The sequence below is a fragment of the Ahaetulla prasina genome, chromosome 1, assembly GCF_028640845.1.
Source record: "Ahaetulla prasina isolate Xishuangbanna chromosome 1, ASM2864084v1, whole genome shotgun sequence".
In the NCBI taxonomy this organism is placed as follows: domain Eukaryota; kingdom Metazoa; phylum Chordata; class Lepidosauria; order Squamata; family Colubridae; genus Ahaetulla; species Ahaetulla prasina.
Genome location: NC_080539.1, coordinates 253,640,368 through 253,701,315, shown reverse-complemented (window position 1 = coordinate 253,701,315; position 60,948 = coordinate 253,640,368). Strand labels below are relative to the sequence as shown.

Here is a 60,948-nt window from a genome sequence, read left to right as displayed (position 1 = left end):
CTGTGTACTGCTATTGCTCTTTATTTCTGCTTCTCCGAAAACAAACTTTTGGTGCTATGGATCGGTCCGCTGAAAGGACACTTCCAAATCCACAGTGGACATGGTCAATGGGAGAATCCATATCTGTTCTGTACAGTGAGGGGTCTGTGGCCATATGGGAGACCAAAGAACAAAAGAAACCCTCTGGGAGAAAGCTAGAAAAGCTGGACCAGAAGCAGTATTGAGGGTTGCAGGAATCTATACTGGTATTCTGGAGAAGAACCAGTTTCTCCATGTTCGCAAGCAACAGAGTGTCAAATTCAATGGGAGGGTTTTGTTTTTTCCCCAGGGAAAGACCTATGTCTGAAAACATTGGAAAGTTACCACTAGTCAGTATGCAATATGATTGAACAAGTTAGAAAGCAGCTTTCTGAGACTTAGATGCAGGACTCTGCTTTCTTCTGCTTTTATCTTTGTAAATCAAACACAGAAGCCTGTATGGAATTAGGGAGTCTGTAACAACAGAGCCTGGGAACAAAGGCAAATGTCTGAATATTTTCAAGAAATATTAGCTATTTTTCCCTAGAGCCTGCCAGTTTGTAACGCAATGGAAAATTTAAAGCTCTTCTTCCTCATATGGCTTGTTTTCCTCCTCTACAGGGCAGTGTGTCATCTGGTATAACTGAAAATGACCATTTGTCCCCTAGTGAGTGTGTGTGTATGTGTGTGTGTGTGTGTATATAATTTGTCTGTGATTACAAATGGCAGCAGTTCATCCCAGTTGCCTCATTGATTCTTTTTAGGAGTACAAATTACACACTTTATATACAGTTTCTTTTAGTTTATTAGCTGCTGCCTAGAGGTTTCCTAGATTATGATTTCTTCCATTAATACATAGAGTGTATTAATATTTTGTTCAGATTTTAGAATATTCTCATTTTAGTAAATGGGTTAGTAACAGGTTTTGGTATTTCCACTGCTTTCCAGAAGTCTGAAGAAGCAATGGGCTCTTCTGGCTTTATAAGACATGACAGGTACAGTATTTGGTTAAGATGAGGAAAAAGACAAAGTGGGAAGAATAACAAGCACTTGATAAAAGGGTAAAAAAAAATGTAAGCCATATCCTGAACCACAGGTTTTGAAAAGAAGATTCAAAGTGAAGGCTATATCGCAAGGCAATGTCCATGCAGATGACCAGCACAGAGAATTTATTTGTGTCTGCTTCAAAGTTCCTATTTATTAGAGCCCAATTGAGTAGGCCCCTGAATCAGTTGATTGCTTCTCCTCACAACGGCCTCCCAAAGTCTGGTCACTTCGATACATAGAGCTGCTAGGAATGTTGGGACGCAGAACCGTCTCTGATACCTAGTAAGAAGGACATTGAGACCGGTTAATGCTGATCCAGTCTGAGCATTTGTACCCTTTTTATTTTACCTGAACGATACACCCTATAAATTCCTCACATTTGGACTTATCCAGTGGTGGGATTCAAGTAATTCAACAGCCAGTTCTCTGCCCTAATGATTTCTTCCAATGCCCAGTTTGTCAAACTGCTCAGAAAGTTAACAACCAGTTTTCCCAAAGTGGTGCGAACTGGCTGAATCCCACCACCGGATTTATCTGACCTTCATAGCTCATCCTTCCTCCAAAATACTCAGGACAGTACATGTGCTTTTCCCACAATTCTTCTCCATCCCTTTCCCAAGTACCTTTTAAGTTGGTTTGGGATCAGGGAGACTTGTCATCATAGGACAAAACAAGGATTTTAACCTGGTTCTCCCAGTTCCTACTTTGATTTTTTTTTTTTATTGGCCAAGTGTGATTGGACACACAAGGAATTTGTCTTGGTGCATATGCTCTCAGTGTACATAAAAGAAAAGATACGTTCATCAAGGTACAACATTTACAACACAACTGATGATCAATATATCAATATAAATCATAAGGATTGCCAGCAACAAGTTATAGTCATACAGTCATAAGTGGAAAGAGATTGGTGATGGGAACTATGCAACGATTAATAGTAGTGCAGATTCAGTAACTAGTCTGACAGTGTTGAGGGAATTATTTGTTTAGCAGAGTGATGGCCTTCGGGGAAAAACTGTTCTTGTGTCTAGTTGTTCTGGTGTGCAGTGCTCTATAGCGTCGTTTTGAGGGTAGGAGTTGAAACAGTTTATGTCCAGGATGCGAAGGATCTGCAAATATTTTCACGGCCCTCTTCTTGATTCGTGCAGTATACAGGTCCTCAATGGAAGGCAGGTTGGTAGCAATTATTTTTTCTGCAGTTCTAATTATCCTCTGAAGTCTGTGTTTTTCTTGTTGGGTTGCAGAACCGAACCAGACAGTTATAGAGGTGCAAATGACAGACTCAATAATTCCTCTGTAGAATTGGATCAGCAGCTCCTTGGGCAGTTTGAGCTTACTGAGTTGGCGCAGACATTCTTTGTTGTCCTTTTTTAATGATGTTTTTGATGTTAGCTATCCATTTGAGATCTTGCGATATGATAGAACCCAGAAATTTGAAAGTTTCTACTGTTGATACTGTGTTGTCAAGTATTGTGAGAGGTGGAAGTATGGAAGGGTTTCTCCTAAAGTCTACCACCATTTCTACGGTTTTGAGTGTGTTCAGTTCCAGATTGTTTTGGTTGCACCACAAGGCTAGTCGTTCGACCTCTCGTCTATTTTTCAATTTTATGTTGCAAGGAATTTTGAAAGATGGACAGATCAAGGAGGTATCAAGTTATGGAGGACTACCCTAACCACTATGAAAAGTTTTCCCTTTTTATTTTGTTTTATTTTGTATTTCATATATTTTGAAATTTAATAAAGTGGAAAATTGATTTAAGAAGCCAAGGTCATACAAATTTTATACTAAGGAAGGGGAGGGTTATTTTTTTTTACTTACTTTTTATTTAAGTACTTATGCAGATTCTTTGCTTCATCTTATGCCAGAATAATTTTATATAATTCTCAACAAATCCAATGATTTAGCAGTTTTGGAAATTCTTTGGGAAGGGGAAACGTTGCTTTAAATAGATTATGATAAACTAAGCTGTCTTCTTGTGTCATCTGAAATTCTTTGGAGGAAGTATAATATTAATGTGGAATGCTTTATATATCCATTTTTTCTTATCCTAACTAAATCTCCTCATTTAAAGATATTTCTTTCTGTTTTTAAAGAAGTTTTATTAAACTGAACCAATCAATAAAAGAAAGATTCCCTCTACGTGATTCCTCTAAAAAATAACATGTTCTATTAATATATTCAGTGTAATCCTGCATGTCTAATCAGATGTGAGATTTGCTTACTTAAGTAGCACTTACTCTCTGATAAATGAGTATAAAACTGTAATTTTCCCCTTGAATCTGTTTCTCTCTGATTTCTAATTCCATAAGAATTCAGCTATTGAATAATTTAGCATAAAGATTCAGTAAATATTTCTGAAAGTGTGTCTGATGGGAAGTTTTCTGATAAGATATATTTTGAAGGCATTTTTGCTTGCCTGAATTTGAGAATTCCCCTGACCCCTGCCCATTTCCTCCCTCATGTGACTTTTTTTATTTTAAGAAATGTTTAATTTCAAAGCTTAGGAATCATTATAGGAAAAGTACCAGTCTTCGGTAATATTTTTGTAAAGTTAAGCAAGAGCAAAGTCAAACACAGACAACAGGGAGAAGCTAGCAGTAGCAATTTCAATAGTGGGGTTCAAAATTTTTTAATACCAGTTCTATGGGTGTGGCTTGGTGGGCGTGTCGTGGCTTGAAGGGTGTGGCTTGGTGGGAGTGGCAGGGGAAGGAGACTGTAAAATCCCCATTTCCTCCCGATCAGCTGGGACTCGGGAGGCAGAGAATAGATGGGGGTGGGGAAGGCAGAGAATAATTGGGGCCGGGGCCAGTCAGAGGTGGTATTTACCGGTTCTCCGAACTACTCAAAATTTCCACTACTGGCTCTCCAGAACTGGTCAGAACCTGCTGAATACCATTCTGAGTAGCATTCTGTTAAACTGGTCCTTTCTAAGTGGCTCTATCCCCCAGGAGGAATAATACATGAATGGGCCGAGCCTTGCAGCATCCCTGCCCAGAACAGGACCCCACTAAATAACAAACACGGAGGATCCCTACTCTAAATTAAGAAAAATGACATACGGTACTAAGCTTCCGAGCATAAAGTAGCTCATCACCTCTTGGTTTTCTACATTTGACTACTAATGGCAGTGGACTTTTTTTAGAGCATCCAGATCTGTTTTTCGTCACTATTATAGAAACTGGAATTAAGGATAGAACTGCAGATGTTCTACATAAATTAGGTTGCTTTGTGGAACACAATGGAATGCAAACGGGCGACTCGCAAAAGCCGGTGCAAAACTCCAACTCTGATCCCTCAGAAGGGGCTGCCAAACTGAAATTTCCGGCATGACTAAAGAAGAGATCATTTCGCACAGGGGGAACAACTATAAGTATAACAATCCTTTATAATTTAATTTTAATTGGAGCTAAATGTCTGTTAAATGAAAGAGAGGGTCAGAGACAGTTTTCACCCTGTCCACATTTACAGTATTCCTGGCACATCGTTCAAATGTTTTTATTGTTGTTTCTAACGGCATTTCCGTTGCTATTCCCATTTTTATGCTTTGAGGCCATTATGGTAAGAGGCAGACATGCATACACTACATAAACGCTTAATCACAGCTGAATCTGGGAGGAAGAGAGGGGAAATAGCCAAAGTAGGAAATGGTGGGAAATTAATTAATTAATTGGAAAAGAACATATATATATATATTCCTTCATGGAGAATAATTTTAGAGAAGAGGCTGTCTTGCATAAGGGAAGACAGGAATAGAAGATTTTTTTGTTAAATAAATAAAGGCAGCATATTTCGTCTTCAGCTGCTTGGCTGGGCTCCTTTATTGGATATCCTTGAAACTTTTTTATGAGACTGCCAAAAATCCAAGTGGGAGCTTGGATAATGGCTGTTCATCAAGAGGATTATAGTTCCAAGTGTCTGAAATATGCCAAATTGCTTTCCTCTATAATAGCAGAATAAATTATAATAATAGCCCCAAGTGCACATTTCAGCTTAAAGATTTTTCCCCCCCAAGTCTGAACTGGCTATGTTGTGCCACATGCTGCCTCTTGTTTGCAGAGAGACCCCAGCGAGCCTAATGGTATATTTTGCATAGATTTACCTCTTCAAATTTCTTGGCCTTATACTGATCGGCACCTTTCAGGAAATTGAGGAGAATGATGTCACATAGGACTGTCCCCTAGGGTGAGAAGAAAACAGGTGATATGGTTAGCCTAACTGCTATAGTGGAAGGTATAACTCTGACATACGTGCTGATATTATACAATTTTACACATTGTAAAATGTTAAATTTCCTAAAAGCCAGAATACTTTCTGCCTAGGAAGAAATCCAATTATGTTGAGGGTTCTGCCAAAGCGTGTTCTTTAATGCCCGACACAAAATTTATGGCGCAATCAGGATAAAAGATGTACCTGATACATATATTCTTTTTTAAATTCATTTTTAGATCTTAAGAGGAATAGAAAGTTGCCAGAAAAATCAGATCTGCAATAAACTATTTTTAAAAGTTGGTTGCAAAATTTGTGGTTAATTTTTTCCGATCTGTTTATTTATTAAACTTCGATGCTGCCCATCTCACTGGTACAGCATTTCTTAACATCTAATATATTATGTCACATGTTTAACTTCAAGGTATCAGTGGATGCAGATACAGGTATGACCACAAGTGAGCCCAGAATTTATGTTGCTGAGTGAGATATTTGTTAAGTGAATTTTGCCCCATTTTACGACTTTTTTTGCCACATTTGTTAACTGCAGCTGTTAAGTTAGCAACACGGTTGTTAAGTAAATCTGGCCTCCCCATTGACTTTGCTTGTCAGAAGGTTGCAAAAGATCATCACAGGACCCCTCTGGACACTGCAGCTGTCATAAATGTGAGTCAATTGTCAAGCAACTGAATTTAAATCACGTGACCATGGGGATGCTGCAATGATCATAAGCAGGGGTGGTATTCACTTACCATCGTGACCGGTTCACAAATTTGAGCATGTGCCACCTCCGCTCATGCGGAGGACCTTCCACACATGTCAAAAACAGGACGTGATGACGTCCGGGCAAGTGGGTAGAGCCTCCCGCCACTACCGGTTTTCCCGAACCGGATAGAACCGGCTGAATACCACAACTGATCATAAGTGTGAAAATTGGTCATAAGTCACTTTTTTCAGTGCCGTTGTAACTTTGAATGGTCACTAAGTGAACTATTGTAAGTTTACTACCTGTAATCAGAGAGTTAGTTCTGATTATTTTTAGTTCTAATGAGTTAAGAATTCAGAAATAGCAATAGTGCTTGGACTTATATACCACTTCATAACGCTTTGTAGTCCTCTCTAAGCGGTTTACAGAGTCAACATATTGCCCCCAACAATCTGGGGTCCTCATTTTACCGAACTCGGAAGGCTGTAAGGCTGTGGAGACAAGGCTTACATTTGGATGACTGAATTTTCTGTAGAAAAGTGCCATGTCTACCTTTCCTTTCAAATGACTCTGTTGCATTTAGTACATTCTTTATATGTAAAGTCATGCCAAGTAGCAAATGTACTAAACATGCCAAAAAAAGTTTGTGTTTTCTCAAGGTTTAAGGAAACTTTCTTGGAGATACATGCTTTGGTTTGAAAATCAGATGCCATTTTAACAGTGGGATTTTTCCAATCCAGACTTATGGAATAAAAAAGGGAAGGGAGAAAAAAAAGCAAACGGAGAGAAAAATCTGAGTTAGACCAAAACACTTACCACTCCGACAGATGTGAAAGCAGCCACACAGTTGATTAGCGTTGGTATGATATTAAATTTTCCAGCCTGAGGGAAGAGAAGGCAGAGTAAGCAAATAGAAACAGGTTCGCTTAAGTGAATGGGGGATGGGAGTGTGGGGGGGGGGGATAAGGGAGTTGATAAGCAGCTGTGGTCGAATATTACCTCTTGTTCTGTCTTTTGTGAAATGGCTTTTCTGTCCATTCATGAAATACAGGAAGTCCTCGGCTTACAACCATTTGTTTAGTGACTGTTCAAAGTTATAACAGCACTGAACAAAGTGACTTAGGACCAGTTTTCACCCTTAACGACCATTGCAGCACCCCCCATGGTCACATGATCAAAGTCTGGGTGCTTAGCAATGGGTGTGTATTTATGAGAGTTGCACTGTCCTAGGAATCACCATTTGTAACCTTCCCAGTCAGCTTTCAACAAGAAAAGTCGAGGGAGGGAAGGCAGATTTGCTTCATGGTTGCACGAGGCACTTAACAATGGCTGTGATTCGCTTAACCACTGTGGCAAAAAGGGTTGTAAAATGGGGAGGAACTCACTTCACCACTGCCTTGTTGAACAATGGAAATTTGGGGCTCAATTGCGGTCGTAAGTACATGTATTGCTTCCTTTTATATCCTCTCATGAACCAGCCTTAATCCCTCACATACCAATGTTAAAATTATAGATAGTCCTTGGCCATCTATATCCATGATGGCGAATCTATGGCACACGTGCCCAAAGTGGCACGCGAAGCCATATCGCCCGGCACGCAAGGCCTTGCCTGTTTGTCTTCTGGGTTTCTGACAAATAGGCAAGGCCTTGCGTGCCGGGCGATATGGCTTCGCGTACCACTTTGGGCACGCATGCCATAGGTTCGCCGTCATGGATATAGATGGCCAAGGACTATCTATAATTTTGTCTTTTGCATACGTGGCAGTGCTGAGAACTCGTGTGTGCATGCTCGCCAGCCAGTTGATCATCAGGCGTACATATGCACTAGAATATTTATTTATTTATTTATTTTATTTATTTATTTAATCACATTTTTATACCGCCCTATCTCCCAAGGGACTCAGGGCGGTTTACAGCCTATTAAAAACACAAATATACACATATAAATACAAGATAAAACATTAATTAAAAAACTTATTGAATAAGGCCGAATTAAAATTTATAATTAAAATAATAAAACCCCATTAAAAACTAAATTACATTAAAATCCTAGCCCAGTCCTGCGCAAATAAATAGATGTGTCTTAAGCTCGCGGCGAAAGGTTCGAAGGTCGGGAAGTTGACGGAGTCCCAGGGGAAGTTCATTCCAGAGGGTGGGAGCCCCCACAGAGAAGGCCCTTCCCCTGGGTGTCACCAGTCGGCACTGCCTGGCGGACGGCACCCCAAGGAGTCCCTCCCTGTGAGAGTGCACGGGTCGGTGGGAGGCAGTCGGTGGCAGCAGACGGTCCCGTAAGTAGCCTGGCCCTAAGCCATGGAGCGCTTTGAAGATGGTGACCAAAACCAAAATATGGAAGTTCGGCTTTTCCAGAGTGCGATCCTTTTGTGCTGTGCTGAAAACCGGCGTGCACACCGGCCAGCTGATCGTTGGGTGCGCATGCGTGCTAGAACCCAGAAGTTCTAGCTTCGTTTTGTGATGTTTCCGCATGACCTTTTTGGCACTCGGTGCCGAAAAGGTTCGCCATCACTGATCTATATGGACCATAGTCCATAACCATTCATTTAGTAATGTTTAGTTACAAAAGGACTGAAAAAAGTGATTTACAACTGATCCTTACAGTTATGACTGTCACAGCATCACCACATTTACATGATGAAAGTTTGGGTACTTGGCAACCATGCCAAGGTCATGGGGCTGCCATTGCAATCTTCCCAGGTAGCTTCTGATAAACAAAGTCAATGGGCTAAGATGGATTTGCTTAACAACCATGTGATTTGCTTAACAATCGTGACAGGAAAGGTCATAAAATCGGGCACCACTCATTTAACAATCACCTTGCTTAGTAATGGAAATTCTGGCCTCATTTGTGATCATAAGCTGAGGACAACCTGTATTCTGGATTGCTATTTTTAACTCTGTGGGCGCTCATTTCCTATTACGTGTCAATAATTTATCCTTCGTAAATAGCAGAATTGTTTTGTGGCATGAGCAAACAGTTCACTTCCTTCTGAACCTGCAGTTAATCAGATTGGGAGACTGGAAAGCCTACCGTCTTACAAAGATTGTCACTGAGTCCCACTGCAAGATGATAACTCCCACATGCAGGAGAGAGACATTGTCCTCGTACTTGTAAGGTGCTGTTATATTTCAAAATACAAACAAGCCCAGTGTCTGACTATCTGCAAAAAAAATCAGTTTTTTTCTTTTTCCTTTGCTTCAGAAACCCCAAGGTAATTTTTCTTTAGCAAGACAATGACTTGGGGTATTAGCCTTGATGGCTGTTTTTTGTCATAAAACTGTTTACCACAACTGCAATGGAGCCCTTTCTGCAAGGATGAAATCATGATGGATTTGGAACATAACTGGAATAGAGTTATGGCCACATAGGTGACTGTTTTCAGAAAGTAAGTTTGGATTCACAGTAATTCAGCTGCACTTATTTCTTATGAAATCTGTGGAACTGGAAATTAGAAGTTGTGGCCTATTAATTTCTATAGGACTTTAGATCTACACCAGGGTTGAAATCCAGTAGGTTCTGACAGGTTCTGGAGAACCGGTAGCGGAAATTTTGAGTAGTTTGGCGAACCGGCAAATACCACCTCTGGTTGGCCCCAAAGTGGGGTGGTAATGGAGATTTTGCAATATCCTTCCCCCAGGACTGTGGAGAGAATGGGGATTTTGCAGTATCCTTCCCCTGCTATGGCCACCAAGCCACACCCACAGAACTGGTAGTAAAAAAATTTGAATTTCACCACTGGTCTAGACGTAAACTGTAAACATTTTGTGTGAATCAAATTCTTCAAGTCTTCCTCTGATAAAGAATCAGGCCATCCATGATAAGGGGAGATTGTAGATGAGATCCCTGGCCCTGCATGCCCACTTGAAGATTAATTTTGCAGTGGAGAATGTCAATCTAGAACCTGGATTGCCCAGGCAAAATTCTTAATGATGAAACTTATGGCTATTAAATTGATTTATCTCATTGAGATATTCTGCCTTGCTGAGGTGCATCATTTGGTTTGATGAAGCAAAAGGCTCTTGCAGAAGGAGATGCTCATTCTACCTGTCAGAAGTAGGGAGGATGAACTTACTTAATAGGGTCTACAATGGAAATAGCTCCTCTGAAAATAAGCTCTGCCATATTCCATGGCTTAAAAGTGAATATAGTGCTTTGTGGAAAACCTTTGATGGGAGAATATCTATGGAGATTCTCAGTCATCCAGGTCATGGTTGTCCCAAAGGTGCCGTTTAAAAGGCAACTAGACTTTCTTGAAAGCATTTCACTTCTCATCCAAGAGGAGGAGGAGGAGGAGGAGGAGGTCAGAACAGTGGTGGGATTCATTTTTTTTTACTACCAGTTCCATGGGCGTGGCTTGGTGGGCATGGCATGGCTAGGTGGGCGTGGCTAGGTGGGCGTGGCAGGGGAAGGATACTGTAAAATCTCCATTCCCTCCCCACTCCAGGGGAAGGTTACTGCAAAATTCCCATTTCCGCCCGATCAGCTGGGACTCAGGAGGCAGAGAATAGATGGGGGAGGGCCAGTCAGAGATGGTATTTACCGGTGGGGTTTTTGTTTTTTTTTTGCATTTATATCCCGCCCTTCTCCGAAGACTCAGGGCGGCTTACACTATGTTAAGCAATAGTCTTCATCCATTTGTATATTATATACAAAGTCAACTTATTGCCCCCAACAATCTGGCTCCTCATTTTACCTACCTTATAAAGGATGGAAGGCTGAGTCAACCTTGGGCCTGGTGGGACTTGAACCTGCAGTAATTGCAAGCAGCTGTGTTAATAACAGACTGTCTTAGCAGTCTGAACTACCACACCAGTTCTCCAAACTAGTCAAAATTTCCACTACTGGTTCTTCAGAACTGGTCAGAACCTGCTGAATACCACCTCTGGGTCAGGACCAACTAATGTGTCATGGCTGATGAAGGAGGCAGGCCCAGGGAGGGTGGCTCTACAGGCGGTTCTAATGCTTTGCAATCTAGGGCACCCAAGAACAAACACCTTTCCAAAAGCCAAAGAACCAGGACTTCTTCCTCCTCCAGATATTTCCTAAGTCCCTCTTTTATGTTTGAATTCCTCCCCCCACTAGATTTCAGCAGCCCTGTGCTCCAAGATGTGCAGGTTTGCCCTGGCTCACTTACATTTCCATATACTAGAACATCAAAGCGAATGCCATATGCCTTCATCAGGGTGCGGAACTCTGTGCCATTCTCTTGCTTGTAATATTTAGCATATCTGTGGACAAGGAAAAGGGTGTGTGTGCAAGTATATATGTACAAACAGAAATATACACAAAGACCTGATCTTGGTACTCTGAGAACAAACATGGGCACATTTGCCATGCAACAGAATGGCAGTGAAGAAATTTTTACAAGAGACTATGGTTTGGGAAGGTACACATCAGGGGTGGGTTCTACTTACCTTAACTACCAGTTTGCAATGGGAGCACACACGCTTCTGTGCATGTGCAGAAGCCCCTTGATGAAATCAGGGCGGGTGGGTGGAGCCTCCCGCCGGTTTTACTACCGGTTCTATAGAACTGGACAGAACTGGGAGCAACCCACCACTGGTACACATATCTTGTTTTGGCATAATAATATGGGAGGGAAAATGGAGCTTTCTGTCATGTTAGCTCTGTGACAATTGGGCTGACTGGGTACCTGAATATCTTAGTGTGCAGCAAGAAAACCACCAGTATATCAGGAAGGAATTAATGAAAAACTCTCAGGCCCAAAGTACACACTAGTCCATAAACCCAGGAACAGTCTGCTTATCAGAGACCCTTCAGATCTTCAGGCTGGACAAATTTCCCTGATCACCTACAAGAGTTCCCCCCACCCACCCACTGGAAGTGTCCCAAGATTGAATGGGAAAAGCAAACGGTCCAGGCCTGAATAACCCACCCTCCCATATATTCTCTGCTTCTGGATAGAAGAGTGAGATCTTGTATGTTGTGCAGTTTATTTTATGCTTTGCCTGTGATGAAAAATTGCCTCCTTGTAAGAAATGTCTCTGGGGCGTCCACACAGAAGAAAAGCTTCTCGGTAGATGGAATCTGAAGGATAATATATTTGTAAATCAAAAGCTCGTTCCAACGGCAGAGAGAAATCTTAGTCCATCAATACTGGAAAGCGGAATTTCTGTCTATTGCTTCTCTACAAGACTTGCCTGAAATTGTATCCACTAGAAACTTTGCTCTTTTCGGAGACGCTGTCAAGCCGACTGAAAGAATAGCTGGGAATGCAGTGCTCCCAAGAATGATCCAGATCACACACCCATCCAATCTTGATTCCTATTATCCCACCCTGCGTAGAAAAGCACAGCTTTAGGAGAAATCTCAGGAGATCCTAGCAATTAAGCCAAAGAAAGAAATCAGAGCTGCTTCTAAAGGTATAGTTTACTCATTAATCACTTTCTAATCCACTGACTGTTTGATCAAACAATCCAGGTCGCTAGCAAATAGAAAAAGGTACATTTTCTCTGCATATCTTTAAGATGCGGGGTTAGGTTTCTTATTAATAACTGGTTAAGAATGAAGGGTAATTATTCCACACCAATTAATGCAACATACCCTTCTGTGTGTGTGTGTGTGTGTGTGTGTGTGTGTGTGTGTATATATATATATATATATATATATGTTTTCTGAGGTTTTCACGGGTGTTTGTATATAGGTCTTTGGTTGAGAAAACCCGAACAACCAAAGACATATATATATATATATATATATATATATATATATATATATATATATATATATATATATATATATATATATATATATATATATATATATATATATATATATATACACACACACAAAAATATCTATGGCTTCCCATACAATCCTGTTTTGTCTGCTATCCCTAATTGCAATGTTATTCTCTTGGCCTCATTTTGGTTAATGGCTCTCTTATTTCACTATTTATCTCATTGATAATTACATTTATACTACTAAATTACCATAGAGATTAGAGACTAGTATTTTAGAATTTCAGCCATCCTGTAATTTCAGCCTGACAATGACTTTCCAAGAACCCTGAGCAATCTCTATAGCTAACGGGATTTGAAAACAAATTTCCAGGCAAATAAACAAAACCCAAATATTGGCTGCTGTTCCAGTACGGTTACTGTGCAACTAGCATTCTCACCGTCCTTGCCAGCGATGTAAAGTTTTGTCCTGCAAATTTTACAATGTCCCCAAGGCGCAGGATTGGACAGAAGGGCTGCTTTAAAGGATGGAAATGGCATTTCTGGATATCTTCTGCTGTGATGTTGGGTAGCAGGTTTCCCCTGTGAAGGAAGCAAAGAAAACTATCCCAAGAGCAAATCATCCATCTCGAAAGAGGTGTTGGGGTGGAAAGGTAGGGTAGAGAATGACAATTCTGAACTTGGCACAACACATTTCAGGTTATGGGATTTTCAATGCTATCTCCTTATCTAGCCTCAATTAGAGATAATGCAAAAGTTAAGAGCTATAGCTCTTAAAAAGTACCAGCAGCTGCCTGATATTTGCTAGCAGGATACATCAACTGTTTTCTGGTTCACTCAAAAGTAACACGTTGGTGAGAAGTATTGGAAGAGTAGGTCACCTCATTTGGAGACAAGCAGGTCAAGAGAGACTGGTGTAAACAATTAGGATTCCACATCAGAGTGAATTTGTGGCTGCTTTCTGTCTCTTTATACACAGACACATAAACATATACACACAAACGAGGGGTGAAATCCAGCAGGTTCTGACAGGTTCTGGAGAACCGGTAGCAGAAATTTTGAGTAGTTCGGAGAACCAACTAATGCCACCTCTGGCTGACCCTAGAGTGGAGTGGGAATGGAGATTTTGCGATATCCTTCCCCCGGAGTGGGGAGGGAATGGAGATATTGCAGTATCCTTACCCTGCCACGCCCATCAAGCCATGCCCACAGAACTGGTAGAAAAAAAAATTGGATTTCACGACTGACACATACCCATTATCCAACAACTGATTAGGTATGTTGGTGTATGCTATATTCTGATTTTATGATCCAGGTGGACTTGTGGAAGTCAGTCTCTATCCATGCTGCTTTTCCAAGGGACCTCCTGAAACTCTCAATATCAGGTGGTATTGATCAGGCAAAATCTTTGCATTAGAGAAGTAATTCTCAGTTCAAGTCCACCTAATATGTATTGAGAAGCAAATTCCAAGGCGCAACATTGGTCTGGGTTGATGTTACCTTACTCACTTTTCAAAATCGAACAGTGGAAAGCGAATACTATTCTTAATGAAGAGAGTGAAGTTTTCAGCTTCTAGCATTACAGGTCTGCAGAGAGAAAAATACTGACTGAAATCAAATTGAAATCAGGAATGAATTAAAGAAATTAGAGAATCATTTGGTATTTTCTGGAAATCTGTATCAAACTGGAGAAACCATAAACAGGAAAACCTTAATTTCTTTTTTTGATAAAATATGTGGATTGAAAGCAAAGAGTTAATATTCCTTTGGGAAGGAAATTTTGCCTCCCCCGCCCTTTACCAAAGCTCAGATCTTTGAACTTCCCCACTTTCTGAACTTCTATTGTCCTGTCTTGTTCTAACTTGGCATCAATCATTTGTGAGGAGCATACAGGGATGTCATTGTAGAGGTCCATGGTCCTTACTGACAAGTAAGAGGGACAGTAGACAGGCATACAAATCCAGCAACAGAATAGGAGGAAGGATCTTTGGCAATATTGAACTTGATTCCTGCTCCAAATTTCAAACCTTTAGTTTTCCTCAGAAGAGAACCTGGTGCATTGAATGAGGATCTATAGTCTGTGTTATGGCCTACATAAAACTCAACACAGATACTTGACCCTTCAAAATTAAAAAAACATATATCTTTAAGCAAAATCATCATTTTTGCCCAGAAAGTATTGACGCATGGTAACGCTATATAATTATCACAACTAGCTATTGCATTCCACATTTTGTTCAGGTAACATACCAAGAAAATTCCCTTACTGATAGCGAGGCTAATGTCTGATCCATAGCTTTCCATGTGCACAGGTCATTATCACCCAAGTCCCATTAAAAAAAATAAGCTAATAAAAATATATAAGTCAACCCTCTCAGAAGGAACTCTAGATTTCCAGTCAACTAGTTTTACATTCTGGGACTATGTTCCCAACTACAGTATGGTCTACGTTCCCTTCCTGTGAAATAACATAGACTGCTATAGGTAAGTGCTTACACATCCACATTGTCCATTTCTGCTGGGCACCAGCCCTGGATCTGGCAGGTCCGAAAAGTAGCATTGAAACTGACACATCGGCCTGTTAATATTCCTGCAGAAGAAGAAGAAGAAAGAAAAAAACCCCCATCATTTCAACCGCTAGAAGTCCAATTCACCCCAACTCTTGGGATTCATTTTGACAGGTTATCTGGGGGCAATTCTGCTTCTGTCTGCCTCATCAGTAGAAGTGAAAAGACTTATAATTTTTATGCCCTTTTTCCCCTAGAAAATGCACCTGAGCAAAAGGGCAATAATAAAGCAATAGCAATAGCACTTAAGGCTTACATACCGCTTCACAGTGCTTTATGGCATTCTCTAAGCAGTTTACAGAGTCAGCCAACCCCAACAATCCGGGTCTCATTTTATTGACCTCGGCGGGATGGAAGGCTGAGTCAGCCTTGAACCAGTTGGGATTGAACTGCCGGCAGTCAGCAGAATTAGCCTGCAATATGCATTCTAACCACTGCTCCACCATGGCTCTCATATATTCATATACTCATCAATAGTGGTACTTAAAAGCCATATTTTTTTCTGCACAATTTAATTTACATTTCTACCAGATTTATCTTTCAAGGGATACAAAGTCTCACTAATATAATGATAGCATCACCCAAGTTTTGGAAAATAAATTGTGCCAGAGAGGGAGAAAATGGAGGGGACAATTTGAAGCAGAAACAGAATTGGATCGGAAGGGAATTCTATACAGTAGCCTTTTGTGGATCAGGTGCCTTCTGGATGCATAGAGAGAATATAGTCTGCAGCCCCTAGGCATCAGAGAGTAAAGAATGTGTCACACTCCCGCTTAAAATCCCTGGATACCCCCTAATAGTCATCATTTTCTTTTGCTGGCTGAAAATTGACATGATCTTGATGCTATTTCAGTGTTCTTTCTGTACCAATGCAACCATCTTACAGCTCTGTTTTCTTTAGTCTCTAAATACAATATACCGATACAACCTACTCATCAATATTATATAAACCAGAGAAAAGTTGTAAGAAATAGAAAGCCAAGTAAATTAAAGACCTGTAATAATAATAAAAAAAGAAAAAGCAATATAGTTAATTTGATTTACATTCACATATGTAAATATGTGTCACTTTATTTCTCTATAGTTTTGTATCCTTGCAAACTAATAATTGCTTGTTCCATGTTCGGACGTTATTTTTTGTTCTTTCAACTTTTTTACCTTTCTCTCACTTTGAGAATTTCATTAATTCCAGCCAACTACAATTTTCACAATTTTCTTCTCCTTCTCTACCCATTCACTGATATATCTTTTGTGATTCAATACTCATTTATTCTCTCAATAGGATTAGACTACCACAAAGTACTTCTTTTTTCATACTGGCCACTAAGTTTTATACTTGATCCATATTTATTCAGCACCCATTCATTCTTGACTCTATTTCTTCTTGATTTATCATAGGATGACCATATGTAAGTACCACAGTCCTACTAGATTCAACTTACTTTTATATTTCTGCTTCATGTTTCCATATAACAATCTTAAACATAGCTATTTTTTTTCATTCTTTCAACAAATATTTGTTTCTTGCTAACAGACTACATGCCATTTACTGCTGATTGAATTTCTTAAATTTTCTCCATTCATTTCAACCTTTACATTTATTACATTTATTTACAAACATTTATCTATTTGCTCAAGTCTTTTTGCCTTTTATATATGAATAACCATTCAATTTTTCCTGTATTCTAATTGTTGCCTCTGTATTTTTTGACCATGAAGGATGCAATATCCAGTTCGGTCATTGTGTGTACAGATTTTTAGCTGCTCTGTTAATTACTCAGGTATACCATCATGGAGGTTTATTAAACTAAATTTATTTAAACTTAATTTAAAAATTTGTATATCAGTGATTGCATGACCTCTGTAGATAAATAAATTTTAAAAATAATATTTTTCCCTGTCAAACATAACCTCCTTGATCTTCAACACAATACATTAATTTTCAGATGCATGCTTCTCATTGCATAATAAAGGCCACCTAACCTTCACTGCAAATCATTTGGGTCCTCAGACAATAACTGTTCTAACCCAGCCTTAGCAGAAGCAAGAAACAGACTTCTTATCACAAAAAAACCCTCTTTATTTACCTCTTTTGAATTAATTCACCCACCAAAAAGTCCAGGCAATAGCCCTTCAAGGAGTTAACTGCAGTAACAGACCTTATCAGTTCCTTGCGATAATTGCAAGCCCATGTTCTTCCAGCTGAAAGGCTGCAAAATAAGTTCTGGCAAGTAGTCTTTGTGGCATGAAAGGACAATGAGCAAAATCTTCAGAATTATGAACTGTTGTCTCCTACGACAACCACTCCCTTTTTCTTCTATTTATTCCACAGCCAGGGAGGGGCCATTCAGTGTCCATGTGTGCTGTGCTTCCCAAGTGGACTCCTTGTCCTCCGTTGTTCACCTCTCCTAAGTGCTCTGCATATACGTGCATCTGGAACAGGCCCCAGCTGTTCTTCCTTCATTCATATCAGCCTCCAAAGGCAGCTGCCTCTCTGGTGGCTGGGAAATGTTCCACGGCCTTGGTTCTATCTCTGCGTCCAACACAGAGCATCCATTAGAGTCTTCCCCAGACTCCAGAACTGGCCCAAGTTCCCCCCCAAACTCCTCATTGTCTTAGCCTGCTGCCAGCTCCACTGGCAGCTGGTGGCAGGCTCAATAACATGGTACTGTCTGCATACAAAAGTACAGTACATGCATATTGTTACCAACAATTTACTTCTACTATCGCCACAAGGATTCCTTGCACGTTTACATATAAATACATCATTGTCATGCCCCCAGCTTGTGGTGTATCATTTGCTAAGCATTTATTGTCATGCATACTTTCTTCCATAATATACTGTGCTTATCACACTTAACAGCCAACCTCCATCTGTATATTTATGCAAAACAATCCCATAATTCAAGCCTATTGTGCTTTCTCTAAACGAATAAATACACAATAAACTTTCTCACATTTTTAGATTTCTTCCTAATTTGCTGAAGCACAAAAGTCTGGTCTGCATACCCTTTGCCTAGCATAAAGCTGCACTGCTCTTCCCAGCTTTTACTGTCACCTCTTGTCCTCTTTCAGTCAGAATTCTGCCAAGCCTTTTCCCAGGCACACTTAAACCAATCCTCCTACAATTTTTGCATTTGCTTTTGCTACCATCCAGCTTCTATCAGGAAACAGTGTCATTCTAGCAATAGTCAGGCATGCGGTCTTCACTCGCACGTTAAACAAGTCTCTTAGTCTCCATAAGCCCCTCCATAATCAGGCTGGCAGTTAACATATAGGCAGATTGTCTATGATGAGCATTCCCGCCCCTCTCTGTGTGAGATATCTGGCTTACCACCTCCGGTGATGGAGACAGGCTTCTTGCACTCACTATCTGAGGTACACTGGTAACGAAGATTATTCTAAAACGGGAAAACAAAGGGAAGGGAAGAAAGCACAAGAAGCATAAATTACTGGTCTGCTTCCAGGTTCTCCAGCACCACAATTAAGGTATATATTATGAGGAGGGAAGGGAGAAGCACACTGTTTTGAAAGTCAAAAGTCCACCGCTTAATTTTAGCTCAGTGGGAAACATACCCAGTGCATGCAAATTGTTCCCGGGTGAGACTTTCACTTCTTCAGGTATGGCTGTTAGAGGCCTCCATCTGGAATGCCAAAAAGCTGCTGTCTTATTATTAAAAATAAGGCAGCTTGCTATAATCCAGCTTCACTCAAGTTCATGGCCCTCTGCAGCTTTCTATAAACCAATCCTTGCTGGCATAAAGCAAAACACTAAAGTTTTGAGTCTCCTACCTGTGATTAGGAAACAGCTCAAGGTCTGTGCAAAGCAGAAGACAGCTACAACCACCCCCTAGCCCCCAATCTCTAGTTTAATCTCACTTCCTACCCTCTCGGTTTAGTAACATACCTCAGGGCAGAAGCCTTGCACCTGGTTCTCCGTCACAATGAGTTTGGTAATGATGACAAAGACTGATGTCCCCTGCCAGGTGGATGGATCCAAAAGATGTAGACAGAAGGGGGAAAAAATATGATGTCAAATATCTTGAATGTAAGAGCACAGAGAAGGCACGTCAAATCCTGGTTAGTCCTTTCTGCCTGATCATCTGGAGATGATCATAATAGGCCACCAGCCTCATAACTAAGATTTAGGATTAGAATTTTTTTGGGGGGGGGGGAAGCAAAATGTACTAACAACAAAAAATTCAACAGTGAACAGGATTATCAATAGAGATATGAGCTCTCCTTTACTGGATGTTCTCCAGCAAAGACTACAGCTTGAGAATCATTTCTCTGAGATACTGAAGTTTGGATTCTTTCACTGAAGAGGAGCTTGGTCTCAGTGGCCTACATAATAATAATAATAATAATAATAATAATAATAATAATAATAATAATAATAATAATAACAATAATAGTAATAATAATAATAATACATGGAATTCTGTGATTCTATCTCCACAAATGTCCATATTATCCCCCCAATATTTTTCAATACTGAAGCGTAAGCGGGACCATTTCTAAGATACAGTATGTTCCTAGCCTTGCTTGAGTCATTTCCATATTGCAACAGGCAGCTTTGCATTTCTTTATTGCACGCCTGCAAAATGTTTCACAACCTACAAGTATGCACAAAGAAAAACTTTAGATTTCCTAACGTGTATTTCATATGCTCCAGAAGCTGAGACCTATTATAGTTCCTGACAATGAACTGGCCAAAGGAAGAAGAGGAGTTGGAAGAACAGCTGCCCTCAGGATATCTAGGAGTCAGAATGCTAGATTCTGGCTATCAATGGATTCTAGTCTTAATTAGAGGAATCCATTTTTTAATTCCACTATTTAGGAAACCTTTGGTTGTCAGATAATCTTTGTAGTTGATTACTATGGTAGCTGATCTTATACCTATCCTACTGAATTAAATGAGATTTATTCCCAGGTAATTAGGAAGTTGTGATTGGTCTGGAAATTACCTTTCAAGAAAGAAGACGTCCAGAATTGTTCATTGGGTCCTTTATGAACTTGCACTTAACAAATTTTAGCAATTATTTTATTTTCAGTCTCTTAAATTATTCAGCTGGTTCTGCAGTTTACCCTCAACTGCTATTTCATTTGCCATTTTCTTCTTATTCTATTGTCTAAATGCATAAATATTGTCTAGGGCAGGGGTCTCCAACCTTGGTCCCTTTAAGACTTATGGACTTCAACTTCCAGAGTCCCTCAGCCAGCAAAGCTGGCTGAGGAACTCTGGGAGTTGAAATCCACAAGTCTTAAAGGGACTAAGGTTGGAGACCCCTGGTCTAGGGAACAGTATATTTCCTAATAAGAGATCTGAACATTGGTTTCACATACAATAGCTGAACTAACACAAATTTCTGTGATTTCAGGAAAGAAGTACAATACCAACTCTTTCTCCCAAATCTGCAACAAATGTGTTGAAAGAAGAACAAGGAAGGGTTTGTGTGCCAGTTAGATACTAGATAGTGTTTCTGGATTGGTCAGCTTGTGGGAGGATTGACTAGCTCAAAGAGGAGATCAGGCCACGCTCCAAGCAGGGAAGCAACAATCCTACTACCAGTTGGGGATGCAGTGCAGAGGGGAAGGGTAGGGTGGAAAAAAGCCAAGGGGTGACTACAACCACACAATTGAGACCGCATTCATTTTTATGCGCAAGAAATGTAAAAGACACCTTGACTCTTTGGACATATCCCTCTCCCCTGCAAACCCCTCTGGGAAAAGGATGGAGCCAGTGGGTTATGTGGAACCAGCCTCAGAATTCATTACTATAGATGTGATTCAGGATTGGACTGGAAAAAATAATGAGTTGAGAGTTTGTTCTTGTTTTCAGTTAGCAGTCGTTCTAATTATGCCATGATTTTTGAATATATCTTTCCCTCTTTGTAGTTAAGCAAGACTGTCAGAGTTCTTTGTGAGCATGTTCCCCTTTTGCAGTTTTCAGCAATCAAAATGAATAAATGAAGATATGTTTTCTAACTTTTAGAAAAACAAGTGGGATTTGCAACCCCATGCAGCATGAAAAATTTGTTAGGCATTCTCTATTCTTGTTCTCTCCCCAACACACTCACCCACCCCTTTTCTTTTGAACAGGGACTAGTTTTGTGCCTTGTACAAAATTGTTTGTTTACCTATGGCTAATTCAATAAACTGTAATTAGGTTGCAACAACATGCTAAGCCATAAAACATGGTTTAGAAGTCCCAATAGCTAAACCGAGCCTAGAGAGATCCCATTATGAGTCAGTTCAGTAAATTGGCATTCCACATTCCTTATTGGAGTATTTATTCCCTAGTAATTCCCCAACTTCCTAAGTAAATACAGAAGGACCATTTCTGGCTTTACAGTGTAAACATACCATTCGCATCATGAATACGAAAAATGGTAAAATAAAATGCCTTTTCAATTTGCTTGGTATTATATCGCATTTTCCTTATTTTGACGGATGATAGGTGCAGCCTAAGGAGCATGTGTTTTGGGTTATTTGTTGTGATGGTAGTACAGGTAGTCCTCGACTTACAACCCACAATGGAGCCTAAAATTGTGGTTGCTAAGCAGAGCATTTGTTAAGTGAATTTTGCCCCATTTTGCAACCTTGCTTGCCACAGTTGTTAAGTTAGTTGCTGCAGTTGTTAAGTTAATAACACGGTTGCTAAGTGAATTGGGTTTCCCCATTGACTCTGCTTGTCAGAATTTTGCAAAAGGCGATGACAAGGCCCTGGGACTCTGCAACCGTCATAAATATGAACCAGCCTTCAAGCATCTCAATTTTGATCAGCTGACCGTGGGGATGCTGCAATGGTTGTACGTGTGAAAAATGGTCATAAGTCCCTTTTTTCAGTGCCTTTGTAACTTCGAACTGTCACTAAATGGACTGTGGTAAGACGAGGACTAGCTGTATAAGCAAAACATTGTGCTAGTTGTCAAGCAGCAGTCATAGATTCCCTCCCTTGAAATTCTCACATAATGCTCCTATGGTACCTGTAGAAGGAGAGAAACAAATGAAAAGCCACGCATTTGCAATATTATCATCTTGCTAATGCCATGAATGAAATACCCGGATTAGATGTCATGATATTAATAAGTACATGATTATTATCATTTTGATGTCATCGTGCTAACCTGCTACCCCTGCAATAGCTCTGTTCCAGAATATGGCAGAGATTTTTAAGGGCATTAAAGTGATAGAAAGAACGGTGGACACCATTGCTGTGTTGGGCTTCCTCTTTTGGCTGCTGTATACTCTGAAGAAATCATTCAAGCTATTAATGGGGCACAGCTTGTGATGCATTGCCTACCAGACTGAAGCCAGCTTGGTTAGTTGATTGCCCTTGGTCCAGGTGAGGGTCCCATTCATTTTTACACCGTCTGCTGTTAAGCTCACCTCTCCTTTCTTCTGCCTTTCTCATGGCTTATTTGACAATGTATGAAACCAGCTGGCTACTATTATTAGCAGCTGGTTAAGGAATTTCCTACCCCAGAAAACTTTAACCCCCAACACATCTTCCCACATGGAGCAAAGAAAAAGTAGGAGTTACCCAACTGAGTGAAGCAGAGAAACCAGATCCTGGGTCATCAGTAGGCACCTAATGGACTATGCCTTGATGGTGGAGTTATTTGGGAATATGATGTGTTTTATTACGTGCTTTTAGACTTATTTGAAACAACTGGTTTTGAAGGATATCAATCTGCCTAATCCACCACTGAACAAACAATCTTACAATGCTTAGACACCACACCAAGCTATAATGTAGTTTAATTTGCGTTTAACTCAATGTATGAACTCAGACATGGGAAATCGTGGTTTCCAAGTTTTAATTCTTTGCTAATATTGTTTTTTATTGTCTCAGTGTGTTGTGAATTGGGTGGATATGCACACAAGGTATATCTATCATTCTATCGCACTGAAATTGCTGTGCTTTTTGCCCTATTTTTCAAGGGCAGGTTACATTCCTGCATCGAGAAGGCACTTATATTATTGTTTTTAATAGCCATGGGAATAATGAAGTAATGTAATAAAATTAACAGACGGGGCAGGGAAGAATTTTCACTTGGTTTTCTCCCATTTTGGCAGCATGTGTGCGTTTGTGTGGGAGGTGGGATTTTACTTTTATAGATGTGTTAAGCTGATCAGAGGCTTTGCATGCTGATTTCCCTTTGTTTCCCACAGGAAAATCGTTGTGCAACTGATGTTTGGTGGCATGATCCTGGGGGAGTTCTATGGACCCCCAAATGGGGCTAAGGCTGCCTGTGGCCTATACTAAAATTGCATGGCTTAGCTGAGGAGATATCCAAGGCTGCTGTTTGAAGGGGCTGGTGCACATTCTCCAAGCATAGCCTTGCTCATTTTTTTACAGCAAACATAATCTTGTGAGTCTCTTTGCTATCCCTACCCTCTTGGACAGCATTACCTGTGGAGGTGTGACGTAATCTGCTGTATCCATAATGCGGTTGCTGTAGTTGCCAAACCCCTTCACTTTTGTCACGACAGAGGATTCAATGGAGGTGTCCCTTACCTGGTAGGCCTTCTCATGCAGGAACACCCACCTGTGGAAAAGAGATCTTTCAGTACAATAACTCTTCTACAGCTAATGGAAGGTACAACTTCTGTCCTGTTCCCAATGTTGTTGAATTACAGGGCATCCAAATCCATACCCTCACCCTTGCCTGAAACTAATTTGTTGGGCACTTCAGTTCAGCTGCATTTGGAAGTCCACAGATCTCCGCCTGCTGCATTATAGGACAATGCAACATGGCAAAAACCCTGCTCGAATTATCATGAGCAGCCTTCATGAAATGGCTCCTTAGACAAACTAGATTTGTAGCTTCTCACCCTTCTCCTTGGCTTTGACTGACCACTCCAGCTGTTCTCAATTAATAGTCTCTTGATGGCATCCTCTGCTCACTAACTTCCATCATGGGTCATTTGGACCTATTTTATTTGTGGCCAACCCATTTATCTAATGTAGGGGTGTCAAACTTGCAGCTTGCGGGCCGGATATGTCACTGCCAGCTATGCTGACCCCTGGTTTAGGGAAGGGGTGGGAGGTTTCAATATGTCATGTGATGACGACGTGATGACGAGAGTTACACACACACACACACACACACACACACACACACACCGATCTAGTGCAGTGTTTCTCAACCTTGGCAACTTTAAAACATGTGAATTTCAACTTCCAGAGGAACACTAGAAATATCATTTTGATGAAGCATACCCTAGGTTTCATTAAGGTATTGTGTCTCCCAACCCTTCATACAGGACTAATAATGATGAAATGCCTTTTGCTTTCAATTTTTACCTGTTAAGATGTTTTAGACATCTATGACCTGACTGCTGTAAGCCCACTCTTGTCTAACTTCAGGAAACTAACATCCGACAGTGAATTAGATTCATCCTGGTTTGTAATTCAGCCACCAAGCAAGCCTATATAAAATCTTGTTTTGTTGTAATATAAGTAAATTGACTCTACAGACTATTAGACTGATAAGACTATCACCTAGAATTGGCCATTAAAGGATGTTAAAACCACACTTTTGTTAACCTAATCATGCTATTCTGCACATTCATTTTACTTCTTGATGTGCACTGCCCTCTAGTGTACAGAAATAACTTAGTTTATTACCACAATTCATTGGGCTCAATTAAAAAACTCAGCATTGATTTCCACAAGAACAAGCACATGCAGATTGTCAGCATTGATAAAATTATCTCTTGAACTCAGGTACTGAAGAGTAAGCTCCCCTGGTTTTAATTAAACTTACTTCCGACTAAGAACAGGCACTTAGGAATGGAAAGTGTAACGTAATTAACCAAATTGCCGATTATAGAAGCAGCCCTCTGATAATTAGTCTGATTTCTCACAGGCACAATGCACAGGGTGCATTGTGCTGATAATGTATAAGCATTTAAGATATGTTTTTTTAATGGAATGTGAGATGCCTAATTCTGATTCCGTCACTTCCTCTGGCAAAGTATTTCGATTGCCAATTATTTCTTCTATGAAATATTTATATCAAAACTCCTAATTCAAATGCTTCATTCTCACTGCTGGATTTCACTCTGCCAGTCTAGATATTTTTTTTAAAAAAAAGAAACTACGAGACATCTTGCAGAACTTGTGAGCAAATATAGTTGATGCTATCTAGTTTGCATTGGAAGAATTTTTGAGCATCATAAGAGGGCACAGAATCCCCACAAAGTATCAGATACCACACATTCAAGACTGGAAGGCCACTAATGGAATAAATTCAATTACAACCTTTTTTCTCTTCCTACCTCCAGATCCACCGAGAACTTGGTAAAATGCTAAACACCATTAACCACAATTATCTTGAAATCAAGCTACCCTTTCAGCTAAATGTTCCTGCATTTACTTTTCTCTTTGGTCATCATGGGAGAACATTATCCATATAGGCCATACCTTTTCTATTCCAATTAATGTTTATCAGTTAGTTGCTGATAAGCTAATTTTTGTCTTCATGAGCATGGTAGTTAAATGCCACGAAAAAAAAGGAAAGAGATGAAAAACATGAAAATAGTTTGAGCTTTGTCTACACTACACCAGAGGTGGGTTTCAGCAGGTTCTGACCAGTTCTGGAGAACTGGTAGCGGAAATTTTGAATAATTCGGAGAACCGGTAAATACCACCTCTGATTGGCCCCACCCCTATCTATTCTCTGCCTTCTGAGTCCCAGCTGATTGGGAGGAAATGAGGATTTTGCAGTAACCTTCCCCTGGAGTGGGGAGGGAATGGCAATTTTACAATATCCTTCTCCTGCCACACCCACCAAGCCACGCCCACCAAGCCGCACCATGCCCACCAAGCCACATCCACAAAACCGGTAGTAAAAAAATTTGAAACCCACCACTGCACTACGCCATTTTCTAGCTAATGATTTATATAGGGCTTTTTTTCCATAGCTGTGTGAAAATAATTCCCTCCAGCCCTTGAAGTGGCAGGTAACTCTGCCAGTTTACTTTGCCTTGTCCCATCACTGAAGCCTATTCAGTAACTAGTCAGGAAATGGTTGTGTCCCTGCAGTGAAATCCTCCCAGCAAGTATCACCAGCAGGCAGCAGAAGCGTCAACCAACAGCTTCCCTTGATGTGGCAAGGAAGTGAGCTTTGCTCTGGTTTTGTGCAAGGCCTCTGTGAATGTGCTTCCCAAAGGAGTTGTTAGGTTCCTTTGGGGACTTTGGTTTATCACAAACTCTGTCACAAATTCTGGAGCAGCACCATTCTTGAACAGCATTACATCTGAGTTAATAAATAGCCTTAACTGGCACTATTGTTGAGAGGTGTAATGGGAAGGATTATTGGGTGGGATGAGGAAGGGCTGGATGGTAAATTGCAATGGCAAAGAAATGCAGCCTGTTTTTTGTTTTTAAAGATGGGGAGAGGAACCAAGGTTGAGATATCATAATGGCAATTCACATCAAGATGGGTGTACTTTGAGTGTACTAGTGTTTGTGTGGTTTACATTTAGATGTAAATTGGTTCTTCCTTTCTCCTTTGGAACCAAAGGTGATGGAGTGGGGAGGAGTCCCCTACAGTAATGGATTTTAATCGGGGAGGGGAAGAATTTCAGAGAGTTTTCTAATTGATTAGAGTAAATGCTCAAGAGAGTGAAGTTGGCTGGGAACAGCATCCCCTTGTTTATCAGCCAAGATGTTGCAGTACTAATGATTGCTCTGGTCAGTTATTCCACTTGACAAACTCATAAGCATACAATGTCTTGTTTTCCTTTTGTTTATTTTTTTAAAGATGGCTTTACTGTTCTTTCAAAATCTCAGCTCCTGAACACATTATCACTAGCATTGTCAATGAAGCATTCTAGATTGTGTCAAGATTTTCATTTATTTAGTACTTATTTAGCAGGTATAATATACATTTATTTGTTAAATGTGTTTGTTGCCTGTCTACTCTAGGTGGCTCACAATAATAAAAAGGAAGGAAATGAAAGGAGTGCAAACAGAGCAGAGGTAAAATAATAGAACCATAAAATAAGCAATGAAAAAGGAACACCACGAGAATGCACCAATATGATAAGCAAAAAGATGGATGGATGGAAAGCAGAGAGTAGAGAGGGGAGAGAGGTGGAGTCTGCCATCAATCTAGCAGCCACCTCCAGTGTGGAACTCGCCCTTTTGGTCCCCAGGACAACCAGCAGAGCCCGGTCTGAAAGTCTCCTTTTGTCAGAAGAAGGAAAAACACTACTTTTCAACTGGATAAAGATAAGCATAAACTGCTTTTGTTTTCTAATAAGCAAGGACTGAGGCGTGACGTTTAGCTCAATCAGTGACATGTCTTCGTGCAGTGGCTAGAAGAATATGGGGAGAAGCCAAGAGCACATCAATCCAGACTGCATTGATCTAATGGGAGCTGCCCTTGAAGAATATCCGGAAGCTTCCATTGGTGCAAAATGCAGCAGCTTGCACCTAGATGTGTGTATGTTACACCCCTGCTCCATGATCTGCGTAGGTTACCAATTTGCTTTTGAGTGCAAGATTCTGATGGTAACCTATAAAAACCCTTCTGGGCTGGGTTATTTGAGAGACCACCTTTCCCCAGCGACATCTACCCATCCCATCAGGTCCTACACAAGAGGTTTGTTTTGAGTTCCTCTACTAGAGAATGCCATCTCACATTTATTTTGTTGTAAACTACTGAGAATCTGAATGATTTTTTGGCATGCTATTGTTGTTACTACTATTACAGGTTAATAACATGATATATTACTGAGCATTTAAAGCACAAGCATGGGATCCTTTTTGGCTCTTCCTCAACAACCTGGGGTCCTCCAGAAGAACTCAGCTATGACTCATATCACTCAGTTAGCAGATTTATCAGGGACAATGGGACTCAAAATTCATCCCAAGACTGGCATACTTGTTCTAAACTCTCACATTAGGTTATCTTGATTTAAAGCTTTGGCATGCGGACAAAGATACAGATTTGTTTTTCTTGGGAGAAAACTGGTTTCTCTGGATACAGAGCCAAGAGATTGAGAGGGCTGGGCATCTGGGTCATCAGATGTCTCACTCTTTACATCAGGGGTGTCAAACTCGATTTCATTGAGGGCCGTCTCAGAGTTGTGTTTGACCTGGGGTGGGGGGGGGCGGAGTGGGTGTGGCCAGCTCGATGTCACTGTGGTGGTCTGAGTGCCAGAGAAAATGGGCTCCCAAGCTCTTTATTTGGCTGCAATGGCCTTCGGCAACCCTCTGCCAGTGAAAATGGAGCTCAGGAGGCCGTGTGTGGCTCTCCCAAGCTCCAATTTTTGCTTTCAGAGGCATCGCAGGCTGGTCCTTCACTGTTTTCCAGGCAGCCCTGTGGGCCAGATCTAAGTAGTCCGTGGGCCGGATCCAGTCCACAGGCCTTGAGTTTGACATCTTTGCCTTACATCATGAATGAATGAATGAATGAATATGAATATTTTAATTTGTATACCGCCCTTCTCCCGAAGAACTCAGGGCGGTGAACAGGCAGATAAAATACAGATATACACAATAGTTAAAACAACCCTTTAAAAACTGATTTAAATTTGCCCAAATATTAAAATAACATACACCCCCATAAAATTACAAAAATTTAAAAACCCATCCAATTCAATTAAAATTTAAAGGTAAAAATCAAGCTAGTCCAGCCATACGAAATAAATAGGTTTTAAGTTCGCGGCGAAAGGTCCTAAGGTCAGGTAGTTGTCGAAGTCCGAGGGGAAGTTCGTTCCACAGGGTTGGAGCCCCCACAGAGAAGGCCCTCCCCCTGGGGGCCGCCAGTCAACACTGTTTGGCTGACGGCACCCTGAGGAGTCCCTCTCTGTGGGAACGCACCGGACGATGGGAGATAGAGGCCGGCAGTAGACGGTCCCGTAGATAGCCCGGTCCTAAGCCATGGAGCGCTTTAAAGGTGGTAACCAATACCTTGAAGTGCACCCAGAAAACAACAGGTAGCCAGTGCAGTCTGCGCAGGATAGGTGTTACGTGGGAGCTCCAAACCGCTCCCTCAATAACCCGCGCAGCCGCGTTCTGAACTAGCTGAAGTCTCCGGGTGCTCTTCAAGGGGAGCCCCATGTAGAGAGCATTGCAGTAGTCCAGGCGAGAGGTAACGAGAGCATGAGTGACCGTGCATAAGGCATCCCGGTCCAGGAAGGGACGCAACTGGCGGATCAGGCGAACCTGATAAAAAGCTCTCCTGGAGACGGTCGCCAAATGATCTTCAAAGGACAACCGACCATCCAGGAGCACGCCCAAGTTGCGTACCTTCTCCATCGGGGCCAATGATTCACCCCCGACAGACAGCCGCATCTGCAGCTGACTGTACCGAGGTGCCGGCATCCACAGCCACTCCATCTTGGAGGGATTAAGTTTGAGCCTGTTCCTCCCCATCCAGACCCGTACGGCTTCCAAACACCGGGACAGCACTTCGACAGCTTCACTGGGGTGGCCCGGGGTGGAAAAGTACAGCTGAGTGTCATCAGCGTACAGTTGGTATCTCACCCCAAAGCCACTGATGATCTCACCCAGCGGCTTCATATAGATGTTGAACAGGAGGGTGAGAGAATCGACCCTGCGGCACCCACACATGAGGCACCTTGGAGTCGATCTCTGCCCCCTGTCAACACCGTCTGCGTCCGGTCAGAGAGGTAGGAGGAGAACCACCGATAAACGGTGCCTCCCACTCCCAACCCTCCAACCGGCGCAGCAGGATACCATGGTCGATGGTATCAAAAGCCGCTGAGAGGTCTAATAGGACCAGGGCAGAGGAGTAACCCTATCCTGGCCTCCAGAGATCATCCACCAGTGCGACCAAAGCTGTCTCCGTACTGTATCCGGGCCGGAAGCCGGACTGGAACGGGTCTAGATAGATAGCTTCATCCAGGTACTGGGGTAGCTGACATGCCACCACACTCTCTACAACCTTCGCCGTGAAGCGAAGATTGGAGACTGGCCGGTAATTCCCTAAAACAGCTGGGTCCAGGGAAGGCTTCTTGAGGAGGGGTCTCACCACCACCTCTTTCAAGGCAGCAGGAAAGACCCCCTCCCGCAAAGAAGCATTTATAATCCCCTGGAGCCAGCCTCGTGTCACCTCCTGAGTAGCCAGTACTAACCAGGATGGGCACGGATCCAGTAAACATGTGGTGGCATTCAGCCTACCCAGCAACCTGTCCATGTCCTCGGGAGTCACAGGATCAAAGTCATCCCAAACCACCTCAACAAGACGGGTCTCGGAACCCTCGCCTGGATCTACCCAATTTTGATCCAATCCGTCCCAAAGCTGAATGATTTTGTCGTATAGATAACCGTTAAACTCCTCAGCACGCCCTTGTAGGGGGTCCTCCCGCCCCTCCTGTTGAAGGAGAGAGCGGGTCACCCGAAACAGGGCGGCCGGGCGGTTATCTGCCGACGCAATGAGGGAGGAAACGCATCCCTCAGTGCCACTAGGTAGGTCCTACTATAGGACCTAACTAGTGTCCGGTCAGCCTCAGAACGGCTGGATCTCCAGACACTCTCTAGGCGTCTTCTCCTGCGCTTCATCTCCCTCAGCTCCTCGGAGAACCAGGGAGCTGGTTGAGACCGGCGCCGGGTCAGAGGCTGCAAAGGCACGACACGGTCCAAAGCTCCAGCCGCGGCCTGTTCCCAGGCCGCAACTAGTTCTTCAGTCGTGTCGTGGGCCAGGTGCTCGGGAAATGGCCCAAGCTCCGTCAGGAACCTCTCCGGGTCCATCAGGCGCCTGGGACGGAACCAGCGCATTGGTTCCGTCTCCCTGCGGTGGTGGGGCATTTCTCAGTCCTCTTGTTTTTGTTTGTTTTTAATACTTAGCTCATATTAATACCTGGTGTTTGGTTTACCCACCATGACAATTATCACATTCATTCTATAAAAAAATGAAAGCTGAACAACTGGCCCACCTGAAAAACCAAATGATCTGGCTTCTTTCAATGTTTTGCAATCCGGTCAGTGTCAAGTATCAGATCTCAGATGCAAATATTCTCTGAGGCTCTGAGCTGAAGTAAAGAGCATTTCCAGATGACCCATCTTTCCATCTCACAGCATCCCAACACAGAAATGCCTGGGATTGATCCAGGGGAGTTTGATTGTTTGTGAATCTATCTATTGTGAATCTATTAACCAGGTGAAGTGAGCAGAGGGAAATCGACTAGAAACTCACCAGCCCTAATTAGCAATTGGAAATAGTCTGTTCTGAGATGGCTGGAGAGAAAAACTGGTTGATAGGGAATGAACATGTCACACTAAGTTCCAGGCTATTTGTGGTTGTTCTTGTGTGGTTAGCTGATTTCAAAAAAGAGCAACTACTTTGAAATTAAAAATCCTTGTTCTCAAAAATAACAGACATATATTGGGATTTCATGCAGGTTCATGATTTTGTTTGGTCACCAGTAGGTTCATCTCACAATGAAATTGAAACTGATTTTTTCTAATCCCCCCCACCCCCAATTCTATCAAGATTAGCTCCTTCTGAATCAAGAGACATTTCAGTCTGGCTTACTGTATGAATGATGGGTTGTAGTGGCAGATACTATCCCAACTCTACATGAGTAGGGTTACAAGGGTCTGCATAGAATGTGTAATTATGGTTTTCAATATGGGTTGGTAACAACTTTGGGCTACAAATCCAATCCCAATTTTATTTTTGCGGTCCCCAGAACTGTGCTGCTGAAAGTCAGCAGCAAAATTACAATTTGTCAGCAGTGCAGGTTTTTAAATTTTTATTTACAAGCAAAACAGCCATTTAAATTACAAAATAGGTGTATTTAGCCTTGGGAGATTTGATGTACCTGGCTTCTATAAACACTCTAATATTTCTAAGAGTGCAGAGGGACCCCCAGATCAGCATTATCCATTCCTCAGAAACTGCATAGAATAAGGAAGAAAGAAGAAAACCAGACTTCCCCTCTAGCTGAAGAAAAGTGCTGTTCTCTTTTATAGCTGCAAGTTAGGTTATACATTTCTTTGAGCAGGAGCCAATTCTCCTGTGTTTTACTGAATAACAACATAGTGTTGTTTTCTCCATGCAATTCAAAATTCTGAAAAGTATATTTCCTGGCCCACAGACGGAGACATGTTTCCAACACAGTACATCCCCTTTCCAAAGTTTTCAGTTAGACATAAGTGTGTACTTCTATGTTTTCATTATTTTTGGTATGGGGCAAACCAGGATGACTTTTCCAGATTGTGCAGCAAGCCCACACATGAGAAAATGGCAGCACAGAAGCTTCCGGCCTAATATGGCATCCAAAGCTGACAGTTGCATGATACTCAACTATTGTTGAATTTACAAGTAGCAGCTGGGGCAAGGAGTACCTTTGTACAATTATAATTATTATGCCAACTTTAAAATAAAATATAAAATAAACTATAAAATAGGAAGTCAACCAGAGGTGGGTTTCAGTAGGTTCTGACCAGTTCTGGAGAACTGGTAGTGGAAATTTTGAGTAGTTCGGAGGACCGGTAGTAAAAATTCTGACTGGCCCAGCCCCCATCTATTCTCTGCCTCCCGCATCCCAGCTGATTGGGAAGAAATGGGGATTTTGCTGTATCCTTCCCCTGGAGTGGGGTGGGAATGGAGATTTTACAGTATCCTTCCCCTGGAGTGGGGTGGGAATGGAGATTTTACAGTATCCTTCCCCTGGAGTGGGGTGGGAATGGAGATTTTACAGTATCCTTCCCCTGCCATGCCCACCAAGCCACGCCCATCAAGCCATGCCACGCCCACTAAGCCACACCTACAGAACAGATAGTAAAAAAATTTGAAACCCACCACTGAAGTCAACCTATTTTCCAAAGTACCAGAAACAAGACAAGAAGCAATAGATGGAAACTGAACAAAGAGAGAAACAACCTAGAACTAAGGAAGAAACTTCCTGACAGTAAGAATAATCGACCAGTGGAACAACTTGCCTTCGGAAATTGTTGGTGCTCCAACACCGGAAGTTTTTAAAGAAGAAATTGGACAGTCATTTGTCTGAATAGTATAGTGTCTCCTGCTTGAGCAGAGGGTTGGATTAGAAGACCTACAACATCCCTTCTAACTCTATTTTGTTAATACAAGTGCTACCTTTCCTAAGCTGTATTTGGTGACTGTTTAGCCACATTTTTTTAATTTCTCACAATAATGCACTTTCCCTGAGGCTACTCTTGAAAGTTGCCCTGAAACTGGACCTGGTGCAAAAACACAAAAGCTGGATTGCTAACCACAACTAAGTATAAGGATCATATGATGCCTATAGTGAGATTATCAGCACAGGTAGCTAACTGCTTACCAACATCCATCTAAGGCAGGGGTCTCCAACCTTGGCAACTTTAAGACTTGTGGATTTCAACACCCAGAGTTCCTCAGCCAGCAAAGCCAGGGCAAAGCTGGCTAAGGGACTCTGGGAGTTGAGGCTACAAGTCTTAAAGTCGCCAAGGTTGGAGACCCCTGATCTAAGGTATTAGGACTGACCTTTAAAGAGCCAAATGGTCTGATTCTTCAAGGCATTGTTTCTCAATCATGGCAACTTTAATGCATGGGCTTCAACATCTAGAATTCCCCTGTCAGCAAATGCCCACATCTTAAAGTTGCTGAGGTTGAGAAGGGGCAGCATTCCTATTACAAAAGTTCTTTAGAGCTGCAGAAGAGGACTTTCTGAAGATGCCTCTGCTGTCAGAAGCTGGAGGGTTTTTTTTCTTCCAGCAAGTGGTAAAGAGCCCTTCCTGTGTTGCTATTCCCCAGACATGGAATGCATTCCCTCAGGGCATTTGGCCTCCTCTCTCTCTGCGCTCAGAAAATCTGTAAAGACGCTTCTCTTTCACTAGGCTTTTAATAGCGGAATTATTTTAGTGCCTATTTTAGTGTCAGTTTTGAATGGTATTTTTAGCTTGTGATATTTTTGTGTGTCAGCTTTTGTGAATTGCTTTTAATACGCACCAGGGTGGAAAGATAGAAAATCCATCCATCCCTCCCTCCTATAAATAAAGTACACAATAGAATAAAATCAGTGAATTATCTGAACTGGTGGAGGTGATTTTGGGTGCATTTATATTCCATTCTCCAGATCAGTTGACTAATATAGCAGTCGTTGGATTTGGGCTGCTGTTATGCTCCTCTTCCAAAATATAATGGATGCATTTAAGCCTTCTGGTGCTGAAAAGCAGAATGATATGGGTAACTGAATTCCAATATAAAAGCCTAGGCAAAGCTAAGGAGCAGCGAGAAGTCTCCAAGGGGACGGGGAGCGGGAAAGTAGGCCAACTGAATGAAAATGCCAAGACAGAATAAGCAGCATAGCAAAACAAAGCTCCAGCACACATCACTTTCTAGATATAAGAGCAGAGAGAATGTCATATTGCAAGCAGCAATCCTCTTCATGTCGCTGGAGATGGCATGAGTTATAACTGGGGAGCTAGCATTATAACCCATCATTATACAGAGGGCATCAGGCTGGAAAAAGAGGGATCTGTTGCTAATCCAAAACTCTGTCACAGTAATGAAGCAAGATGATTGTGTTGCTTGTCACTTGAGTGGTTTCAACTTTTGAACGGTCTCCGGTTGACTATACAACGCTGACAAAAAAAAAATAATCCAAACAAACTCATTTTAACCAGGACTTCTCTGTGGATATATATGGGTTAGTGTGTGCATGAGAGAGAGAAAAGTCTCCTTTTATTCATGACCAATTATTGCAATTCAAGCATTGGAAAAATTTGAAATTTGACATATAGAAAGACAATTTTATCCAGCTGAAATTAGTTATGACGAGCAGCCTCATTGTTTGCATCCTGAGCAAATGCTAATGCATTCCAGTGAACTTTACACACATAGGTAGGAATGTCTCCTAAATCACACTGAAATCAATGGAAGAAATTATTAATAATTGAAACCCTGTTGCTTTCAATGGGAGATGCAGGATAATGTTGCCTCTTGACTCAGAAGTGATTCACCCTCTGGTTAAGGAGTCTTATAGATAGCCCTTGGTTTACAACTGGTCATTTAGTGACTATTTAAGGTTAATATACATCCCCCAAAAAGTACTTGTAACCTGGATTCAAGTTCTGATGGCTGCCCTCCCCCACAATCATATGGCTGCATTTTGGTGCTCAGCTACTGGCTTGCATTGATGGCCTTTTGCAGCATCCTATGGTCATGTGACCACAGTTTCTGACATTTTTGTTAGAATTTCGTTCTGGTTTCTGGCAAAAGAAACTACCACCCCATAGTGAAGAATAAATTTGTTTAAAAGCTACCATTTTCACTTTATGACCACCATATTTGCTTTACAACCACCACAAAAATGTCATAAAATTGGGTACAACTAGTGGTGGGTTTCAAATTTTTTACTACCGGTTCTGTGGGTGTGGCTTGGTGGGCGTGGCATGGCTTGGTGGGCATGGCTTGGTGGGCGTGGCAGGGGAAGGATAGTGTAAAATCTCCATTCCCACCCCACTCCAGGGGAAAGATACTGCAAAAATCCCCATTCCCTCCCCACTCTAAGGGAAGGTTACTGCAAAATCCCCATTTCCTCCTGATCAGCTGGGACTTGGGAGGCAGAGAATAGATGGGGGTGGGGCCAGTCAGAATTTTTACTACCGGTCCTCCGAACTACTCAAAATTTCCGCTATCGGTTGTCCAGAACTGGTCAGAATCTGCTGAAACCCACCTCTGGATACAACCATGTGATGACCTGCTTCGTGGCCGTTATGACTCATGATCCTAATTACGGGCTCAAATTCGATTGTAAGTCAATTGTACTCTCCAATAAGTATGCTGGCTACAAATATCTTTAGCTACAATTGGGTCAAATGCATTTCCGGCAGTAAGAAATAATCTGCCTAAGAAGAACAAAATTGTTCATCATCTTGATAGACTCCAGGGAAGGGAGCAAGATTTAACAATCTTGCCAGCAACACTGTATTTGAGCAGAACCAAATTCCCCTTTTGCAAGGGGGAGGGGAAATTGGTAGGGGGTGCTGGCAAGGTTGAAGCGCTTGTTGTTGTTAATGAAATTTTGTTTTAACAACGTCGAAGGGAAGAGGAAAACGACTGTGGCACTCAAACTGAGCTTGGCGGGGAGTGGATGACGGGACTCCAGTTATTTCCTGCAGTGAACCCTTTTATCCATTCATATTCATCTGGACTAATGCCTAGGAAGGAAGTTTACGCCAGGTAAGGCAGACAGACTCATCTTTCCTCTGACATGAACGCACTTTCCACATATTGCATCAGTTCTACAGCTACTGACTGTATCACCCCTTTTACAATGTAGAAAGTGGCTTTTTGTTTTGCTTTATGTTATACTTCTGTAGCTGTGTGGGTTTTTCAACTCACTTTACAGATCAGAAAGGCTACAAACCTATAGCCAGCTTCTCTAATTACTGGGCCGATATTTTTATTTTAACTTTAACTATGTTAAGTTAAACTTCTGCAGATGGATTTGCAAGATATTTCAAAGAATATTGTTTTTATCAGAAATATGATAATATTTTCCCCTATGTGATGTGTTTTCCTGATCAATGCTTCCATTTGTTTTGAATTCGTATTCCTCCCTATAGGTCACTGAGCTGCTGCATTTTCTCTCTCTCTCTCTCTCTCTCTCTCTTCCCTCCCTCTCCCTCTCTCTCTTTCTTTACAACTGCTATCTTGATTATTTAGTCAGTTCAAAAAGATTAAAATGGGAAACGTTAAAAACATGCTGTTAAATTGTTCCCAGTTCTCCAACAGGTCAACCTCACCTAAAGCTTTCTTCAGAGCAGACAACATGGAGATTTGCAGAATTTTTGCAATATTGGTTTTGTAGGTGAGGCTGGAGGTTGGGAAAGAAAAGGAAGAGGGAGGGGCTAATCCCCATCATGCCTAGAAAACCGCCTGGATATTTCCATATATAGTAAATCACCAAGAAATGAACTTGTTTCAGAGATGACGTTACTTCTTGTTTTGTTCGCAAATGCATAAGCAAATAAATAGGAAAAAATCAGCAGATCTGCTTCCTTATATCATATTTCAGAATTACTCTGCCTGCTATGATCTCTCCAGCTTTCCTGTCCATCCATGTTGGAGTGGCTGCAAAACACTCCAGATATAACCACAGCTGTCCCAGCTGCCAATCTCTATCATTCTTCAATTTTATCTGTTCTGGGTCACTGCAGAGAGTGCTGTCCAGATTGGTGACTGCTCCACTCATAACTCGAAGGTGATTAGGGTTTGTTTTTTCCCCTGACCTGGCAGCCATCCCCTTGCCACACATCATTGGTGAACGGGGAAAATATCCACCAATCAACGCACTGCAGCAGGAATGGAGGAGAACTCACTTCAAGACTCTGCTTGGGTTTCTGTAGGTTCATTATCTGCCTCTCTTCTCATATTTTGTTTGGGCGTCTCTCAAGTTCAAGTAATATGGAATAATAAGAATAATATTAATAAATGTAGAAATCACCCCAGAGAGGGAGGAAGCAGATTGCCTGTGATGTTTGCCTAATTAAATAGATTCTGTAAAGCAGGAGAAGTCAAACTGACTAGCCCGCTTCTCTTACTTCACGGGAGGGGAAAGTGATTGATATTGAAAAATACAGGGAAAGCTGCTGATATGCCACAAAAGCCCACTTCAGCATCTCTCCTTGTTTTCTGGGCACAGCAAAAAAAGGTTGCTGCACTTTAAAATAAAGATGTACCTCCAACCACTACACTGTTAAAACAGAGGAGCCCTCCCCTGCCCCCCCGCCCTTCCTAGCACAACACAGCATGGCATGGCATAGCATAGCATAGCATTAGCATAGTTTCCATTTCCCTTTTTAAAAGCCTGGAGGGAACTTGGTTTCAAGTGCATTGGAGGGAGAAGATAATGGATGTTAAAGGAACTCAGAATATAAAGTGGGAATGGAGAAGGGGAACACTGGGAAAGAAAGAGCTGTGATGGAATTTGACTAAATTTGACACCTCTTGACATTCCCAAAATTTATCTGCAACCACATAGGGCGATTGACCTCAACTCCAAAATAAGGGATGAGCTTCAAACGGTGATAGAATATAGCGTTGGCTTGCAGGGTGAGGGAAGAGTATTATTTTAAAACTGGCAACCTAATGATCATTTAAATATGTTTTGTTCCTTATTCAGGGATGAAATGAAGACATGATACAACCCATGGTACAACCCATTCTTATTGTTGGAAGAGGTGTTGTGGTATATCACTTTTTCCAAACTCTGATGACTTACATGTTCCAAATACTCCAGAAAATATCTACAACATTAAGATATTTTTTTTTTTTACAGAAGACTTACAGGGAGCACTAGGAGGTACCACATTACTGGTTTCATTTTTACTGGGACTCTTCAGATGCAAGTAGCATCTGAACCCTGAATATTATTCTATGGGGTTCAACAAGCCCTCTATAGGAAATTGAACTCACAGATATTCATACTTTAGATCAGGGGTCACCATCCTTTCGGACCACAGGGACCACTAAATTCATAATTTTAAATCCCGTGGACCACTAATATGATCTGCCTAATGACTGGCTGGGTGGGCATGACTAGGTGGTCATATGACTGGGTGGGCATGGCCAAAACTCCTCACCTCCCCGCCCAGGTTCCTTAGGGCCCCAACATGAAGTAGTTGTTGGAGCTAAGCAGCCACTATGAGAAAGAGTTGGCAAAACAGCTCAGTTCAAATTGGATCTGACCAAGAAGGAGGCTCAGTAGAAGCATCTCGTGACGTCTCGCCTGGATTACTGCAATGCTCTCTACATGGGGCTCCCCTTGAGGGGCATCCGGAGGCTACAGTTAGTCCAGAATGCAGCTGCGCGGGTGATAGATGGAGCCCCTCGTGGCTCCCATATGACACCTATCCTGCGCAGACTGCACTGGCTTCCTGTGGCCTTCCGGGTGCGCTTCAAGGTTTTGGTGACCACCTTTAAAGCGCTCCATGGCATTGGGCCGGGTTATTCTGGGACCGCCTACTGCGACCGAATACCTCCCACCGTCCGTACGCTCTCACAGAGAGGGTCTCCTCAGGGTGCCGTCAGCGAGGCAATGTCGTCTGGCGACGCCCAGGGGAAGGGCCTTCTCTGTGGGGGCTCCCACCCTCTGGAACGATCTACCCCCCGGACTTCGTCAGCTTTCGGACCTTCGGACCTTCCGCTGCGGGCTTAAAACATACTTATTTAATTGTGCAGGACTGAGCTAGATTTTAAATTTTGGGTTTTAAATTGGGTTTTATTTCTATTTTTAATTGGACGGGCTTTAGAATAAGTTTTTTAAATGTTTTATATTGTATTTATATTGTATTTATCTGTTTTTAGTGCCTGTAAACCGCCCTGAGTCCCTTGGGAGATAGGGCGGTATATAAATATGATTAATAAATAAATAAATAAATAAATAAATAAAATCTCACTCAGGACTACGAGCATAGGTTTTCCAAGCAGAGGTTTTCCTGCGGGAGTGCAAGGCCAGGTACAGGCACCTGCAGGCTCAGCAGGCTGGGATCATCAGCCAGTCTCAAGCCATGAACCAGGCTCTCTGGTTCTTCGCCACCAGGGGCACTTCCCTCCAGCCTTTGCCCAAAGCCCCACACCAGGACACTGAAGCAGACCCCAAGTCAGAATTTCTGCCCCCCTCCAACCCACACAAAAAGACCCTGAAGGGAGAGACTCTGTGCAGCAACACAAACATTCATTGCACGTATCCGTCCCTGGGGCTGTAGTTTGAGGACCCCTAATTTAGTGCAATATTAAAAATGCAAATAATTTTTCTGTGGACCACCAAAATTTTCTTGTGGACCACCAGTGGTCCACGGACCACCAGTGGGTGACTGCTGTTTTAGATGACTACATTATCCACAATGCATTGCCTTAGGAGTTTTCTTCATCCTGGTATTCAGCAGTGCAGGAAAAGTTACCATCTATATAATCTATTTGTAATCATAATGGAACATTCTTTTGTTAACTTTCGTTAACTTTTGTTAACGTTATGAAAGTCTGACTTAAGGATGTCTGAATTGATCTATAGTAAAAATCACTCAGATACCCATCTGGGTGATTTACTATAGAATACCAAGTGCTTCAGATTCACCTTTAAAAAATAAAAACGCAACAACAAAATAGCACACACAGAAACTCACTCTAATATATTGAGAGCGCAGAAAATCAAAGCACAAGGGCATTTTTGTGTGTGTGTGAAGAAAGATTCTGAACTTTGTTCAATTGTGGTGCTCACAATAAATGCTGAGACACCGAATTGATCCAAGCATGTAATTTTTGCCTTGGGAGCCAACTAGTGGATTTTAAAACTTAGTAAAAGTCTGAGTAGATACAGTAAGCCAGTAATTTACTCATCCCTGCTGTGAGATAGATTCAATATGATGTTATCCTATTCATAATAATAATAGCAATAGCAATAGAACTTAGACTTATATACCGCTCCATAGTGCTTTATCAGCACTATCTGAACTGTTTACAGAGTCAGCATATTGCCCCCAATAATCTGGGTCCTCCTTTTACCGACCTTGGAAGGATGGAAGGCTGATCAACCTTGAGTTGGTCAAGATCGAACTCCTGGCAGTGAGCAGAGTCAGCCTCCAATACTGAATTCTAACCACTGGACTACCACAGGTGTGGTAAATATTCCAGTACACTTAACTGGAATCTTCCTGCAACTATGGCTGCTTCTGTTATTGCTGTGTTAACACAAGGTCTTAGTAGAAGTGGCTTTGTAACTACTGCTTCCTCTTCCAGTTAGTTGCAGGCTTTTACCAGTGTCCTCATCACTCATGTCCCTGTAGCTGATAATCACATTAATAGCTTCCTTTCCTCATGACCCTTCTGCTTATGTTATCTTAAAATGGATTAAATAGCTTCCAATTTCCTAACATGCCTTACAAGATAATTCTCATCTCATATAGTAGTCCCATGTGCCTTTTTCTCCCTCACACATGTAACATTTTCTGTGGAATGCTACAATACTCTAATTTTATTTCAAAGAATCCTCCAGAGGCGCTTATAGGTAAGGCTTTGAATTATGCCATTGTGCCTCCTTGTTTAAATTTTTTTGTATTGGTGGCCATTCAAACTTTCCCACCATTTTCTTTCATCTTTTCCTTCCAATTCACATTTTAAAAAATTAATGAGAGAGGGGAAGAATGGCTTCACAATTCTTTTTCATTAGAACTGAGCCAGAAGACTTTAGCCTGGGACTATCTGTAGGATTTAGGGAATCCCTCCAATACATACAGACTGAGGCAAAATATCATCCCATCAGAAAAAACTTACAATGTTTGCTCCTTCCTGCCTGCGTAGTCTTCCATGAAGCACTGGAAAACTATCATAAACCAGGGACAGTTTGCTTGTCCATCTACTCAATATTCTTTCCTCTGTTTGGGTTGAGACTTCCAGGCAGAGTATTTTCATCCTGTTTACTGCTAGAACATTTTCACCAGAGATACCCAAGTTTGAACCAAAAAACCCCCTCCCATATACAAAGCAATGTTTGTTTGTTTTTTATCACTGAGCTGTGATTGAAGTAATTGTACTATTCTTCCATCCCCCCCTCAAAACTTCTCCCTTGTTTAGAATAAGCACCGGTTACCATATGGAATGATAAACTGCCACTGATTTCTTTGCCTGTTTTCTGTCTCTCCGCTAAAGTCCACAAAGCAGAAGCAGCATGGATTCACACAATTATTGGTGACATCTGGCCATAAGGTGATATGAATGTTATCACAGCACCACAAACTGATATATGGGAGCATGGTAAAATAAGCCACGGTCCACGGCAGATTATAAGGCTGCTACTGTCTTTCTTGATATCAAATCGGGAGGTTCAAATCTGAGATAACAGTGAAATTATTGTTCAAAAATGTTCAACTCATTTTCACTCATAACTTCATTTCATTAGTTCCTTTGCCTTCAAATGTCCAAAAGTTCTAACTGTCTCTACATGATGTCTAACAACAACCAAAAAAAAGCAAAATATTTGCACAGGAAAGCGAAAACAAATACTGACAGTCCTTCTTTACTTCTCAAAGTAATTGCCTCTAAATTAACAATAAGCCGAAATCCCAGATTTGCGTAGCTTTCACTTAGATGATCACTAGCTGAGGAATCTAAATCCTTCAGATAAAATGGGTCTGAATCCATTCTTCTACTTCTTCCAAAAAATGTCCTGTCTTCGTCACCGCAGAATGGAGCAAATTGCAGCTTGTTACCTAAGTCCCTACCTGTTGGAGGAGACATTGGCAAGCAACCTCATGAGACATGAGCTTCCTTCCAGACATTCCTTTTTCAGACCCGGCAGTCATAGAAATATGAATTTCTGAAGGCTTAAAGATAATCAGGATGCAAATTCTTACCTCTTTCAAATCTTCTCCATGCTTATGACCCCATGCACTTGAAGATGCACTGAGGACTCCACATGGTCAGTCAAGCAGCCTACCCTGCCTTGTTTTTCACATTTTCACAAGTCAGTATTTTGATATATTTTTTTCCTCCACAGCATTCTTCCCACCCTCTCTATTAAACTTTCTCCAATAAAGAAATCTTTTTTGAAAAGTGATATCTGAGGGCTAGACTCCTACCTGATATTTACATCCTCCCTCCCTCCAGGTTAGGAGATAACAACCCCAGTTGCATCTGCCTTCCCTCACCCAATGAAGTACGAAATGATGAGCAGCTGGACAGCCCGGTTGATCACGCCGATGGTCCAGCTCTTTACCACCACCGATTTGGTGGTTTCATAGGTGAAGAAGTTTGCTACACACGTCATGCTGGAGGAAAGCATGGATACTGAGGAGCAACTCCAGGATTCCCTGCAAGCCAGAGGAGAAGGCCAAGGGTTGCAATGATGAGGGCAGGAACAGACACCAGTGGTGCGAGCAGTGCTGGCAGAATGCATAGAAGACACTTCCAAAGGATATCAAGTTGGCTCCTTCCAGCTCTTCTCTGCTGCAACTCTGGGCCAGTCTGAAGTGCAGGGACCCCTTTAATAAGATCTTACTCCCGTCTCCACTGAACACTACAATGATGCTGTCAGAGAAAGGTGGGGCTTCCCAGCTCATCAGTTACAAATTGGATTCTAGCAAGTATGTAGATGGAAGACATCTTAGCATTAAATAATGAATCCGCAAGTGCTGCATTTTCTTGAGTGGTGTTCCAGCCCTACAGACGCTGCTTCTGTGAGTGCTGGGAACTTCACACAGTCGGAAAATGGGGGAAGGGATCACAAACAAAAGAGGATGGCTAAAGAACAGTTTTCCTTGGAGACCAAATTGAAAAATGGGAGGGATCCTAACACAATCCTGTCTCCACTACCCTCCCAAGAGTCTCAGATCAATGATAGCAAGAAGAGCTAAGTAACTGGATATCCGGTGAGAATATTTGTCTCCAGGTACATCTTCCAGACTCCTTTCCAAAGGCAGCAGCATGCAGAGCTCTTTCTAAAGAGCAGTGGTGGGTTCAGACTTATTCATGTTCCTACTGGGGATGAGAGTGTATGCACATCTGCTTTTTAAATATTAATGTTCACCATTTCCACAAAAGCGATTTCTATGGTCGTCACTTTGGTGATATATCTGTAATGAAAGCAGTTTCGTATTGCCATCACAATGGCTTGGTGATGCTATAAATCATGCGGGTATAAATGTTGGGACAAGGACACTTAACTCATCCTCGCAGTTGAGAGGCAGCAGCTCGCATTCAGCAGATGAACTTGGGGAAAAATGCTGATTTCAGAGACTGCTGATTGCACTTGTAGTCCTTCTTCTGTCCTGATGCCAAAGTAGAACAGGGGGCGAGATCTGCAGGAGAAGCAGGAGGAAGGGGAGGCAGGGTGGGATGCCTCCTCTGTGGCAGATAACTGACAGCAGATGGCCCATCAGTCTTCTGCTGTCAATTCCCTTATCCAATGGAGTGATCATTCCATGGAATCAGAGAATTGGCAGCCAGAGTCTTTGCTCCCTTCCTTTTAGTCACCCTTTCTATGGTAGGAGTAGCAAAAGTGAGGAAAAAGGGGAAGCGAATCTTAGAGGTGCCAGTTCTGCTAGCCATAAAAAAAAATGGAATGGGGCTTTCCTCCATGAAGAGCTCTTTCATGCATTTCTCTTCCCTTGCCTCCCCACTTTTTTTGTGTATGTGAAGACCACTGGACATGAGGGGGAAAAAATACCCTGAGGCTTTGGCACTTTAGCACCAAAATGAAGGGGGCAGCAGAAAGATTTACTCTAGTAGGAAATGCCTCTGCAAATAGCACCCCTACAATAAAACAAACCCACACTCTGGGCACTGTCTTGACTATGGAATACTGGCTGAAGAACTATATTCCATCTCCCTTCGCATTGCCACTGGAAAGGCAGTTATTACTTTTTGCTGGTAGTGGCTCTTTTTGATTCCCTGAGAACCAGTACTAAAAAGCCAACTTCTCCTGCTTCTCCTACCAACCCTTCACTGCATGTTTTTAATTCCACATTATTATCACTGACAAGAGAAAGCCCACTTCTCTGCTTCTCTCTTCTGCTGACAGAACTGGTGCTGAAGGACCTGCTTTTTGTCTTCTTACTTCTGATGCCACCTATGGGTTAGCGAGAGAAATGGGCGAGAGAGCTATTGGCAATCTCTCTATCTCTCTTCGGATTCTCTTGCTGCCAACAGACCCAGTTTGTTCCCAGCTTTAAACAGCTCATTCCACTCACATTTGGGTAATCAAGTTCCCTAGTTTTACAGACTCAGTTTACATGCAGACATTCTGGGCATTGTGTTCACCTTCAACCCTAAGTAGGAAAATGTCTCTATTTTCAGGATTGCAAAATAAAGATCAATACACTTATAAAAGCAATAGCAGGACTGTGAAAGTCTCAGTGCAGGAAAACTTTTCTGCATTCACTGCAGACGGGTACTTGAAGGATAACATGCAATAGCAGTGTGGGATACAAGATTAAAATTACATTACGCAGGCTCTGTTTTCATAATTTGGTCGCTTTTATACATTTCCTCCCTTTGAATTTATACAGGAATTATGGGATTAATTTTATAGATTACTCCCAAAGTATGATTGGAAGGTATTTCAAAAGCATTTAAGCCTCTGGGACACGGAAGGGAGCTCATCTTCCATAGGTTTAGCAAGAGGAACCTCAGTTATTCAGGGCTTGAAAGATAATTATCAGTTCTTATGCATGGACACATAACCAATACAGCCATTATAAAATGCGTGTGAAATGCTTTACATGAGATCATCCACCAACATCCAAGTTTGATTCCCCTACACAACAAAGTTTGAATACTGGTTAGACAGATGTGACAAGAAGGGGGCGGGTGTTGAGCACCTTAAAAGAATGACATATTTCACATGATCCAAAAATATAAGTGCCTCCCCCTCAAAATGATGCTATTCCATCAAGCCCAGAAAGGACAGAGAAAAGTGTATAGTATCAAGAATCGTGCCCAGATTTCCTGGTTATATTATTGAATACTGACTAACATACAATAGCTGAATCAGCACATGAGAGACAGAGACATTCAGAAAAGCGACTTCTCTTTCTTCTATTACTATGATATCGAAGTCTCAGATAAGATGACATCTAATGCAGGGTCGGGTCTGCCCAGTTACCATTTTAGAACGGTGGGGAGGGAGAAAAGAGAGAGTAGGAGGTAGGAAAGAGGAGAAGAGGAAGAATGAGGGGTAGAAGAGGGAGAAGGAAGGTGTAGGGTGGAGGGAGGAGAGGATGTAGATAAGAGAAGGAGAGGAAGGTCTGGAAAGTAGAAGAAGGTAGAAGAGGGAAGAGTGTTAAAAAGGGGGGGGTGACTGGGCAAGCCCGACTAATTGTATATAACTGTACATTGGATGAACTATTTGATATGATTGTAAGAATAAAACTTTTTAAAAAAAAAAAAAAGAATCGTGCCCAGATTTCCTGGTTATATTATTGAATACTGACTAACATACAATAGCTGAATCAGCACATGAGAGACAGAGACATTCAGAAAAGCGACTTCTCTTTCTTCTATTACTATGATATCGAAGTCTCAGATAAGATGACATCTAATGCTGGGGTATTGGTTCTGTTGCATTCCCCAAGAGAAAAGATTTCAGAAATATTGTATCAATGGCTTTTTTTGTACAAAGAAAGTGCCCTATGTCCTGTGGTTGTGCTTTATTAGCTGCGGCAACTGCTTGTTGTTTCTTGGTAAGATTTCAGAAGTGATTTGCCCTTGAGCTGAGTGAGAGTGACTGGTTCAAGATCATTCAGTTGGTTCTCTGTCTAAGGGGGGATCAGAACTCATGGTTTCTTGCTTTCTAGTCCCATGCACTGAACAACTAGGCCAAACTGGTTCTCTAGAATTAATAATACCTATATTATTTGGATAATTCATCACCCCAGGACATGGGAATTACAGAGTAATCTTTAATTAATAAGTAGAGCTGTATGGCAGGTGAACAAGTGATTTTTTGGAAAGTTTCTAATTTCCACATGCCAGATGCAGGGTTTTAATCTAGCTCCCCATTTTTTTAGAAAATTTAGATTTAAACTTAATGTCAACCGCTTTTTTTAATTTATTTTTTTATTTAAAAAAATTTAAATAAATTTAAATTTTAAATTTAGATTTAAAATTTAGATTTAAACTTAATGTCAACCGCTTTAATCTAGATTGCAGAAAATATGACTTCTGTAACAGAATCATCAGTGCTTGGAATACTTTACCTGACTCTGTGGTCTCTTCCCATAATCCTAAAAGCTTTAACCAAAAACTTTCTACTATTGACCTCACCCCATTCCTAAGAGGACCATAAGGGGCGTGCATAAGCGCACAAACATGCCTACCGTTCCTGTCCTATTGTTTTTCTTTTCTTCTTCCTATATATATATATGCTTATACCTCCTTATATTTACTCATATATGTATTTATATACTATATAATCTTTTTGTATGATACCTACATATATTGTTGTGACAAAATAAAATAAATAAATAAAAATGTTTTTTGCTATAGTAATTATATTGCAGTCTAAAAATGTTCTATAACAGCTGAAACAAATGTCAGAGTATTTTGTTGTTGTTGTTAGTTGTGAAGTTGTGTCCGACCCATTGCAGCCCCATGGACAATGTTCCTCCAGGCCTTCCTGTCCTCTACCATCCCACAAAGTCCATTTAAGCTCACACCATTGCTTCAGTGACTCCATCCAGCCACCTCATTCTCTGTCATTCCATTCTTCTTTTGCCCTCAGTTGTTCCCAGCGTTAGGCTCTTCTCCAGTGAGACCTTCCTTCTCATTAAGTGGCCAAAGTATTTGAGTTTCATTTTCAGGATCTGGCCTTCTAAAGAGCAGTCAGGGTTGATCTCCTCTAGGTCTGACTGGTTTGATCGCCTTGCAGTCCAAGGCATTCGCAGGAGTCTTCTCCAGCACCATAGTTCAAAGGCCTCGATTCTTTGACGCTCAGCCTTCCTTATGGTCCAACTTTCACAACCATACATCAGAGTATTAATATATACCAAATCGGGATTTTCTTCTACAGTGTTCTATCACCTTCATGTCTCTAGATCTTCAGCTTCCATAATCTGATCAACTCAATGATTTTTATAGCAGATTTAGTACTCTGTTAGATAGTTCTTGGTATCAGCAAATTAAGAAATACTAAGCAGTGTAAGGGAAACGCAAGACATGCTTTTCATGGCTATTTCAAATATAAGTTAAATGTGGAACTGTTGTTGAAGACTCTTCGTAGGAAGAAATGTAGATTGAAGAGTTGTAGCAGAATCAGTGAAAGGGATCTTACTCATAGGATATAACTTTAAGGGCACCTCTTACAAACACTTCCATGTATATTTGCTGAAGAATCCTAGCAAACAGATTCACTCTAAGGAGAAATATGTAGAGCATGACAGAGAAAGATGTGAAACAACTAACAGATATTGAGTCATTTGTACAATGATTTAACACATCATTTCTGTCAAAAACTGCAGTATTGGCAACTTAGCGGCTGTGTTTGCCTAATTTGTTACACGAGTGTGTCAATTACATATAACTGACAAGAAATATGAAAAACCAAATTAAGGTTTAAGCTGAAATGGTTGAATCAATTGATTAAAAATATTGCATAAATTAATATTTATATTAATTAGCAACTATACCGCATTTTTCAGAGTATAAGACACTCCGGAGTGTAAGACATACATTAGTTTTTGGGGAGGAAAGTGAGAAAAAAAAATTCAGCCTCTACCTACCAGCATCCATTGGAATTTAACTGGCTAGCATCCTTGCAGCAAGCAGCAAACAGCAAACAGCCTGGTCAGCTTCAGCACATTATTGCAGCCTGATTTAGCACGAGCAGCTGATTGGCAGTTGGATTGGCCTCCCGGAAAACTGCCAATCAGCTGTTCCAGGCTGAACAGGTGCCACAGCTCATCGCCACCTCTGCATGTCATGCTTTTGGCCTCTGCACGTCGCATTTTTGGCCTCTGCGCATCACATTTTGTACCTCTGCATGCTCCGTTTTAGATCTGTTCCAGGCTGCCAGGATTGCCACAGCACATCACCACTGATTGCCGCCTCTGCACATTGCATTTTCGGCCTCCGCACACCCCATTTTTGGTCGCTGCGCCAGGGGTGAAATGCTCCTGGTTTGGACCGGATTGGCCAATCCAGTAGCAATGGCAGCGGGTGGTTAGGAGAACTGGTAGTAAAAATCCCTGCCCCCCCCAACCCATGCCGAGTTGAGCTATGCGATTGTCAGAGCTTTTTTTTTACTTTTAAAAGCATTTTTTACCACTTCTTCCACTGAATAGTTTGTAAAAAAATGCTTTTAAAAGTTAAAAAAAAAAGATTGCGTGCCACAGCTGATCACACACACCCCCGCACGCTGTTCTACTTGCCCCATGCCTCCTTTTGGAGTGCACTGTGCACGCGTGCACCTTGCACTTGGTACGTGGTGTGCATTGCGCATGCATGTGCAGCGCACATGTGCAGCCAGCAAACCGGTAGTAAACTGGTTCAGATTTCACCACTGCACTGTGCATCACATGTTTGGCCCATTCCAGGTGGCAGGGATAGCCACTGCAGCTGATCCCCACCACTCGGAACTGGCCGAACACATGACGCATGGAGGCAGCGATCGACAGCAAAGTGCTGTGGCAATCTCCACAGCCTGGAAGAGGTCTAAAACGGAGCATGCAGAGCAGAGGTGGGTTTCAGCAGGTTCTGACCAGTTCTGGAAAACCGGTAACGGAAATTTTGAGTAGTTCGGAGAACCAGTAGTAAAAATTCTGACTGGCTCCGCCCCCATGTATTCTCTGCCTCCCAAGTCCCAGCTGATCGGGAGGAAATGGGGATTTTGCAGTAACCTTCCCCTGGAGTCGGTTGGGAGTGGAGGTTTTTTTTTTAATAAAAAAAGTTTTATTTCCATTTTCCAACAAGCTATTCAATATACAATCTCTTATTCAACATTAGTCATTAACTTTCATTCATTACTTATTCGGACCTGCCCAGCTACCACTTCCTTCCTTAACACAACCTTTCCTCCTCCCTTCTCTACTTTCTTCTACTTTCTTCATCCTTCCTCTCCTTCGCTTTTTTACTTCCTCTCCTCCTTCCCCACTCTTCTCTTCCACCCTTTCTAACCCTCTCTCTTTCCCCTTTCTTCTTCCTTTCCTTTCCCCCTCTTCTACCTCTCTCTTTCCTACCTATTTTCTTCCTTCACTCTCTCCTCTCCCTTTCCATTCCCTTCTAAAATGGCAGCTGAGCAGCCCCGATTTCATTTCAAATTATTTCTATTTCTTAATTACATATCTTCAATCATTCCTTTACATTGATCCTTCATCTCCCCCCCTCTCCCCCCTTCCCCTCCCTCCCCCCTCCCACTCCCCGAGACTTCCCAGAACAAAGTACAGGGTATAAAATTAACAATCATAAATTAAAATACAACATAAGTCATAATCCATAGTCACTCCTCTCTCTAAGACCTTAACTCCCCTTCCAGAAACAAAAAAATACATTCTTCTTCCAGTCCATTATATATCAGTCCATTCCACTCCTAAAATCTTCAGAATCTTCCAATTAAATTAGTATTTCCAGTTCATCAATAAAATACATAGTTTTTAATATCCAATCTTCATCGATTAAGACCAAATATATATCAATCCATTCCATTCCTGAAGTCTTTAGAATCTTATAGTGTTTAATATCCAATCTTCATCAATCAAAACCAAGACGATATTCCATCTTCCAGTATTCATCAGAAATTCTTTTATAATATATCTTTCTTCCTTAAACAGTCTCCCAAATATAATTCATATTTCCAACTTAAATTCTTAAATTTTTATCCAGTCTCCAAAAATAAACAATATTCTATCTTCTCATATCTTTAATATCACATACATAAATCAAATAACATTGCTAATATTAATATTTCTTTAATTTACCTTACATATGGCAAATAACATTATTAAAATTATACCTATAACTTATATCCAAAATATATCAATTATAACAATTAAATTCTATTTAACCAAATACCAACATTACATCCATAATCCAAATTCATAAATTTTTCTATCTGTCCTCCAAAATTAAACAATATTCCATCTTCCCATTCTTTTATACCTCACATATATCAAATAGTAATACCTTATACCCAAAATAGATCAGTTATAAAAATTTATATATATTTTTTTAAAAAAATACCATCAAAATCACATCTTAAGCATTCTCCTTCCGCTTGTCTTCTATCTTACACATTTTCCACCATCTACTCACCAATCAGCTTAACATCTAACAATAAAGAATTTCCAATCTTTAATATATTGGTGTAAAAATCTCTTGTTTAAAAACTTATTAAGAAAAGATAAGCCTCCAAAAGTTCCTATAAAAATTTTTAAAAAGTTGAACTGAAGAAGTTTCCAAGATTTTAGTAGTTAGTTCTGTTTGCTTAAGAGCCATTTTTAAACTGTAAAATCTACCAAAAAGAGGGGAAAAAATTCAATAAACTTTTCTTCTTAAACATTATGATAAAGAAAAAGGTAAAAAGAAAAAAAAATCATTAACAATTCTTATTCATTCCATTAAAAAAAGTAGCTTATTATATTCTTCTTATAGGTTCCACGCCAGCAGTTATAATAAGCATTTCCTTAGCTTTCACTTCCAATACACAAAACGCCATTTGCTAAAATCTTCTTACAAGCAAATGCCAGCACACTCCAACACTTTTAAAAGCAGTTGTTTTTAATTGCTTAATTGCCATCTTCTTTTAAACTTTATTTCTTGAAATTAAAATTAATAAAAAATCCTTTTAAATTTCTCTGCAACCACAGTCTTAAAATCTCTTCCTTTATCCTTTTCACTTTCCTTTGTATATTGCAAACGCCATTTTAAATCCACTCAGGTTGAAAGTTAGTTCAAAGGAAAGCTATTTAAGAGCCGAAGTTAAGATTTATTACTTGCAAATTCTTGCTAGTCCTCCTGCTTTGTTCTGTCTGTGTTGAGTTCTCTTTAAAAATAAATCTCGGCACAGAGATGGTTGCGGCTTCTTGTTCTGTATAAACAGAAGCACCCTGAGCACAGAGCTTCGTCAGGCTGAAGGGGAGCTCTCACCCTTCGATCCCCTGGTTAAATTCCAGGGGCTCCCGGGGAGCTCTACCCAAACCTGACAACTCTTCTCTCCCCATTCTCCCAGGGGAGAGAATTCCAAACCGTTTGACAGCCCATTTACGCTGTCAGGGACGGTTTGATGAAACCCAGGGCAGACGATCCCAAAGGAACGTCCACGAAGCCTGCGTTGCCAACCGGAAGTCGGGAGTGGAGATTTTATAGTATCCTTCTTCTGCCACGCCCACCCACAGAACCAGTAGTAAACATTTTTGAAACCCACCACTAATGCAGAGACACAAAACATGATGCGCGGAGGCCGAAAACAGCAAAAGAATGGGGGCCAGTGGTTGGGCGGGGCTTCGGCAACATTCACTGTATAAGATGCACAGACATTTCCACCCACTTTTGGGTGGGGGAGTGATTCTTATACTCCGAAAAATACGGTAACTTTTTAGGCCTTACATTGACCAGCTTCTTTTTCAGTAATATTGAATGTAAATTAAATATCTATGACTCAACAACTGAGACACCACAAGATCAAAGAAGAAAAAGTGATTAAAAGAGGTTTTACCAGTATATAAGGAACAAAAAGGTAAAGGCCAGCGTGTAGTGGAGTTTAATGTGTGGCTAAAGGAGTGGTGTAAAAGGGAAGGCTTTGGTTTTATTAGTCGCGATGTCTGCAACTGGTCCAATGAAAAACTGTACAAAAGAGATGGATTGCATCCATCAAAGAAAGGGACTGAGTTACTTAGCAATAAATTCACAGATTTTCTGGATAAACATTTAAACTGAACAGTTGGGACAGAGAATTAACTGATACAGAAAATTTCTGTCCTCAGCAATCGAAAACTAAAAGGGTTATCAGTGCATGTAACATAGATGTCTGTATGGGTAAGACTATCAGCCCTGCTATCAAGCAAAACCAAGCATTTAACAGTGAGTGCCATACCATGTGCACTAAACCAACAGGTGGCAAGAAAGTAGGGGCAGTCAACACAGGTTATGTAGACAGTAAACACAAGGTCAATCCAAATGGACTCAAATGTCTATACACCAATGCACAGAGTATGAGGAATAAACAGGGTGAATTAGAAATTCAAGTAAATGATGGCAGATATGATATTGTTGCCATTACGGAAACTTGGTGGGATGAAACTGACAAATGGAACATACAACTAGAAGGATATAAATTATTTAAAAGAAATAGACCAAATAAAAGAGGAGGTGGAGTTGCACTATATATAAGAAATAACTACATCTCTACAGAAATAGAGCACAACAATGATGAAAATCATCTTGAATGTATTTGGGTCAATATAAAAGGGGTGAAAAACGATATTGCCATAGGTCTATACTATAGGCCACCCAACCAAACAGAGAAAGTAGATGAACTTTTTGCTAGTCAGCTAACTAAGGTATGTAGGAAGCACATCACAGTAGTAATGGGGGATTTTAACTACCCTGACATCAACTGGGAAATAAACTCTGCACCAAGTGGAAGATCCAACAGGTTCCCAACAATCCTAGCAGACAACTTTGTTTCCCAAAAAATAGAGAAGGCAACAAGGGGATTAGTCATACTGGACCTAATTCTCACTAACAGAGATGAAATGATAGAAGGTGTTGAAGCTACAGGAACCTTGGGGGCAAGTGACCACGCAATATTGGAATTCGACATTAAGCAAATACAAGTAGTAGAACAATGTCAAACTAGAGTCTTGGACTCTAAGAGAGCTAATTTCAATAAACTTAGAGAGAGCTTGAGAAGGATTCCATGGATAAGAATCCTTAGGGGGAAAACAACTCAAGAAGCTTGGGAAATTTTGAAAAGTGAGATTATAAAAGCGCAGTCTAGCACAATACCAATGAAGAAGAAAAATAATAGATCTCAAAAGAAACCAGCATGGATGCATAAAGAACTATCTGACAAATTGAAAGACAAAAAGGACAAATATAAAAAGTGGAAAGAGGGGCAAATAACTAAGGCAGAATATCAGCAAATAGCCTGAGCCTGTAAAGATGAAGTGAGGAAAGCTAAGGCTCACAATGAACAAAGGCTAGCGACAAAAGTAAAAAATAACAAAAAAAGCTTCTTCCAACATGTTAAAAACAAGAAAAAAGTCAAGGAAACAATTGGCCCATTGCTGGGAGAAAGTGGCAAGAAGATGACAAGCAACAGGGAGAAAGCAGATCTACTTAACTCATTTTTTTGCATCTGTCTTTACACAAAAGGAAAAAACAATCCAACCTATCAAAAACAGCACTACAAAAAACAGATTAGAAACACAAGTTAAAATAGGGAAGAAAATGGTAAGTGAACACCTGTCTACCCTAGACGAGTTCAAATCACCAGGACCGGATGGATTACACCCCAAGGTTCTGAAGGAACTGGCAGACATGATCTCAGAACCACTGAACTATATCTTTCAAAGATCCTGGAGCACAGGGGAGCTGCCAGAGGACTGGAAAAGAGCTGATGTAGTTCCCATCTTCAAAAAAGGGGAAAAAACAGATCCAGGAAACTACAGACCTATCAGCCTGACCTCAATACCGGGGAAGATTCTGGAAAAGATAATCAAGCAACGAATCACCGAACACCTAGAAGCAAACAAAGTAATAACCAAAAGCCAACATGGGTTTGTCAAAAACAGATCATGCCAGACTAATCTTATCGCATTCTTTGACAAAATGACAAAATTAGTAGACCAGAGGAATGCTGTCGATATAATTTACTTGGACTTCAGTAAAGCATTTGATAAAGTAGACCATAACCTACTACTAGATAAAGTAGAAAAATGTGGGTTAGACAGCACCACCACCAGATGGATTCGTAACTGGCTGACCAATCACACTCAACATGTAGTCCTCAAGGGAACTACATCCACATGGAGGGAAGTATGCAGTGGAGTACCCCAAGGCTCTGTTTTAGCCCCAGTACTCTTCAACATCTTCATCAACGACTTGGACGAGGGGATAGATGGGGAACTCATCAAATTTGCAGATGACACCAAGCTGGCAGGAATAGCCAACACTCCAGAAGATAGGCTCAAGTTACAGAAAGATCTTGACAGACTTGAACATTGGGCGCTATCTAACAAAATGAAATTCAATAGTGAAAAAAGTAAGGTTCTATATTTAGGCCAAAAAAACAAAATGCACCAGTACCGTATATGTGGTACCTTGCTCAATAGTAGTACCTGTGAGAGGGATCTTGGAGTCCTAGTGGATAACCATTTAGATATGAGCCAGCAGTGTGCAGCAGCTGCCAAAAAAGCCAACACAGTTCTGGGCTGCATAAACAGAGGGATAGAATCAAGATCACGTGAAGTGTTAGTGGCACTTTATAATGTCTTGGTAAGGCCACACTTGGAATATTGCATCCAGTTTTGGTCGCCACAATGTAAAAAAGATGTTGAGACTCTAGAAAGAGTGCAGAGAAGAGCAACAAAGATGATTAGGGGACTGGAGGCTAAAACATATGAAGAACTGTTGCAGGAACTGGGTATGTCTAGTTTAATAAAAAGAAGGACTAAGGGAGACATGATAGCAGTGTTCCAATATCTCAGGGGTTGCCACAAAGAAGAGGGAGTCGGGCTGTTCTCCAAAGCACCTGAGGGTAGAACAAGAAGCAATGGGTGGAAACTGATCAAGGAAAGAAGCAACTTAGAACTAAGGAGAAATTTCCTGACAGTTAGAATAATTATTAAGTGGAACGACTTGCCTGCAGAAGTTGTGAATGCTCCAACACTGGAAATTTTTAAGAAAATGTTGGATAACCATCTGACTGAGATGGTGTAGGGTTTCCTGCCTGGGCAGGGGGTTGGACTAGAAGGCCTACAAGGTCCCTTCCAACTCTGTTGTTATATTATATTATATTATATTATATTATATTATATTATATTATATTATATTATATTATATTATATTATATTATATTATATTATTATATTATATTATATTATATTATATTATATTATATTATATTATATTATATTATATTATATTATATTATATTATATTATATTATATTATATTATATTATATTATATTATATTATATTATATTATATTATATTATATTATATTTAACCAGTGGCACTATCACTCTTTTATTTTGCTATATGAATGATTTTTTAAAGCTAAGGAAAAACATGAGGGAAAAGTGTTTTAAACAAAACATTTTAAATCAAATTCAAGGAACAACTGTGTCTCTTTAATAACCAACAAAAATCCAACCTGAATGATTAAAGGTATACGATTTTTTTTTCCACGTATTGTCACTCAGGAGAAGTATTTCCCAATGTTTTCACAGCTCAGCAATTATTTATCTATCACAGTTGAGATTTACTGTTAGAGTGAGCAAAAATTAAGCAGTGGTACTTCCTCTGTAATATATTTCTACCCTGATCTAAAAGAGGGAAGTTGAGAGCAATTCCATGGAGAGTAACTGCGGTGAATCTCCCCTCTGGAAAGTTACTTTAAGCTGGTAAAACATTTATGCTCCAGATCTCTTTTGTCAGCTTGAGAATTATTGCCCCAGGGACAAATAAGAAATACTATGAGTGGAAAGAAAACAAACAATGAATTTTTTTCTTGCAAGTTTAGACAAAGATTGAGTCTGGGAAAAATAAAGACCCCAAAATGACTTTATATGGAACTGTATTTTGAAGAAGCCCCGCATAAAAGGGCTATGCATGTTTGAAAAATTTGGACTGGGTGCCAGCACAGATCCACTTGCCAATTCAATAGGAAGCCCCACATTTTTCAGCCTTCCCTATGGCGATGGGAGGAAAACACATTTTCTGAACTCCATGAATTAGGCCCAATTCATGATTTAGTTGACCTTGGGTTATTAAATAAGCCACACTGGGTTTGGTACACTGTCCAATCATGAAGCACACAATATTGTAAGTATAAAGCTTATAATAATACAATAAGACAAAACAAAAGTTTTTAATACTAAATTAGGAGTGAGCATAGGCTCCAGTCAGGTCCGTCAGAACCGTGGGAAAATACTCAAACCCCATTGGCCGAGCTGTCTGACAGCTCCCTATAAAAGGGCAAGTTATCAGACGAGCCGGCTGCTGGGTTGCACCAATCTACTCAATAAAGAGCTGTTCTGTTATTACAGGCCGCTTCCTGTCTCTTCCATCGCCCAATCTAACAAAAAGAATTGTTGTATAATGAGATGGACCCTTGGTAAAGAGTGGAAGACCCATCAGGGAAAGCAAGAATCTTTGGGATGAACTTGTCTTCTGAACATTACCAAAAAGTGCAGTAAACCTGCACAAACTTTGCATGGAGGGTCAAAAGATAGCAGGGGCACTGCTTTATGTACTTCTCTGCTTCTCTTTCTTATTTATTTTTATTTTTTAAATTTATTTTTATTTGTCAAACACAACAGTATATATAAGTATAAGCATGGAATAACCATACAAATTGGATACAATCAAAGGGAACATTAGGACAGGAACGGTAGGCACGCTGGTGCTCTTATGCACGCCCCTTACAATGGAGAAGTTGCTCCCTAAGGCCCTCCTTTGAGGGAGACCATAGAGCTTGGCACTCTTCTGTCCTATTCAATATCTACATGAGATCACTGGGTAAAGCTATTCACTAGTTTGTGATTTGGTATAGTATGTTGATGGTATCCAATTATATCTTTTGACCTCCAGACTGGGTAGTTGAGGCTGTTGGAGTTTTGTCTCTGTGCCTGGAGATTGTGGGGATTTGGGTAGGGAGGAACCATCCTACCAAGAATGAATGGCTGTGGATGTAACCTGGTAGAACCTTAAACGTCAAATGTTTAATGTGGGTATACATTAAATAAATGAATAAATAGGTCTGCTTAAGCAATTGCTCTTTTCAGACCATCAATAACATCAATAAACAATTAATTTTTAAAAAGTAATGGAACCAGACATTGTTTTCTAATTATGCCGAACATATTCTGACTCCAATCTAAATTCTTGAAAGGTGCCTTTGAGGTCAATTTCTTTTAGATCTTAGATGAAATTATTTTTGTCAAAAACACTAGTAGTTGTAGCCAGAGAGCAAGAGAAAATTTAAATTCAAAAAGGCAGAGACATTATAAAGTGATTTTGATGGAAATTTTAAACTGTTTTGAAAATGAGAAATAATAGGGTGTTTGTATTAAAGTCAATACTGTAGAATTAGCAATAAAAATAGTGAAATAATTTGGGGTGAAATATGTTACTGTCCAAGAAAAAATGTCTAAAAAGAAGAAAATAAATGCCTTTTATTCAGTATTGTCAGGTTTTTTTAGCATTTTTTTACTATGGTTTGGGTGAATAGGTAATAAAAAAAATGCTTTAAAAAAGTTAAAAAAAAGTTCTAATGATTGTCATACTTTTTAAAGCAATTTTTTACTACTGGTTCGGGAGAACTGGCCCAACCAGTAGCATTTCACCCCTGTATATTTTAATATATTTTCAATACATTAAAAAAAAATAGCAAGCATAGCAGATAACAGCAAGACCTCACAATGGCTAAGAACAGATAAGCTGAAGAAAAAGACACAGGAGACTCTTCTGGCTGCATGAGACTAAGACTTAAGAAGATATGTATGCAAAGTCTGAACTGAAAAGACAGCAACAGAAAGCAATATCTGCAGAAATTCCATTTGCCTGCAAGCAAGAACTGGTGGGACCACAAAATAAACAAACTAATAGGAAATGTAGAAGCTGAAGTGCTCTGGGACATTAGAATTCAAACACATAAGCATCTGCCACATTAAGACCCAAGACTTAACAGCTGTTGATAAAACAGACAAAAATGTCTGGATAGTGGATGTTGCAGGAGGTAAAAAAAAACCTCCCAAAAAATTGTAGGAAGTCACCAAAGACAAAGACCTACAAATACATGTAACATGGCTGTGGCAAACGAAAGCAAAGATAATACTAATAGTGATAGGTATGATGAATGATTGTTGCTTTAGAGAAAAAGTAAAATTATAGAATGTTTTGCCAAAATGGAGTTGAAGATTAGCTGAATGTGATAAGAGCAGCGTATATTGGAAATATATAATGCATGAGAATAAATGGAATACTTCAGTGAATGGATCTGTTCTGAAGGGGGACTAAGACAAGAATGTGTGATGTCTCCTAGAGTCTTAGCCTGTTTAATGTACTTATGGATAAATATATACTGTAACAATGTTAAAAGTATGTTGGCTGGAGATATAAATTGTACTGTAATGTATCTTTGCATGAAGGCAATTTTCTATTGTTGGCTGAAACCAGGTGTGAAATGCTCCTGGTTTGGACCAGATCGCCAAATCCAGTAGCGATGGCAGTGGGTGGTTTGGAGAACTGGTAGCAAAAATCCCTGGCCCCGCCCCCTGCCCCAGCTGAGCTGCGCGATCAACAGAGGGTTTTTTTTTTACTTTTAAAAGCATTTGTTCTTCAGCTGAAAAAATGCTTTTAAAAGTAAAAAAAAAAGCCTTTGATGATCGCACAACTCAGCTGGGATCATCAGAACCCTTTAAAAACTTTTTTTCTGCAACCTCTTCGGCCGAAGAGGTTGTAAAAAAAAAAAGCTTTTAAAAGGCTCCTTTGGCGATCCCAGCTGAGCTGCCTGATCATCAGAACCCTTTAAAAGCATGTTTTCTACAAGCTCTTCGGCCGAAGAAGTTGTTAAAACAATCCTTTTAAAAGGTTCTGGCGATCAGGCAACTTCAGCTGGGATCGTCAGAAGAGCCTTTTAAAAGCTTTTCTTCCTCTGGCGATCCCAGTTGAGTTTCCTGATCATCACAGGCTTTTAAAATCATTTTTTAACAACCTCTTACAACAGCCCCTGCATATGCCCATGCAACCGCCCGGTCCCCACTTGCCTAATTGCTGCTTCTTTCGGGTTCGCTAAGCCTTGCTTCGGCTGCTGCAATCAATTGCATCAGCTAGCAACTGAATCTGCCTGCCTGCAATCCATCTCATCGGTGAGCAACTCAATCTGCCTGTCTCCAATTGGATAAGTAACTGGGGGGGAGAGCTTTAAAAATAGTTAATTGGGTTTTTTTTAAGGAGTTTGTTTTTAGGCAGCAATTTAAAGTTAAGGAAGTTTTAAATTTAGCTGCTTTTATCTAAAAAATATAATAAAATAAAATAAAATAAAATATTTGTGCAGCTTTCTGAGATTTGGTGTGTTTCTGTAGTGTTTCACTCTAACTACACAAACACACAAAATCTCACAAAGCTGTATGTGCCATTTTGTGTGTGTGTGTGTGTGTGTGTGTGTGTGTGTGTGTGTGAGTTGTACTGTGTTGTGTTGTGTGTGTGTAAAGTATGAAAATTGGTTTTTGGTATCTCTTATTGTTTTGTGTACTTTATTATTTTTATTATTTATTGTTATTGGCCACGCCCACGCGGTCACCTGACCACCAAGCCATGCCCACCAATTAAGCCACACCCATATAACTGGTAGGGAAAAAATTTAGATTTCACCTCTGGCTGAAATTGTATGCTAGTAGCCAACCTTAAATAATTGTCTGATGCAACAAGGACTTTGAATCTGAAAATTGGCAGATCAATTACTAGAATATAGACATGTATTTGTACATATACATCTCATCTTTACTATTTGTATTTAACAAGAAAATCTGTGACTGATTGCAAGTGTTACATAAATGGCAAAAAGGCTTGAACAAAGGCTTGAATATCTTGGTTGAATGTTTTCTAAAAATGGAAAACTGAATATATAAAGATTCTAAGATGTGCAAATCTTTGTAAAAAGTAATGGATTGTATATGGTCTATTGTGAAGAATTGTTTTTTCAAAAAGTAAAAATGTGTCTCTGCCCACTTTGTTATAGAAATGAAAGTTTGGCACATCAGGAAAAAAAAGAAAAATTGAATGTAGTACAATGGGGTTCTTATGAAGAATGGGTCAAGAATGAATGAAGGAATAGTTGATGAATGAATATGAACTGAATGAGAAAGTGAGAAACCAGTATGGAAGAAATATTTTAAAATAATCTAGCCATACAAAGAAACTGATTCAGAACTGACAGAAAAATATATAAACATAAAGGGAAGGGTGGGCAAGAAGAAGTGGAAAATTGACAAGGAAGTTATAGATGGGTGGAGTTAGTAAAATACTGAAAA

The 60,948-nt window shown here is 40.7% G+C and overlaps 1 protein-coding gene across 1 annotated transcript; it reads right to left on the bottom strand.

Annotated features, from left to right (window-relative positions):
* Positions 1-815: 815 nt before the first annotated feature.
* Positions 816-43,039, bottom strand: P2RX3 (purinergic receptor P2X 3). The gene is made up of 12 exons (XM_058165497.1): positions 42,906-43,039; positions 23,682-23,817; positions 19,170-19,241; positions 18,597-18,663; positions 15,192-15,285; positions 14,205-14,282; positions 13,136-13,277; positions 12,156-12,292; positions 11,129-11,222; positions 6,795-6,860; positions 5,166-5,243; positions 816-1,344 (listed from the first exon to the last, which is right to left on the bottom strand). The coding sequence occupies exons 1-12, from the start codon at positions 43,037-43,039 to the stop codon at positions 1,219-1,221; spliced, it is 1,224 nt and encodes a 407-aa protein (XP_058021480.1). The 3' UTR covers positions 816-1,218.
* Positions 43,040-60,948: the final 17,909 nt, after the last annotated feature.

What these genes read in the sequence shown, in the direction of transcription:
- P2RX3 (XM_058165497.1), bottom strand. Translation starts at nt 43,039, where the DNA reads ATGCTTTCCTCCAGCATGACGTGTGTAGCAAACTTCTTCACCTATGAA. An exon ending in ATTACGTCACACCTCCACAG is followed by an intron (nt 19,242 to 23,681) that starts GTAATGCTGTCC and finishes TCCACCTGGCAG; the next exon opens with GGGACATCAGTCTTTGTCAT. An exon ending in TGCAAGGCTTCTGCCCTGAG is followed by an intron (nt 18,664 to 19,169) that starts GTATGTTACTAA and finishes TTCCCGTTTTAG; the next exon opens with AATAATCTTCGTTACCAGTG.